A 72089-nucleotide genomic window follows, 5' to 3' on the forward strand; every position below is an offset into this window, starting at 1 on the left:
TGAGGTTTGCGTGATCTGCGCAAAAGGACAGTTAACCCATTTTGGGCGGGAACCCCTTTTGGTGTTTTAAACATTATGTTATAATTTAGCTATTGAAAAATAGCAGATCTACGAGCTTGTAGGTCTGCTATTTTTGAAAAATCGTGAAAATATTTATTTCAGAAAACTGGAGGATTTAGAAGGATTTTTTTAAATTTTGAGGTCCGGCCTAAATGGGTCAAATAATAAGGGACAATATCGGTGGCACCCAACTGTATATTCCCATAGTGATCATTGCAATGGACTAGTGTTTGTTCAGTAATGGGGGTCTCTCTCGTCTCTCCAGCTCTTCTTTAGTGAACTTAAAATGCATTTTCCGGCCAGGATACTGATTTTATCTAATCAGGAGATAACTCATATACAGGATATAGCATGCATATACAGTTGGGTGCCACCGATATTGTCCCTTATTATTTGACCCATTTAGGCCTGACCTCAATTTTTTTTAAATCCTTCTAAATCCTCCAGTTTTCTGAAATAAATATTTTCACGATTTTTCAAAAATAGCAGATCTATGAGCTTGTAGATCTGCTATTTTTCAATAGCTAAATTATAACAATGTTTAAAACACCAAAAGGGGTTCCCGCCCCAAAATGGGTTAACTGTCCTTTTGCGCAGATCACGCAAACCTCAGCAAAAAGAAAAGGACAATATCGATGGCCTCCAACTGTAGGATAAACAAGTTGGAAGTGATAAATGGAACTTGGAACAGTATGCAATTTAACCCATTCAGGTTTGTTAAGCGTTAATGTTATACTTTAGCTATGGGTTCCGTCAATCCTGATCAAACACTATAGTCTATTGCAATGATTGAGAATAGCTTTATCTTAAGAATATATCATGTACAGCAGGGGTTCTCAACCTGGGGGTCACGACCCCTCGGTGTCCCGGAATTATTTTGGGGGGTCTCCAAATGATTTTTTTTTTTTTTTAAAGAAAAAAGCTGAATGGCTGGAAAATGGAAATGTTGAGTTTACATAGTACACACAGTGCATGCATACACTTTCCTTAATGATTATATCTGGTTTATTTATTCATGATGTATTTTCTCTATTATTAAGGTTATTGTAGCGGCCAATTTGTATTGGTGGTGGGGCGGGGGTCGCGAGACAAAGCATGTTCGGGGGTCCCCAGGCAAAAAACGTTGAGAACCCATGCAGCACCATTATATTAACACAGCTTCTGTACCAGTTGAAAACTGGTACACTCTGTAACAACAGAATGCTGTAATGTCATCACCTTTTTCTCCACGATAGAACAAAGAAAATGCCAAATTTAATTAAAGGGATATTTCACATTAAAAAAATACTTTGTAATTTTATCGTCTACTCAGGCTTATGTGAATACCCCGGACAGTTTATAATTTGCTTATTTAGATATTTGATATTCATTTTAGCTGCCTATACAAACCCATTGTAACGTCAAACTTCATTTTACCCATGTTAGATTCATCGAAAACACCCGTCCTTCTAATATGCGTTTTTTCAGTTACCGTTTTCATTTATTTTTAATATATACATTTTTTCAAAGAATAAAAAGGAGGAGGCAGGAGGAGACAAAAAAAACATGGGCACCTCACGCATTAGGACAACATCAATCACCAGAAAAAAGGACGGGTGTTTTCGATTGATCTAACATGGTTAAAATGAAGTTGGAGTTACGATTGTATACGTTTTTATAGGAAGGGGGCCGGGCAGCTACAATGAATATCAAATATCTAAATAGTAAATACTGAATTGATCAACTTTAGTGTTCACAATAGCCTGAGTAGACGATAAAAGGACCAAAAGTGAAATATCGCGTTTAACTAAAGGATGCGTTTGCGCAGTAATAATGCCCATGTCTTTGCTCATTGTCCCTCCAACCCGGTGGCTCGTCCCTCGTAAGAACTCCCAGTACCTCTTCAAACAAAGCCACGGGATCCGTCTTTGTCTCAGAATCAGTATAAACAAACGGTAAAGAAGCGGGATTGTTGTACCCCTAGAACAGGCTGAGGGTACCTTTTGATAAGCCTTGAAGAACTGTTTGAAATGTGATCGTCTGTGCGGTTGTACCACAGAAAGCCATACTGTCCATTGCTAATCAAACAGGCTAATGAGAATCCATGATTTTATTTGGATGATAACAATGCTCATTTCATTTTAATTCTATATTGCCTCTACAACTTCGACACGCACGCACGCGCACACGCAGACACACACACACACGCGCGGGCGCGCCCCAATGAAAAGCGTCACACTCAAATATTTTTTCTGTTCTGTACTTCATCCCAGTCATCGGCAATCTCCTTTGATCTACACATTGTTACAGTACAGATCTTTTCTAGCAGGGCAACTACAACAGTAGTCACTGTACTCCCGACAGGACATTAAAAATGACACGAGCGGTAAACTGTGAAAACGGAACGTTGTTCCTCTCTTTCACTCAGCTGTTGGGAGTCAGGTGAAGCTCAGCGCTCCGTGGAAGAATGCAGACGGGGGGGGGGGGGGGGGGGGGGGGGGGAGGGGGGAAATAAATACAGGAATAATATATCGGAGTCAGTGTGGGAGCTTGCAGTTCGGAGAGGTGGCCTTGTGACGAAAAGAAAAGGCCGCAGGGTTGAGTCAGGGGATAACCTACATGTGGAAACGTGAAGGAGTACCGCTCTCTCTCCCTCCATGACCGCCGTTGAGGTGTCCTCGAGCGAGCTGCTCAGGGGAGCTCCGCTCAACGCTCATAATGGTGGACTGACTGCACAGGCGGGCGGGGCCAGCTTCCAGGCCCGTATCAATGTGTCGTTTTGTTTTAGTAAGTAGGAGTTGTGAAGCAGGCATTGCTGGAAAAGACTCAATGCGTGCTCAGCAAATCCTTTCCCTGGATAAATGAAAAAGGTAAAAAAAAGAAAGAAAACAAAATAATAAACTCAAAAATAAAATAAATAAATAAATAGGCTACACACAATATCCTTGCATGAGTTCATACTTCTGAATGTTCAGATTCCTTTTTTTTTGTTCTGCTGCGGCGCGGGGACTGAAATGTCGTGATTTATAGTCCACGCACGCACGCACGCACACACACACACACACAGGCCTGTGAGTAGTCAAGTGTGCGCCGGTGAGTGAAAGAGGCCTAAATGCTACAGTACCACCTCCACCACCCTGGACCTATCACAACTCGACACCGGCTAGATGGACGGACAAGGACAGGCCAGGACAGCGTCCCTGCGGAGACGCTCCCGAAGCTTTCGGGGCGACGCACACCCTGCGTTGAACCCATTAGTGCCGTGTGAGTGACGCAGCGCAATTGTCCTCATATTTAGATGGCAATCCAAGTGCTCGTGCTGCTCATGTCAAAAGACACATTTCACAAAAAGCAATTCATTATATGTTGGTTCTTCAAAAATAATACTGACGTTTGGATCACGATAATGGATATAATGTGCAATTTATAAAATGGAAGAAACAGAGGTCAAATGGCCTGGAATCAGGGGAATGTTCTTTGTCTAAAAATGCTCAAGCACAAATCTTTGCTCAAACACAAATTAACCACAAAGGTTGATCAACTCTAGAGAGACTAGTAGTGGTAGTCCTTTCTCTTCCTCCATCTACCTTGCCTTCAACGTCCACAAGTATGTCTTAAGTCTAAACAGAACGGAGACAGGGGTGTGAAGACGCAGAGTTTCTTAGGAGCTACCGAAAAAACAACAACACAAAAAACCCTCTAATGATGCAGATTCAAGCTATGTTTGGCCACTACAGGTCAGGTTGGCAGCTGTCTTTCGGTTGTTTATGTACGTAGATGGGGGTTGATATCTGCCTCCCCCTCCTCCTTCTCAACTCCTCTGTCCCGGGGCAGCCTTCCCATTGAGCCCCCCGTGAGTCTGGCTGATGGACGGGGACGACTGCGTCTTGCGGAGGTGTCCCTCGCGGCCGGCGTGGCCGCCTCCTCCCTCTGCAAACAGGCTGCTCATCACGCTGGCCTCGATCTTCTCCAGGTCGTCCGTCTCCGCTCTGAGCTTGGCCTGCAGCAGGTTGATGTAGGTCTCGTAGCGAGTCTTCTGTGAGCGGGGGGGGGGAAGAGGGATGGGAGAGGTGGAAATGTTAGCTCGGGGGTTAGATAAAAAAAGAAATGGGGGGAAACCCCATTCCACATCGACCCTCACCTGTTCTGTAAGTCTGAGATTAAAATATGTTACATTAACAGTACAAATGGATCCAAAATGGACCCTTCCACTTTTCACACCAAGCATGATGACTTCAGTTCACACCACACACACACACACACACACACACACACACACACACACACACACACACACACACACAGACACACACACACACACACACACACACACACTTAATTAACTGGTGGGCGTGGCCACATCTAATTATTAATTTTTAGAGATTGTGTCCTCAACATTTGAGGACCAAATTTGAGGATGAAAATAGTCCCAAATTTGGGGTGTGTCCTTGAGATGATTCTTGATGGAACGTGCCAAGCAGCAAGTGGGAGGGGCTTATGGCTTAGTGGGAGGGGCTTACGGCTTAAAAAAAGAAAGAAAAGAAAAAAGCGAATCCTGAGGTCTGAGGCGGAGACATCGGTACTAGACTTCTGATTGGTCTATCACTCCTTGAGAGATAGACAGGTCTTCTCTGATAGGTCTATTACTCCTTGAGAGATAGACAGGTCTTCTCTGATAGGTCTATCACTCCTTGAGAGATGGACAGGTCTTCTCTGATAGGTCTATCACTCCTTGAGAGATGGACAGGTCTTCTCTGATAGGTCTATAACTCCTTGAGAGATGGACAGGTCTTCTCTGATAGGTCTACCACTCCTTGAGAGATAGACAGGTCTTCTCTGATAGGTCTATCACTCCTTGAGAGATCGACAGGTCTTCACTTATATTCGTTCAGAGGCACAAACACCACGCAGTTTGTCCAATCCGTGAAGCCGATGTTTTTGGGTTGACCAATCAAGGAAGACGATGCCCGTTGATCTTCCTAATATGGTCAAGTATTAAGCCCCGCCCAGAGAGACTCTGTTCAACAGTGACATCTAGTGTACGAACATCATTTTAACACTTCATGTACACTTAAAAAAATAAATCACACTCATGTGAAGTGAGGGGCACTCTTATCATCATACGTCACATTCCGTGCTCAGCCAATCAAATCATTTCCGTGGTACATACAGACACACAAAGCAGGGCATGGGAGGGGCTAGCGACGCTCAAAAAAACCAAACAAATATCTTCCTCCCAGTATTCAGTATTTTAGCGTGACGTGAGCGCCCCCTACAGAGATACTTCCGGGTCCTAATGTTTGTGTCTCTTTTGTGTCCCCATAGAGTTATACTGTGTCCCTCATAGAGTTATACTGTGTCCCCATATAATTATACTGTGTCTCCATCAGTGTTGTAACTAACGCCCTTACATCACGTTACGTTACCTAACGGCGCTACTTTTTGCAGTAACTTGTAACGGAGGCTTTACTTTTCCCTATTCCATAACGGCCTTATAGTTATTGTCCGAGCGTTACCCGCGTTATAGCGTTATTATGTCAACGTATGATCCAAGTGAAAAGTTTCCCCATACAGCGCCGTGAGTCTGTCATACAGATACCTGAACAGTGAATATTCTAAAATGGAAGATGAGCTCAAAAATACATTTGATGAATTAGAATATCTCTCTACCACTGCAGATAGGCCTATATGGACAAATTTTTTATTTGATTATTATTAATTTTTTTCATATTGCAAATTTGCACAGCACCATTTGTTTTGAAGGCAAGTTGAGGCTACAATGCCTGTCAACATGTTGACATGTTTTATTGTTCCACTACATTTCATAATGTTAGGAGGGAGTTGTCTTTTCTCTTACTGTGCGACAGAACAAAAAACCTTTTAAATCGTTTTTTATATTATTTTTTAAAGTAAAGTAAAGTAACTTTTCAAGTTACTTTCATAAAGTAAAGTAAAGTAAAGTAACTTATCTAAAAAAAGTTACTTTTTTAGATAAGTAACTATAACTATAACTCTTTACTTTTTAAAAGTAACTTGAACAACACTGGTCTCCATAGAGTTATACTGTGTCCCCATAGAGTTATACTGTGTCCCCATAGAGTTATACTGTGTCTCCATAGAGTTATACTGTGTCCCCATAGAATTATACTGTGTCTCCATAGAGTTATACTGTGTCCCCATAGAGTTAGCCAATAAAACAAGTTTCCCCGCTTTCCTTACATGTATATACATACAGTTTTACATTAACATTTTATGAGTGAATATATATGTTTAGATGCCTGTGACAGCCTGTCAGCTGGTCAGACAAGGCTGCTCTAGTCTAGAACCACCACTAGTCTGAGACTAGAACCACCACTAGTCTGAGACTAGAACCACCACTAGTCTGAGACTAGAACAACCACTAGTCTGAGACTAGAACCACCACTAGTCTGAGACTAGAACCACCACTAGTCTGAGACTAGAACCACCACTAGTAGAACCACCACTAGTCTGAGACTAGAACCACCACTAGTCTGAGACTAGAACCACCACTAGTCTGAGACTAGAACCACCACTAGTCTGAGACTAGAACCACCACTAGTCTGAGACTAGAACCACCACTAGTCTGAGACTAGAACCACCACTAGTCTGAGACTAGAACCACCACTAGTCTGAGACTAGAACCACCACTAGTCTGAGACTAGAACCACCACTAGTCTGAGACTAGAACCACCACTAGTCTGAGACTAGAACCACCACTAGTCTGAGACTAGAACCACCACTAGTCTGAGACTAGAACCACCACTAGTCTGAGACTAGAACAACCACTAGTCTGAGACTAGAACCACCACTAGTCTGAGACTAGAACCACCACTAGTCTGAGACTAGAACCACCACTAGTCTGAGACTAGAACCACCACTAGTAGAACCACCACTAGTCTGAGACTAGAACCACCACTAGTCTGAGACTAGAACCACCACTAGTAGAACCACCACTAGTCTGAGACTAGAACCACCACTAGTCTGAGACTAGAACCACCACTAGTAGAACCACCACTAGTCTGAGACTAGAACCACCACTAGTCTGAGACTAGAACCACCACTAGTCTGAGACTAGAACCACCACTAGTAGAACCACCACTAGTCTGAGACTAGAACCACCACTAGTCTGAGACTAGAACCACCACTAGTCTGAGACTAGAACCACCACTAGTCTGAGACTAGAACCACCACTAGTAGAACCACCACTAGTCTGAGACTAGAACCACCACTAGTCTGAGACTAGAACCACCACTAGTCTGAGACTAGAACCACCACTAGTCTGAGACTAGAACAACCACTAGTCTGAGACTAGAACCACCACTAGTCTGAGACTAGAACCACCACTAGTCTGAGACTAGAACCACCACTAGTCTGAGACTAGAACCACCACTAGTCTGAGACTAGAACCACCACTAGTCTGAGACTAGAACCACCACTAGTCTGAGACTAGAACCACCACTAGTCTGAGACTAGAACAACCACTAGTCTGAGACTAGAACAACCACTAGTCTGAGACTAGAACCACCACTAGTCTGAGTCTAGAACCACCACTAGTCTGAGACTAGAACCACCACTAGTCTGAGACTAGAACCACCACTAGTCTGAGACTAGAACAACCACTAGTCTGAGACTAGAACCACCACTAGTCTGAGACTAGAACCACCACTAGTCTGAGACTAGAACCACCACTAGTCTGAGACTAGAACAACCACTAGTCTGAGACTAGAACAACCACTAGTCTGAGACTAGAACCACCACTAGTCTGAGACTAGAACCACCACTAGTCTGAGACTAGAACCACCACTAGTCTGAGACTAGAACAACCACTAGTCTGAGACTAGAACCACCACTAGTCTGAGACTAGAACCACCACTAGTCTGAGACTAGAACCACCACTAGTCTGAGACTAGAACCACCACTAGTCTGAGACTAGAACCACCACTAGTCTGAGACTAGAACCACCACTAGTCTGAGACTAGAACAACCACTAGTCTGAGACTAGAACCACCACTAGTCTGAGACTAGAACCACCACTAGTCTGAGACTAGAACCACCACTAGTCTGAGACTAGAACCACCACTAGTCTGAGACTAGAACCACCACTAGTAGAACAACCACTAGTCTGAGACTAGAACCACCACTAGTCTGAGACTAGAACCACCACTAGTCTGAGACTAGAACCACCACTAGTCTGAGACTAGAACAACCACTAGTCTGAGACTAGAACCACCACTAGTCACCACGGTAGATCAAAGGCATGCGAGCGCATTTGCGCACCAACAGCTGAGAGAATGCTGACAGGCATTCAAAAGGAACTCAAATGAGATGTTAACATCCTGTAAGTAGACTTAGAAATAAAACTGGTGTTAACTAATCATTACAAGTCGCTCTTATTTTGATGAGGAAGTCCGTTTCAGTTGTAAACAAGCTACGATGACAACAGAAAGGGAAAGTTAAGTAAGTTAAGTAAAGTCACTTAACCCATTCTGGGCGGGAACCCCTTTTGGTGTTAGCATTATGTTATCCTTTAGCTATTGAAAAATAACAGATCTACAAGCTCATAGCGCGCCACTACGAGTGGCGCGCTACGAGCTTGTAGGTCTGCTATTTTTCAATAGCTAAAGCATAACACAATGCTTAAAACACCAAAAAGGGGTTCCCGACGTCCTGAACGGGTTCAAAAGGTTTCTGAGAAGCGCCGGACCGGACCGGACCGGACCGGACCGGGGTATCAAAGCACAGCAACGTGTTGCTGCTGCTTGGCCTCGTACGTACCTCATACGTGAGGTAATGCTCCTTGAGACGGGACTCCTCCCACTCGCGGCTCTTGGGGTCGGGCGTGGCGGGCGCGCTCTTCCGGTGTTCCTCCAGCTCCAGGCTCATCTGCTTCAGTTTGCCCTCGTGACTTTGCAGCTGCCCCTCCTGAGCAAAGAGGGGGAAAAAAATAGGGATAGATGATTAATTGCGAACGCAGTGAGCATTTACTATGAGACCCAGCAGATCATGTCTGTCTGTCTGTGTGTCACGCTGTAACACCACCCGCCCACCACCAGAGGGCGCAGCTGTATCACACACAAAAACACACACACATACACACACACACGCACGCACACAAAACTTTAACTTAAAAAAAAACTTAACTTAAAAAAAAAAACTTAAAAAGGAAAAACGCACGCACACACACAAAACTTAACTTTAAAAAAAACTTAACTTAAAAAGCAATTTAAAAAGGAAAAACTTAAAAAAAACTACGTAATTTATTCTAATTGTTGTTTTTGCAATTTACGAGCTGCGTTCGCTTCCCGCGTTCGCGCGTCTTACTTGTCTATATAAAAGCGGTCTCGTAAAATCTGATTTTTCGCAATGGCCAGGTTGCTAGGCAACCGCCCGACCCGTTTCGTGCACCATTCACTTCCTTGTTTAAGTCAAGGAAGCTTTGAGAAGGAAAGGAAATGTGGTCACGTGACTGGGCTGGTCCATGACACTTTCATGGACACTTTCACCGGAAGTTCAATGAATACATGGCAGTGAATGGAGCCGGCTGGACCAGCTCATAACAAACACTATTTATGAACAAACCTTTGTCATATAATTGGTTCAGGAATATAAAAGAAGACATATCACAGGTCGTTTTATAATCACTTGCTTTTCGATTTGCACAGTATATCATTTTATGGATCTAAACAGCAGCAGGTATTGTTTCTGGCTTGGAGGTATCGCGAGATTTGAATGACAGACAGAAAACGGTGGGAAGTCTTGCGATACTTGGTACAGTTGGGTGCCACCGATATTGTCCCTTATCATTTGACCCATTTAGGCCTGACCTCAAAATTTTTAAAAATCCTTCTAAATCCTCCAGTTTTCTGAAATAAATATTTTCACGATTTTTCAAAAATAGCAGACCTACAAGCTCATAGCGCGCCACTCGGTGGCGCGCTATGAGCTTGTAGATCTGCTATTTTTCAATAGCTAAATTATAACATAATGTTTAAAACACCAAAAGGGGTTCCCGCCCAAAATGGGTTAACTGTCCTTTTGCGCAGATCACGCAAACCTCAGCAAAAAGAAAAGGACAATATCGATGGCCTCCAACTGTACGTTCAGAAAGGTGCTTGGTGCTCTATAGACCGAGAAACCAGAAACGGGTCTCATGGTCGCAGGCAACGTATTTCCTGTAGGCGGAGCCGACATATCTGCGGTGTAAACAGCCAGGTCTTCTACTACAGTGAACAACGGTAGAGTGACTGATGTTAGTCTGCCTCAAACGTTACTCTTTCACCTGCTTTTTACTAACACTAACATTACAAAGATGCCCAGAACATCGGGATGAACCTGTGTAGTTTATGGCTGCTCCAACAGTAGTGGCAACATTAACAGTTTGACGCCACATCACGCGGAACCCGACTTTTAATCAAATTTCCTACGCTGCCTGGATTATTTTATTACCTTTAGAGCATACGCTGAAGTATTTGGGCATTTGTTCCGTGAAAATCGGGTAAGAAATGGTCCGTCGTCTTGTTATGATGAAACGAGCCAGCGGCCATGACAATGCGAAACGAAACCAGAGTGCAGAGCAAGTTGTAGTCCAAACAAGCCCCCCGTTCACTTGCATTGGGCTCAATTTCCCAGAAGCCCTAGCAGCCCAGCATAAGTATCGATTTCCGGTTTCGTCGTCATAACATGACGCTCTCTCCCCCTGCTCCACGGCAGAGGCGGACTTTTTTTATTATTTTTAATGCGATGCGATTTAGGTTCATAAAACAAATAGCGGGTCTGTCGTATTACGCAGCGTAACACTGGATCAAACAATTCCCGGCACTAGAACTGTTAATTTTTTTTTTTTAAATGTCAAAATATCCACCGCGGTGGCTGAGACCAGAGCCATTGATTAATGGTTGAGACAAAGCAGTGGAAGGTCCTGAAAGATACATAACGTCAGTCTTACCCAATACCCAATCTTTCTGTTTTATGAACACAAGGCTGCTGTACTTTATACCTCATACTAAGCATTTAAAGTATGAGGTTGCCAAAACAGTGGGTTGGGACCCATTTGTGGGTCACTGACACATTTGTATGGGTCCCTAAATGTTTTGTTTCCTACATTTGGTTTTACATTTTTTACCATTTGAATTTTTTTTTTTAAATCCCCAAAAAGCAATACTTTTCATGAATGAAAAACAAAATGATGAAATGAAAGAACAATCTGAGGAAAATCCCATTAAATAGAACAAATATTTAAAAACGAGTGAAAATAGCTGATCTACAAGCTCAAGTGGCGCGAAGTGGACAGTACACTGCGCAAATCCTATAGCACCTCAACCAGGTACTATAGGATATGTTGAGTCTAGTGGTGCAGGAGGGTAGGATATAGTACCTGGTTGGGTCTAGTGGTGGAGGGTAGGATATAGTACCTGGTTGGGTCTAGTGGTGCAGGAGGGTAGGATATAGTACCTGGTTGGGTCTAGTGGTGGAGGGTAGGATATAGTACCTGGTTGGGTCTAGTGGTGCAGGAGGGTAGGATATAGTACCTGGTTGGGTCTAGTGGTGCAGGAGGGTAGGATATAGTACCTGGTTGAGTCTAGTGGTGGAGGAGGGTAGGATATAGTACCTGGTTGGGTCTAGTGGTGGAGGAGGGTAGGATATAGTACCTGGTTGGGTCTAGTGGTGGAGGAGGGTAGGATATAGTACCTGGTTGGGTCTAGTGGTGGAGGAGGGTAGGATATAGTACCTGGTTGGGTCTAGTGGTGCAGGAGGGTAGGATATAGTACCTGGTTGGGTCTAGTGGTGCAGGAGGGTAGGATATAGTACCTGGTTGAGTCTAGTGGTGGAGGAGGGTAGGATATAGTACCTGGTTGAGTCTAGTGGTGGAGGGTAGGATATAGTACCTGGTTGAGTCTAGTGGTGGAGGAGGGTAGGATATAGTACCTGGTTGAGTCTAGTGGTGGAGGGTAGGATATAGTACCTGGTTGAGTCTAGTGGTGCAGGAGGGTAGGATATAGTACCTGGTTGGGTCTAGTGGTGCAGGAGGGTAGGATATAGTACCTGGTTGGGTCTAGTGGTGCAGGAGGGTAGGATATAGTACCTGGTTGAGTCTAGTGGTGGAGGAGGGTAGGATATAGTACCTGGTTGAGTCTAGTGGTGGAGGAGGGTAGGATATAGTACCTGGTTGAGTCTAGTGGTGGAGGAGGGTAGGATATAGTACCTGGTTGAGTCTAGTGGAGGAGGGTAGGATATAGTACCTGGTTGGGTCTAGTGGTGCAGGAGGGTAGGATATAGTACCTGGTTGGGTCTAGTGGTGGAGGGTAGGATATAGTACCTGGTTGAGTCTAGTGGTGGAGGAGGGTAGGATATAGTACCTGGTTGAGTCTAGTGGTGCAGGAGGGTAGGATATAGTACCTGGTTGAGTCTAGTGGTGGAGGAGGGTAGGATATAGTACCTGGTTGAGTCTAGTGGTGGAGGAGGGTAGGATATAGTACCTGGTTGAGTCTAGTGGTGCAGGATGGTAGGATATAGTACCTGGTTGGGTCTAGTGGTGGAGGAGGGTAGGATATAGTACCTGGTTGAGTCTAGTGGTGCAGGAGGGTAGGATATAGTACCTGGTTGAGTCTAGTGGTGCAGGAGGGTAGGATATAGTACCTGGTTGGGTCTAGTGGTGGAGGGTAGGATATAGTACCTGGTTGGGTCTAGTGGTGGAGGAGGGTAGGATATAGTACCTGGTTGAGTCTAGGGCCTCATTCACACGTACCAAACACCAATCAAGCAAATGTCGTTTTTGAGTGGTGTAAACCACTCCTACAACTGGCTTTGTTAGTTTACGTGTCTGTCTGTCTGTCTGTCTGTCTGTCTGTTCGTACCAAAAAATGAGCACGGTTGCTATGGTCACCCAGTTCACACGGGTGTGATTTCATTACGTCAGACATTACGTCGGACCACAGCTGATCAGTCTATATAAGACCTTACACCACTCAGTTCACACGGGTGTGATTTTTTTGTTTTTTTGGGCCACCACAATGCTTTTCCAATGGGAGTCACATGGTTTGACCAAACATTTTTGTTTGATGAGGAGCAGAACACCACCAGCAATCAGACACAAATGTTTGATCAAACCATGCGACTCCCATTGGAAAAGCATTGTGGTGGCCCAAAAAAATGACCAAACATTTGCTTGATTGGTGTTTGATACGTGGTTGAGTCTAGTGGTGGAGGAGGGTAAAGTGCAGTGGTTCCCAAAGTGGGGTCCGGGGACCCCCAGGGGTCCTTGAGGGAGTTCCAGGGGGTCCCCAGCAAAATGCTAATTAGGAACTAAGGGTCCATTTGGTTCCATTTGTACACTCTCAGAGTTAAATTGATTTTACAATATACATTGGGGTCCCAGAGTTAGAAATGCTATTGAAAAATAGCAGATCAGAGAAGAGAAAAATAGCAGATCTACAAGCAGATCTACAAGCTCATAGCGTGCCACCGAGTGGCGCGCTACGAGCTTATAGGTCTGCTATTTTTGAAAAATCGAAGAACGACTGACATAGAAACATAGCTTTTTCAGAAAACTGATGTAGAAGACATTTTTAGAATCTGATCTCAGGTCAAAACGGGTTAAGAGGGTTCCTTGGCGTATATTTTCAAATGGGGGTGCGCGGGCTAATGACTGTCAATGTGGGGGTCCTTGGCATGATAAAGTTTGGGGAAGCTATGATATAGTGTACCTGGTTGAGTCTAGTGGTGGAGGAGGGCAGCAGCGGCCGGCAGAACTTCCTCATGGAGCCGATGGCGGCGGGGAACGCCGGGGCGGAGAACAGCGCCGCGACCAGGTTGATCCGAAAGATCCACGACAGCATCTCCTCTTCACTCCTGCCAACCGAGAGACACGGCCAAAATGTTGCTTTAGTTTTACACGCACGCGATATAGAAAGAACTCCCATCGTAACAACCGACGGCAACAAAAGAAAAAAAGCACAAAACGCGTGATGACGACGATGACGCAGTGTGGATTTTGACGGCACATTTTGATTTTAGTTTTAGTCATAGTCTTTTGAATTGTTTTCATTTAGTTTTAGTCTAACTAAATATCACAAGATTTTAGTCGACCAACTCAGGGATTAAATACTAACGATTAAAGACTAAATACTAGGCCTTGATGCCGTCGTAATGGCTGATTTTACACTTGATGAAAATAGCAGAACTACAAGCTGTGTCGCAGGAGAGTGTAGATCTTCTATCACAGTACTGTTAAGTACTGTATTTACGGAATTTATTGTCTCCCGTCTTTCCACGAAATCATCATCATCATCATCATCATACTATCAATGTCTGTCTGAATGTCTGTCTGTCAGAAACACCGCCGTATGGGGGTGCATACTTAGTTTAGACTAGTCATTGGTTAGACATGGGTTAAGGTTAGGTTTAGGTGTGCTGCCCCGTGGGAGGTTAGGTTTAGGGTGAGGGTTTGAGATAGGTTGTAGTTGTAGGACTAATGACTGGTCTAACCAATGACTAGTCTAAACCAAAAACTGTCTAAACTAAGTACTGCACCCGCCGTATCTCCTCACCGCCTGCACCAATCGCTCCCACTTTTCACACAGGCATTGACCATAATAATATGGAGGTCTTAACGAAGCCCTTTTTCCAATTTAACAAATTATAAATGAATAATGAATTGATTAGTGAATTAAAAATGCGAAAACGCATTAGTCATCAACACAAATGAACGAGCTCCGTCCCTGAGTGACTCACGGGGCCTGCAGCAGGAACACCCTCCAGTCGGACGTCTTGAGCTTCAGCACGTTGGCCCTCTTGCTGTAGTCGGTGGCGCGCGTGGCCAGGGCGTGGTGGACGCGCACCGCGTTCTTCAGGTCCACCTCCGACACGTCTGCGTCCGGCTTGTACTCGTCCTGAACGGTGGGCGGGGAAAAACTAGTCACCGTTTTTACTTAAAGGGGAAAAACACACATTTTCAACATTTTACTATGTCATTAATATACCTTAGAGCTGTTGTGTGGAAATAATAAAAAAGTCCCCCCATTTTGTGTTTCCTAGAACTGTAATTATGAAAAAAATCATTAACATGGTGAAACACATCTTGATGATGTCATCAAGATGTTAATGATTCTTTTCAGACCTCTAGTTCTAGGAAACACAGAATGGGGGGACTTTTTTATTATTTCCACACAACAGCTCTAAGGTATATTAATGACATAGTAAAATATTTTTTTATTTAACCTTTATTTAACCAGTAAAAAACACATTTTCAAGTGGGCAGAATACATAATACACTTTCAAACGCTACATTGTATACTACATTGTGAAATACTGATATATTATTGATTTCAGCTGTTACAGTTCCAAATATGCAAACGCGACCCGCTTTAATTACTTAAGTCTATATATGTAGCTTAACCCATTTTGGACTGACGCCGATTCTAAGAACTAAAACCTGACCTACGTTTTCTGAAAAACTTCAAATATTTATATAGCAGCATCAAATTATTTGAAAGTTTTGCATACTGTACAGAACCCCAAAAAGGGGTTCCCGTCCAGAATGGTAGGGTTACAAAAAGGGGTTCCCACCTATAATGGGTTAATGACTAGTATTAAAATGTTATTGTCTTTTTTTTATGTCCATTTAATTCATGAAGTTAACATAACTACACTTTTCAGGATTCCAATTCAAAAATAGCAAAATAATTATTCAGGATTTCAATAGCAAAAAATTGCTGTTCTACAAGCTCAAAACGTGTCGCAGTGCGACACGTGTTGAGCTTGTAGACCGGCTTTGGACTTGGAGAGAAAGTTACCGAGCCCTGGTCAATACCACTGTTCAACCAGCAGAGGGAGACAAACACTTGTATTGGAGCAGTCCCTGTTGAGAGGACACACATTTTCGCCTTTCCCAAACAAAGTCATGGTCGCCCGGCAAAGCACACACACACACACAGTCACACACGAGAAGCTATACTAGCAAACCGGCTGCAGCTGCTTTGGCTGCGGTGGTGGTGGATGTGTGTTGCTATAGCAACCAACAACGGTTACCTTCTGGAGATACAGGATCATTCCCTTCAGAACCGCATAGAACTTCTTCCAGCCACGCCGACCCCGTGGGGCTGCAAGAGAGACAGAGAGAGAAAGGAGGGGGAGGGGGGGGAGAAAGAAACCATGTGAGAAGGAGAGGGAGCGAGAGATGATGTCATATTAATGGAGGATGTTAGGGAAAGAGAGAGGGAGGGGGGAAGTGAGATAGACAAACAAGGGGTGAGTCAGTGAGAGGCAGAGACGGTTCTATGTAACACTTACAGCAAACATTATAGTGTCGCTATCGGGAGGAAACCACTTAAAAAATCACACCCGTGTGAACTGAGTGTGCAAATCCCCCCCCCCCCCCCCCACTCCCCCCTCTCTCTCTCTCTCTCTCATTAGCAGGCAACAGTGCAATACTATCTATCTGTCTCTGGCACAACAGCGCCCCTACTGGTACTCATGAGTCACACATGAGTCACACACAAACATAGTCACAAACATAGTCACAGGTCACAGACATTGCTGTTCCTTGGAGTGGTTGAACCACTCAAAAATATTGAACCAATGAAAAGTATTAAAAAGCGATTAGGACAAAACCTCTTATCCCATTTTTGACCTGAGATCAGATTCTAAAAATGTCTTCTAAATCCTGACAGTTTTCTGAAAAAGCTATGTTTCTATGTCAGTCGACATAGAAACATAGCTCGTAGCTCGTACCTACTCGTACCGAGTGGCGCTATGAGCTTGTAGATCTGCTATTTTTCAATAGCTAAAGCATAACATGATGCTAACACCAAAAGGGGTTCCCGCTCCATTGGAGCCTCAAACTGTCTGCTAAAGCAACTCCGCCACCTCTCCCCCTCTCATGCAAGTAATTGACAATATATAAAGTCACAACACCAACTTTGATGAGGCAGTATTTGTTTTCCAAATATAAGGTTTTCTTCATTTCCTGATTCTTTTTTTTTTTTCTCCATTTCCTAAAAATTTACGTTTTGGAGTTCAGAGATATCTGTATTGTGCGTGCGTGCGTGCGCTCTCACTGCGCTTGCCGTCCATGTCCGCGTGGCTCTTTCGGGTCAGGACTCCATGTTTGTAGGTGACGGCGTTCAGGATGATGGGGATGGTGATGAAAGGGTTGTTGCCGTCCGTTACCCGGGTGATGCGCTTGTTCCCGCTCTCACACTGCTCCTCCACCAGCTCCGACAGACTCTTCCTCAACTCCTCCTCATCTCTGCCACACACACACACACACACACACACACACACACACACACACACACACACACACACACACACACACACACACACACACACACACACACACACACACACACACACACACACACACACACACACACACACACACACACACACACACACACACACACACACACACACACACACAGTCAGCACAAATTCATGACGAATCACCCCATCAGCCGAGATGTAAAAAAAAGTAAAAGATACTCACACTGCCCATTCGAGCTTCTCATTTTTTATGGAGTTGTACAACACCTGTAGACAAGCAAGAAAAAACAAACACACTTAGGGCTCTATTTTCGTCCATGCTAAACCTCCTATCACTAAACGACTTAAAAAAGGGCAGAAACGGTAATATATCGGGAGCGATGCGATAAAAAAAAAAGAATCACAAATCACATCCGAACATCGGATGGATGATCATCACCGCGGACAGCGCTCGTAGTTTCAGAGATAATAGCCAAAGAAGAGTCTACTTTTAATGGGCACACACGTTTCCTTGTGCTGGGAGTGACGAAGGCGTTGCCTATAGCAACCGGGTCAGTGTTAACAGTTGATTTTCAGCGAGGCAGTTTCATATCGATAAAGAACATGAATTAGTATTCCGTCAGAAGCCGACAACGGTTGGATTTTTTTAAATGACGGAATATTCCGCCAAAGGCAATAAAGGTGTTAAGAGGTGTTTGAGCGCTGTACCTTTAATAAGTCTTTGGGGAAGTCTTTGCCGTTGTTGAGGCTGTCCAGATTACTGATGAACTGCTGACAAGACATTTTCTTCCCAATATTCTGAGGAGAGGTAAATAAATGTTTAAAAAAATTAAAAAAAAGACCAAAAGACAGATTATTAGGCGAAGAAAAGGGTAGAGAGGAGAGAGGGAAATGAAATGTAAGAGACGAGAGAGACGGAGGGGAAAGAGATGCAGGGAAATGAATACATTTCATAGGCCCCAAGAGTTCAAAACTTTTAACCTCTAGCCGAGTGGATCAGACTTGGATTTTTGGCAGTTCAAAAACCCCAAATCAGGATCGAGGTGACTCGGATCAGGACATCGAATCCAAGCTTTAACCCATTTAGACCCGGAACTCATGCGTGTCATTTAATTGACATGGTTTTAATGGGGTCATTTAAACATATGTTTCGATATATACGTAAGTCGTATCGTTGCTAAACTGAAATATTTTAATGTGATTTTAAGGAAGAGTTGTGTACTTGGAAAATAGCATAATTCATAAAGATTGCTCTAAATTGCTGTCACCATGATGTTGTTCTTCACATCCACTATGTGGCGATAGATTCAATAACTTGTAATAATAATAATAATAATAATAATACAAATTATAATAATAATAATATTTTATTTGTAACGCACTTTACATTTGAAACAAATCTCAAATCATCAAGAGAAAAATAAAAGCAGAAATATTTGAAAGGACTAAGATAAGAATAAAACAATTAATGCATGCCGATTAGTGGTCACCTATACAAAGTTATTCAGGATCCGGTAAACTTGAAAAATAAGATGGCTCCGTCTGGCTATGGGAGACTAGGATCTGAGTAATCCTACCCTGAATTAGCCTGGATCCAGCCCAAAGACCCCGCCCACTCTCTGAGTGGACTGCATCTCTTGGTCTGGTGTTGCACTGTGAACCTATAATTTCTTCGGTAGAAAAATGTATTATCCAATGAGAATCGGTGGTGGGGGGGGTGGGTCTAACAAACAACCAATCAGCGCCGAGTCCCGTTTTCAGCGTCATCACGCAGCGCAACACACAGAGGGTTGAGTGAAATTCTAATCCCCTCCCCCTTGAAATCGCTCAGACAGGAGACAATGTCAGACTGAAGCTTCAAGAAAGCTACAGTCTGATAATCAGGCTAACCCTGAATTGCTTTGAAATACTTGGACAAAATGTAGTTAGATTGTCTGATCCTGGATCCCATAGGGATTACAAGTTTTGAATTGATTAGAGGTAATAAAATATTTATCTCTGGAATCAAATGCATTGTGTGACTGTGGAGCATGCCATATGGTACACATAATACAGTTCAACTTCAGACAGAAGCAAATGTAATGCAATGTTGAGCTGTCAATGCATGAAAGTCTGTGTTCCTCCACTGGGTGGCAGTATTAAGCAGCTAATACATAAACATTGCAACTGGACAGTTTCAAACATCAGCTTTGTCTTGTGACTGGTTCAATCATTTAAGCAGCCTTTGGCTAATAAAGAGTGGAATTGGCCAGTGCTCTCGAAAATGTGACATTAAAAGAACCTCGTTAATTCAGTACCTCTTAAATCACAAACAACTATGCGCCAGTGAATAGAAAATGTGTGCCTTTAGGATCACAATGTACACTATTTACAAGTAAGACGCGCGAACGCGGGAAGCGAACGCAGCTCGTAAATTGCAAAAACAATTAGAATAAATTACGTAATTTTTTAAGGTTTTTTTTAAGTTCATTTTTTGTGTTTTTTAAGATTTTTTTTTAGGTTAAGTTTTTTTTAAGTTAAGTTTTTTTTTAAGTTAGGTTTTTTTTTAGGTTAAGTTTTTTTTTTAAGTTAAGTTTTTTTTTAAGTTTTTCCTTTTAAAGTTTTTCCTTTAAGTTTTTTTTTTAAAGTTTTTTTTTAAGTTAAGTTTTTTTAAAGTTTTTCCTTTTTAAGTTTTTTTTTTAAGTTAAGTTTTTTTTTAAGTTAAGTTTTTTTTAAGTTAAGTTTTGTGTGTGTGTGTGTGTGTGTGTGTGCGTGCGTGCGTGCGTGTGCATGTGTGTGTGTTTTTGTGTGTGATACAGCTGCGCCCTCTGGTGGTGGGCGGGTGGTGTTACAGCGTGACACACACACACACACACACACACACAGACACACAGACACACAGACATGATCTGCTGGGTCTCATAGTAAATGCTCACTGCGTTCGCAATAATAATAACTTTATTTATATAGCACTTTTTAAAACATGCGTTACAAAGTGGTGAACAACAGTTGAATGATGGAACCATGACTGGGGTCACAACAGAGGTGCTGTGGAACACAAACCCCCGTTTAATGGCAACAACTGAACATCCATTCCCTTATCCTAACACCTACACTATGGGCAGTATTGTGCGTGTCTTAAGTACCAGGTCTTATTACTTAACTTAAGACCTGGAGGCGTGATCAATGGCATTTGGCTATTCTGAGTGGCCAAACAGCATTGCCCACGCCTCCAGGTCTTAAAGGAGCATTCAGTGATTTGGGTAATTTGGAAAAAACCCCGGTCCACCCCGGTAACAAGATGTGCGCTCTACAGTGGGGGAAGTACAACAGACCAACAGCATGTGCACCAAGGCCCGCCCCACTCAATCATGATTGGAGGAAGGCCCCTCTCATCCTGATTGGATGAAGGCTTTGCCACCCAAAGCCCAAACCGAAACTAGGGTTTTTTTACTCCAGGGGCTCACTGGGGACAGAGAGGAACTCCTTATATGGTCAGCACACTTTATAGTAGGGAGGATTATCCAAAAAATAAGAAAAAATAAGTGATATTTGAATTAAGTGAAATCACTGAATATACCTTTAAGTTAAATCATAAGACCTGGTACTTAAGACACGCATAATACTGCCCTTTATGTCATAACATAACGTTGTGCCGCTGTCTTTGTATGGTCAGCGCTTCACAACCAAGCACTATGACTATAAAGAAATAGTTTTGGGGGATAGCCGATAGCAGAGTGGTTAACCGGTTAAAACCGGGATAGCGTCTGTGTCAATTTAATAGCGTTGGCTATTCAGAAATAGCAGGGGAAAAAAATCTTGAATGAGAACGACTGGTTTAGAAGGCATTTGTAGAATCGGCCTCAGATCTTAATGGGTTGATACAGTTGGGTGCCACCGATATTGTCCCTTATCATTTGACCCATTTAGGCCTGACCTCAAAATTTAAAAAAATCCTTCTAAATCCTCCAGTTTTCTGAAATAAATATATATTCACGATTTTTCAAAAATAGCAGACCTACAAGCTCGTAGCGCGCCACTCGGTGGCGCGCTATGAGCTTGTAGATCTGCTATTTTTCAATAGCTAAAATATAACAATGTTTAAAACACCAAAAGGGGTTCCCGCCCAAAATGGGTTAACTGTCCTTTTGCGCAGATCACGCAAACCTCAGCAAAAAGAAAAGGACAATATCGATGGCCTCCAACTGTAAGGATTAACCAGTGGTGTAATGGTGAATTATAAATAAAAATCAGCGGTGCGGTATTTAAAATTGTAGTTCTAGCGTGCACGTGTGCACCGTACCGTAATGTTACGGTGCCGTACCTGCACATGCGTGTGAAAAACTACTGGTCACACGCCGTGGTACCCCGTGTTACGTTTTTAATTAAAAAATCTTTTTCGTTTTTTTTTTAATGTAGGCTTTTTTCAGTCTAGCTTTTACAGTATGTAGGCAGAGTTTAAAATAGGATGCATTTTGCATCCCAAAACGCAGTTTATAGTTAAGGGGTGCAATGAAACAACGACCTCTGCATCCACCGGATGCACTACTGTACTCCGTACAGTACAAATAATACACTATATTTTGCTAGCTTTAGTTATAATAATCATTTTTTCTTCTTTTTTCTACATGAATATAACCACATTATAACCATATATGAAATGAAATGAGAGTTAAATGCTGCAATTCATAATGACTCCTAACGTCGTTGAAGTGGGACTCATAAAATGTCCCTGGGACTCCTCTAAAAGACCATCCCTGCATCCCGGGACTCATTACATTGAAAACCTATTCACATCACTGTGTGGGCTAACTCACTTTTTCCCTCTACTTGTTACTGTATTGTAATTTGTCTACTTGGTTAAGATACATTTCCTTGTTTTGTTTTTCTTGCCTGTGATGCTTCCTGTAAACATGTACTATGAATAAAGCTTAAGCTCTGCACCTGATTTCTCAGCGTTGTTGCAAGACATTGCACTCCTCATTCATTTGAAGTATCTTACTACAGAGACAACGTGTAACCGTGCCTTTTTAAGAGAGTCAGAGGAATACTAACTTTTCCTGACAGCAATTTCTGTCCACAAAAAAAACCCAATCAATTACTGACATTTAAAGGACCACTTCACCACTTTTCAACCTATCTTCATATAATAGGTCCTCACTTTTCTACTCAGTCTGTCTCTCATAGGAGGGCTGTGGGCAGTTTAGAAACCGTCCTCCAGTGACATCATCATGCGGCAGATTATTTTTTAAACAAGATTTTTTTTACAAAAATGTTTAGATTTGCATTATCGTGAGAACGATGGCTTCCATTTTCGCATTGCAACTTTTCAGGACTAGTAAGCCTGCAGTTTCTATTAGCTTGTATTCCCCATCGATGATGTCACTGGAAGACGGTTTCTGAACTGCCCACAGCCCTCCTATGAGACACGGGCCGAGTAGAAAAAAATTGCGCCATTTTTTCATGATTATTAGTGAGGACCTATTATATGAAGATAGGTTGAAAAGTGATGAAGTGGTCCTTTAAGCATTGACCAAAATGATCATGCATTAATTTTTTTCTTTTTTATCGATTTTACAATAAAGCATACAAAATACATGCATTAAATATTGATAGAATTGCAATCTGTTCTCTCGTCATCAGTCTGGGCCATATAAAAAAAAGCATGTGATGATGTTGCTTTGCTGCCTGACAGTGACAAGACGACAACGTGGTCTCTTTTTAGCTTTTAGGGGAAATTTCTAGTGGTTAGTGGTTCATCGCCTGTGTCTTAGTTCCAACCCAGTATTCCGCTATTCTGATGCTATTCTCAGAGCACACCGATACGCCCCCTGCTAAGAACAGATCCGTGTTGTTTTTGGCAGGAAATGTTCTATTTTAGTTTAGTCATAGTCTTTGGAATAAAACTTCATTTAGTTTTAGTGATATTTTAGTCACCTGGAATGTTTTAGTGTTTAGTCTAGTTCTAGTCGACTAAATATCATACGATTTTTGTTGACTAAATCTACAGTTGATTTAGTCGACTTGAAGCTGTCGTAATGACTGATTTTACACTTGCTGAAAAAAGCCGATCTACAAGCTCACAACGTGTCGCAGACTCGCACTGTGTAAAATTACTTGGATGCCTGGACTAATGGATCTCTTGTCCACTAGTCCCTAACATTTTAGTCTAGTTTTTTTATTTGTTGACGAAATTGTCAATATATTTAGTCTTCGTTTTAGTCATCATAGCTTAGTTTTCATTTAGTTTCCATTTAGTTTTCGTCAGTGAAAAAAAAAGGTAGGCGGGCGAACATTTTTCGTCATAGTTTTTCAGTCGACATAATCAACACTGGACCAGGTGTGAGGATGAGGGCTCATGGCCTAGTATGTTAGTACAACAAGCATACTCACCACCTGCAGGGACAGACCAAAGGACCAATTATGTTTAGCAGGGGGTTTGGGGGGGGGGGGGGGGGGAGCGGGAGGGGGTGGGGGTCGAGGGGTCGAAAGAGAGCCGAAGCAGTGGGGGGGGGAAAAAAGAGAGAAACTTATTAGAAGGGAAGGTTCTCCACTATCAGCAGATAGAAGACTGGAAGAGTGACTGTGAGTGGAGAATTATGCTGATTTGATATGCCCGATTTGTGCTTCGCCAACATAACAAGTGCTGTGCAGCGTGTCAACGCCTTTTCATCTGGAGACGGACATTTAGCTCTCAATTTAACCCATTCAGGCCTGACGTCGAAATAAAAAAAGTTAACGTTCGCTCTGAAAGAATATATATTCAAAGATTTGTGCCGCATTTTCACGATTTTTCAAAAATAGCAGACCTACAAGCTCGTAGCGCGCCACTCGGTGGCGCGCTATGAGCTTGTAGATCTGCTATTTTTCAATAGCTAAAGTATAACATAATGCTTAGTTAAAACACCAAAAGAGGATCCCGCCCAGAATGGGTTAAAACGTTTAGGAAAATGTGGAATTCTTTTTTGTGCCCGAGCGACACGTCACACGACACCTTGTTGCTGAAGCACGAATCAGGATTTACAGAGCTTTAACAGGGTGGTCAAGGGCAACTTGTTCGCAACATGGGGTCTAGGGTCACCCAGGGGTCTTTGAGGAGGTTCCAGAGGGTCCGCAAGCTAAATGATTGATAAGTTATACGAACCAAATGGACCCTTATGGGATTGTAATATCGAGAGTGTAAAACTGGAAACTCAGTGGAGCCCGAACAGAGTGCATTTGGTTTGGTCCTTCAAAGTGAAAAAAATCAATCAATGGTCTTCTAGGGAACGCACAAGGCAGGATTAAAGACACTGATGGAGTTGTATCTTCTTAGACCATGAGAGCTCCAGTTTCTTTTTTAAAGCGGATGAGAGTAATAGAGGAGAGGAGAGACAGAAACAGGTCAAAAAGTAGGCCGGGATAAAGAGTGGGAGCGAGAAAGAGAGATAGAGGGAAAGACGAGGGAGCGTGCAGTGTATAGACACTGAGAGAACAAGGCAGGAGGAGACCGGAGCCAAAGGGGAAGCGCAGCAAAAGACAGACGGATACAGAAACCATGTACGTTAACCCAGGGGTTCTCAACCCGTGGGTCGCGACCCCTCGGGGGGTCGCCAAATTATTTTGGGGGGTCCCCAAAATATTTTCAAAAAAAAAAAATAACTTTTTTTAAATTTTATTTTCACGATTTTTCAAAAATAGCAGACCTACAAGCTCACATATGAGCTTGTAGATCTGCTATTTTTCAATAGCTAAATTATAACAATGCTTAAAACACCAAAAGGGGTTCCCGCCCAAAATGGTTTAAGGTTATTGTAGCAGTCAATTTATATTGGGGGTCGGGAGGGGGTGGGGCAGGGGTCCCGAGACGTTGCCAAAGCATTTTCGGGGGTCCCCGGCCAAAAAGGTTGAGAACCCCTACGTTAACCCATTTAGGCCTGACCTCAAAATTAACGATTTTTCAAAAATAGCAGACCTACAAGCTCGTAGCGCGCCACTCGGTGGCGCGCTACGAGCTTGTAGATCTGCTATTTCTCAATAGCTAAAGCATAACATAATGCTAACACCAAAAGGGGTTCCCGCCCAAAATGGGTTAAGACAATACTGAGACAAGACAGACAGATTTTTTACACAATTATGGCAAACAAATTAATGAATTTAGGAGAGAAATACCGACGTACAAATGGAGAAGTCATTGTTAAAAACAGTAGCACAGTTAGTAAGATTAGTAGAACCTTGTCTGTGCAGTGGCAAGCTACATGTGATTACTATAAATCGACCATATTCAAAGGGAGGCCATTTTGCTTCAGGGTCCAGGGGTATTGTCGCCCGCCCACCACCCCCGTCCACAGTGGTGGGAACTAAGTAACTAAGTACAATTTTGAGGTATTTGTACTTTACTGGAGTATTTCCAATTTCCAATACTTCTACTCCACTACATCTCGGATCCAAATACTGTACTTTGTAGATTTTGATTATTATTACAAAACATACATTACCCACTTCAGCCCAATACATAAAAAAAATAAAAAAAAACATTTGAAAATAGCCGATCTGCAAGCTCACAATGCGTCACTTTCAAAAGATGTGTAATACATTTGAAAACTTGAAATGGGGAATTCTGCATAATGAGTATACTTTTACTTTTGGTACTTTAAGTGCCGGTACATTTTGATGCCACTACAATTTAGGCATTTAGCAGATGCTCTTAATCCAGAGCGATTTAACAGTAAGCAAGAACAACACCTGGTAATACGTCAAATACATAAAAATACTAGTCATCAAGAATCATAAGTAATAAGCTAACAACCTAGCAGTAACTTCTAACAGTAGAAAAACTGTACAATAAAGCTATGAGTATACACTATAGAGTGCTATGTCTACATAAAATGCTAGCTAAATGGCCTGGGCCAGCTAAGCGGTCCAGCTAAGCGGTTCGAGTCCCCGATCCCGACAAACTTTGCCGTGTGTCTTCCCTCCATCTCTCTCCCCGTTCCCTGTCAAGCTACTTAGCTATTTAGATTTTTGGGGGTTTATTCATAGATATACATCTATGAATAAAGCCCCAAAAAAATCTAAATGACACAAGTGGAGCCTTTGCATACACGTGCAAGGTCGTCGAGGCTAGGTGCTAAGTGCTACAGCAAGTGATATGGGCTCAGCTGGAGTCTGACGAGGTGCGTTTTCAGACTGCGGCGGAGTGGCGCGCTATGAGCTTGTAGGTCTGCTATTTTTGAAAAATCAAAGAACCACTGACATAGAAACAGGATGTAGAAGACATTTTTAGAATCTGATCTCGGGTCAAAATGGTTTAAGTAAAACATCGGGAGTACTTTCACCACCACTGCCCGCCCCCACCCCCGAGCACCACATACAGTGAGAGCAGAAATGGCCGCCGTGTGAACATGGTCAACGCGACAGAAAACGTAATAAAAGGCAGTCCATACGTGTCCATGTAGGTCGGTGTTGAGCAGCATAAGGGCACAGGTTAACGTGTGGGCTCCATCTGTAATAGAACAATGAACGCACGAAGGTTAAGGTCAGCTGCTGCTCTGTCACTGTCGCACGCACGCACGCACGCACGCACAACTGTGATCGTTTCTAGTTTGTGTTGTAGGTGTAATTAACGGGGGTCAAAACGGCCATAGCGGTCATCACAAATGTGATGAGGTCAGCACATTTGGGCAAGTGGCTATGGCCAAATTTAGCCCAAGGAGTGTTTTTCGTGCTAAACTAATGCTTGGAATGGGTTCAGAATCATGAAAAACCCCTAGTTTGACACGTCACATGCTACTTAAAGTATAATGAAATTTAGAACATTTTGCCTTATATTGGTTGTTGTATGGTACCCCAACTTTCAGCAGCTGTCAAAAATTCCCTTAGGGTGGTTGAACAGAAACCAATGTGGGAGATGTTAGTAGACACTAGACAGACACCCTTACAAACACATTGGTGAAGAACATTCTTGGCAAGAAATGTATTCCCAGATTTGACTAACTAGTACAAGTGGTTCTCAAATGGACCCCCTTAACTCTGAGAGTGTACAAAGGAGAGTTACAGGCCTGCTATAGTCAAATTCAGGGTTAGCTATTTAAGTGGCTTGTGGACAACTTCCACAAGCCGGTATGGCGATGACCCCTGGTAATTAGGAATTTGTTTGTTGATATACATCACCCACAGTAGATTAAACAAAACTACTTGGGGTTACATTAGACAGTCATCTAACATGGTCTACTCATATTGAAAACATAAATAAGAAAATGGGAGGGGGTTTGTCCATGATTAGGAGACGTGCTGAGTTTTTAACTCCAACATCTGCTGTCCAGGTCATCCAGGCACTAGTGATATCCCACCTTGACTATTGTCCAGTTGTGTGGTCCAGTGCAGCTAAAAAGGACCTGCGTAAATTACAAATAGCCCAGAATAAGGCAGCTCGCCTTGCCCTGAACTGCAATACTAGATCTAATACACTGTTAAATCATCAGAAGCTGTCATGGCTGTTGGTGGAGCAGAGATTAGCTGCTAGTCTGGCTGGATTTTTTTAGGAACATTTGTTCAAATAAAAAACCAAAATGCTTATATAAAAACATTCATTATGCCAGTGATAGACACAGACATAATACCAGACATGTTGCAATGGGTCGATTTACAGTGCCTAAGCCAAGAACTGATGCAATGAAGAATACAGTCATGTACAGGGCAATGACTTTCTGGAACTCTCTACCAGTATGCATCACAGAAATTAAGGGTAAAAGGCATTTTAAGAAAAGACTTTTCTTATATATATGGCGAAATTGTAATTCTGTTTATGTCAATATACCAGTTAATGTAATCTAGAGTGAATGCACTAACCGTAGTTGTTGTGCTTTAATGTATTCTTTTTCTTTTCTTTTGTGATATCTGTAATGTTGTTTTTATTTAATTTTTTTTTGTATGTATATTATTCTGTGAGGACCCCAGGAAGAATATATGTTGCCAGGTGTAACAGCTAATGGGGATCCTAAATAAACTAAACCCTTTCTTTGATTTTGTTTAGTAAAAATCCTCATCACCGGCCTGGGCCATGGCTCAATGGTCCAGGCACCTTGGCTGGTAATCCAGTCTGGCAGTGTGCCGCGGGTTCGACTCCCGATCCCGACGGCCTTTACTGCATGTCACTCCCCCATCTCTCTCCCCATTTCCTGTCAGCCTACTGTCTGTCCCTCCATAAAAAATAAATAAAATAAAAAGGCGAAAGCCACAAAAAAACATTAAAAAAAAAAGATCCTCATCACCCTGACCTTCGTACGTTGGCATCTGTGGGTTGCTGTGACAGAAGCGATTGGAGAAATGCACGAGGATCCTCTCTCTCTCCTGGGTTTCTCCCATCAGCGGGAAGGCCTTCAGGAAGGTTCTGACACGTGCAAGAAGGGACAACCGCAATGTCAACAAGAAGTCTGCGTAACATTTTCACAACACGCACGCGCTGAATTGCAATGTTTGCAGAGCAAGGGCACCTTTGTTTTGGTGTTTAACTTTAGCAGGATAAGTCTTGCATTCCGAGGTATGCTACTCTGCTATCGAGCCTGCGTGTTCTTTACCTGTGCGTCTATGATTTGGTGTCGAGGAACAATTCCACCCATGACTAGGTGAGGAACAGTTCTGGGACAAAATGTGAGGCCTACAAAATCGGGGGATTTTTCTTCTTATCAACTAGTCAACTAGTACCAACCAGGTCGACTAGTGGATTTACTAGTCGACTAGTAATGCCCTAGTGTGCGTGCGTCACTGCGGTGTCTCCAGTGCTCCCCCTGGCGGCGAAATTGGTCCTTGGAGCTTTATTATTACACCCGCATCAATGTGTGTTAGGGCTGGGCGATATGACAAAATGTCATATCACGATATAGAATTTGTTTTATCACGATAACGATATACTCACGATATAGCATATTTTTTACGATACCGATTTTTTTTATCTAAAAAATAGATTTTTGTTCAGGCCGAGTACTGTACTGTACTGTACTGTACTGTACTGTACTGTACTGTACTGTACTGTACTGTACTGTACTGTACTGTACTGTACTGTACTGTACTGTACTGTACTGTACAAGCTCTCCTCCCTGGCCTCGTCTGTGTGTTAGGCTGCACAACAGTGACACTTGGTGGTGACAATAATTATGCTATTTCCGTGCTCGGATACAGGGACACAGGGACACACACATAACTGTCTATAGTGGTTGCACCACTCAAAAAACAGGAAAAGAACACTTATGCCAATATCAAACTTATGCCAATTACAATATGTAAAATCACAATATCCAGTCTAATTATATGAATATAATACTGATGCCCTGCCCATGCACAGACAGGCCTAAAGCAAGTACAAAACGAATACAAAATAAAATATATATAATAATAATTATAATTATAATAATAATAATAATTATAATAATAATAATTATTATTATTATTATTATTATGACAATTAAAAAGCAAAAATAAAGAAATAAGACTTTCCCATTCAGACACAGAAGTACAGTCTGCATTAAATTGTCTTATGGAAAAAAGAAATACCTCATGTCACTCACTGCCACACAGTTGTTGTTGTTTCAGTTCATTTTAAGCTCTGTATAGGGAATCAAAATGTTCTGTTGTAGTTGTAGTCACTGTAGTGTAGTTTGTTAAAGACGTTGGGAAGCTTAACGATGTTTAATTGACTACAGGCGATAGAGTGAGAGACAACGTGACTGCGTCGTCAACTCTCCAATGCCCAGCTGTGCGTATGGGAGTGGATGTTTTTCTTTTCCTTTTTTTTTTTGATGATCACAACTTAAGTTAGCGTCTTGTGTTGTTGTTGTTGTTGGAAGCTGTTGCTGAATTAAGGACTTTTCAAATGGAATAATTTATTTGGAACAATAAAACAAGACAGGTAAGAGGAAAGAAGTAGAAGAAGTTTGCACCCAACGGACAAGCTCAATTGTTCAACTGTGTAAAACATGCGTGGCTCACGCAGTTTATCAATTTGACCCAACATGAAACCTGCATTTATAACAGTTACTTTAGTGTTAGGCTACTCCGCTCTGAATCTCGTCAGCCATCATCTCCCTTCATGCATGTTATGAAGGCGCTGTGACGTAAAATACTGCCGTAACGCTTGTTTTGCGACACAACGATATAAACGATAGAGAACATTTTTCACGATAGACATTTTCTATCGTCTATATATGACGATATATATCGTCATATCGCCCAGCCCTAATTGTGTGTAGAGACCAACAGCAGGTACGCTAACGTTATGAATTACCTTTCAATGTTACAGGAAGATGTGTTGTTTTAATAACGCACCCTTAATGAAAAGCAAATGCTACAAGCACGCCTGTGCCGACAGTGCATTCATTAGTCATTACCTCAGCGCCCGATCCAACGTCAGTCCAGAGAAGTCGAAGAAACTCAGATACTCCGACGCCACCAGCTGGCTGAAGTCATTACTGCAGGGGAGAGAGAGAGAGAGAGAGAGAGAGAGAGAGAGAGAGATACAGCATCAGCACATTAACCCAGTTAGGACTGAGGCCGATTCTAAAAAAAAATCACACCCGTGTGAAGTGATCGGCGCTAAGTCTAACTCATGTTGATTAGGTGATGTAATAGTGATTTAAAACAAACGGTGCCAACACAAACATTAAACGCGATTAACAATAAAGAGACAATATGATGTAAATGAGGCACATTATGACGTAAATTTTCTCTTCATTGTCAATGGCCTTTACGAAACAAACCTGTGTATAGGAAGGGCTGGCGCCCCTCAAAATATATATATATATATATATAAATCCTAAAAGTTTTCTGAAAAACCTATACTGTATGTTTCTATGTCAGTGATGCTCAACCTTTTTCATGTCAAGGACCCCCAGAATTATCTGAATTTGGCCGCGGACCCCCATCTGAAAATATGTTGTTCCAGAGACCCTTCTTTGCTTCCGGGGGGGAAGCAAAGATTTGAGTTAAAAACGTTCGCTCTGCAAGAATATATATTCAAACATTTGTGACACATTTTCCAGATTCCAGAAGCTCGTAGCGCGGCACTCGGTGCTTGTAGATCTGCTATTTTTGAGTGGTGCAAACCACTCCAACAACTGGCTTTGTTAGTACCCGTGTGTGTTTGTGCCTGTACGGGTGAGCATGGTTGCTATGGTTAGTATGTGACGTCACTGACATCACCGACATCACCGACATCACGTTGAGACTGAATTCATGCGGAGAGTACTTATGACACAGATGCTTTCCTGGTTCTAATGTACAGTAACTATAACAATAAGTGTATTTGCACCACTCAGTTCACACGGGTGTGATTTTTAGCTAATGAAGTATAACATAATCCTTAACCCATTCTGAACGGGAACCCCTTTTGGTGTTTTAAGCATTGTTATACTTTATTATACCACAGGTCGTTTCGAGGAAGCAATCTGATTGGTTGAAACAGCCTTCTAGCCGTGGGTTAAACCAGCACCATTCACCACCTAATCAAAACAAAGAATTCAGCTGCTCTGCGTCTGCTAGCAAACTCGGTGGCTAGGCTAGCTAGTTTCTTGGGACATTTGTGGTCGTAGTGACTACATCTGTCATTAAAAAAAAAAATCTTTCAGCGATTTTCTAAGTTTTAAGGGTAACTGTTGTATAATTGCAATATTACACGAGAGGGTGTGGTTTAACGTGACTATTGCCACTTCAGTGATGCTTGCGGAACTCGACTTTGTCTCGTTCCTGACCGCATCCCTGTCGTGGCAATAATCACGTTAAACCCACACCCTCTCGTGTAATATTGATTAAGTATGTATAGCAGATCTACAAGCTCATAGCGTGGCACGGTGGCACTCGATCTGCTACTTTTGAAAAATCATGAAAATGTGGTGTGTGTGTGTGCGCGTCTGCGTGCGTGCGTGCGTGCGCTCACTTCTTGCCCAGGTGTCTGGCCACGTCGCAGCGCTTGAAGCCCTCGAGGTGGTAAAGGCGCTTGGCCAGCCTCTTGGCGCCGTCGCAGTCTGCACGTTGGCAGCCGTTGGCCAGCGTGTCCGTGCTGCCGCCGCCGCCGCGGTCCAGGCGCTCCTCCGAGTCCGACAGCACCTCCGTGAGGTTGGCATCGCTGAGGGAGAATACACAAACGCACATTGCAGGTCGTATACGGGTTGGGCTCTATGCAGACAGAACATGGGTCTCTACTTCCTTCACAGGTGTTACCACTGATACTAATGAAGGCTCTGTGTTCCGTTCTTCTGGTCAAACGGAGTCAGGGTGCTGTATATTGGCTCACTGGGAGCACTCCGCTACACCAGTGGGTCTCAAGGTGCACTCGTATAGCCCATTGCAAATGGTAAACGGTGCATTTAGCACCTTTATATATATATATATATATATATATATATATATATATATATTATTATTAACCCATTTTGGGCGGGAACCCCTTTTGGTGTTAGCATTATGTTATGCTTTAGCTATTGAAAAATAGCAGATCTACAAGCTCATAGTGCGCCACCGAGTGGCGCGCTACGAGCTTGTAGGTCTGCTATTTTCTTTTAAATCGAAGAACGACTGACATAGAAACATAGCTTTTTCAGAAAACTGTCAGGATGTAGAAGACATTTTTAGAATCTGATCTCAGGTCAAAATGGGTTAAAGATTTGATAGTATCAAGTGAAGATAGACAGGAGGGAGGGAGAGTGAGAGAGAGAGGGGGAGAGACACGCAGCGAGGGTCGTCATGAACGGGACGCGAACACACGATGCGCTGTCAGGCCAAAGCCTATACTGTATGTGGCATGCACCTGGACCACTTGGCCAGCACCTTCGAGGCGCTTCACAATGCACATTCACCCACTCACTCTCACCCACTCACACTCTCACACACAAACCTGGACAGGAACCAACCTGCTCATCGGGAGGGGTTCAGAGTCTTGCTCAAGGACACTTTGACACTATCCTGAAAGAACGCTCCCTTTTCTTAGCATATAGAGGGGCGGGATCAAACCAGAGCTGGAAACGGACGCCAACGTCCCTATAGAGCAGGAGTGCCCACACATGGGACCGGCTCAACAAGATCTACCCATCAAACAGATTATCCCATTGCTGAAAATAGTTAAAAAAAATATGTACCTGAGGGGGCTTTGGGATAGCAGCGATGGTGTTTTAAAAGACAAACACACTTGGAATGGGAAATAGAGGGGTGGAAATGGAGTTGGAAGTGTTTTCTTGTATAACTTTGTAATGCTACTACAGCTGTTTGTGCGAAACACTCTTGAAAACAAAGTATTGCATAAGCCCTTTTTGATGTCAATCAAGTCAACAAGTCAAGTGGCAGAAAAATAGTTTAAAAAATATATATATTTAAATTATATATTTTTAGGGGAATGTCATGTGATCTACCAGCATAGCCTTTGTGATCTACTGGTAGATCACGATCTACCTTTTGGGCACCCCTGCTATAGAGGGTGTGCGTGTGACATCATCGTACCTGGAAGTTATGCGGGAACGCCCACTGAGTGGCAAAAACTACTTTCTGGCCTTGCAAGCCCATTCATCCAAACAGAAAAGTCCTGTCTGATTGCATTAAACAATGTTAAACTCACCAACATTGCAGCTGTACGAAAAGCTTGAATGATCCTCTTTTTATCTGCAAAGTTTTTGTTTCATAAAAATCCACCATAGAAACGTTATGAGCTACTTTCTGTCAAGAAATGCCCTGCATTTGATTATTTTGCTAAGTGTCAGAGTTCGGAAGTGCTTGCCTCATGCATTATGTGACATTTAGAAACAGGTGGTACGCAGGACGGTTGAGTGATTTCCAACGAGCGCTTCCAAACTCCAACACTCCATGCTGCTCAATGTTTTGCCACTCAGTCTAGATGAGGGGGGCGTGTCCTGATGGGAAAATCATGCCTGTGCATACTCTCTATTGGTTCACCAACCTATGCCAGCCTCCCCTCCCCTCCCCCCACCCTGTAGAACACAGGGGAGAACACAGACGTCACCAAATTCTGGAGCGACGCCCCTCTCTGCACTTATTGGTTAGCGACGCCACATTTCCCAGGCTCTTCTTTCTTCTTTTGAAAACAAAAACACCTGCGGTCCACAAGGCTATACTAACTCAACACTAACTGAGTCTGGGGGAGCCGGGATCGAACCGGGAACCTTTCTAACAACACCTGTTAACGGTACAAAACAGAAAAAGTACCAAAAATCACGGCACGCCATCTTTAATGACTATTACAGTATCACCATTCCTGAGGGTGATACATACACTGTTGACACAGAGATAGAGTAGACAAATAATAGTCTCACAGCTGGTGGGACATTTTTCTATTTTTGAGTGGTGCAACCACTCCAAGGAACAGCAATGTCCGTGTCCGTGTGACACCTATGTGACTCGTGTTAACCTATGTTTGTGTGTGACTCATGTGTGACTCATGAGTACCAGTAGGGGCGCTGTCGTGCCAGAAACAGAGAGAGACAAATAGTGCTGCACTGTTGCCTGCTAATGAGAGCGAGAGAGAGAGAGGGGGGGGGGGTGTAAGGGGGGGAGTTGCACCACTCAGTTCACACGGGTGTGATTTTGTGTAGTACCACCGCGACGTTAGACGGCGTAGACACACCAGGCCAATTTGTGTGGCGCATTCTCAACTAAGAAGAAAACTCAATTAGAGGTTATAAAATATACATGGACGCCGCCGCCAACACAGAAGCTCATTAAAAGTCAAATGACTTTCAAGTGACTTCAGATGTCATTGGCCTGGTTTAATTGCCACTGAATAATCGACATTATTACTGCAGGCTGTGGAAGGGCCCATTTCTACTAGAATTCTACCTCCCCCAGCTGTCTTCAATACGCGTCACTCAGTGACATGAGTTATTTTGATCCAGGGTTTCATGCCGTTATACAATCATTCACCATAGTGTCAAATCACACTGAAGATTATGCAAAGGCTAAACTTGCGTCATTTAGATTTATAATTTAACATACTATGTAGACGTAGCACTCGATAATGTATATTAGGTCCTTAACGCATTTTGGGCGGGAACCCTTTTTGGTGTTTTAAAGCATTAGGTTATACTTTAGCTATTGAAAAATAGCAGATCTACAAGCTCATAGCGCAGCACCGAGTGCCGCACTATAAACTTGTAGGTCTGCTATTTTTGAAAAATCGTGAAAATGGGCCTCAAATCTTTGAATATATATTATCACAGAGTGAACATTTTAACTAAAAATCTTTGCTTCTGGGGAGGTCCCTGGAACAACATATTTTCAGATGGGGGGGGCGGAGGCATATTACATATAATTTGTGGGGTCCTTGACATGAAATATTGAGCAACACTGATACAGAAATATAAGGTTTTTCAGGAAACTGTCAGGATTTTGAAGACATTTTTAAAAAATGTTGATGTCAGGCCTAAACGGGTTAAATGATTCTTGATGACTATTTCTATGCATTTGATGTATTACCATGTGTTGTTCTCTCTACTGCAAGTCGCTGTCTGGATTCAGAGCGTCTGCTAAATGCCCTAAATTGTATTTCACGGTGCAATTAAATGTATAAACGCGGGTCACAGTGATATGACGTGATGTCAAGTGATGTTTCCTTTCTAGGTCTCATCTAATCACTTGGCTAATCTAATTATCGAGGCCTCGCTCTATTGAAACGGGCTGCATATCTCCGGACAGTAGCAGTGGCCTTAATACATCTAACCTAACGGACCCATTGGATCACATGATATATAATGCCGCCCTTAATAGTGCATAGTAAAATCCTGTGTTCATTTATGCATCCAACGTTTTTATTTCCAGGGAGAAAAAAAAAGTCTGGGTCCGAGTCCACTTCAATACGGCATAGAGTAGCGCAAACATCGCTCACTCTCTGCTGATTTCTGATCGTCTGCACCTTTGTTAAATTGACACACACGCACACATAACATAAGTAATTAGTCTCATGTCGCGCAGCTGCGCATAGTTTCTCCCGGCGGATCCTGCCGGGAGCTGCCTATGCCATAAAAAGCATAGGTGAGTTCCAGGCTACTATAGGCATGTCACGACTATGACATTTCACTTCATTGTGGTTCTTTTTTTTAATTTTTTTATACAATTTTGTAACTAGTGATGCACCGAATATTCGTCCGCAGAAAATATTCGGCAGAAAATGGCTAAAAAATGCACTTTCGGCCTGTTCGGTTTCACCCCGAATAGGCAGAAAATATATCACCGATTAGTGTACATGCAATTAATGCATTCAAAAGAGCTGAATAAATGTTTTATGGACCCATAATAGCAATTATTATTTAAGTTAAGTTTTGCCATGACTATTTATTTTGCCATAAATCAGGTATCTTTAACGCCAGGGCTCCACCGGACGCGTTGCGTTGCGTCTGCGTCGCGTCAAAAAACGCACCGGTTCAATTTTAATGCACGCGTCGCGTCTCCGTCAACGCGGGCAGTGGAGCCACCCTTCATTGATTAAAAAGGGAACATTCCCTGACGGTGACGGAGACGCGACGCTGACGCGCCCGGTGGAGCCCGGCCGTAAGGTATGGTCATGACAGCAATGGTAGGAAAAAAGATATACAATATTAATCATATTCGGTATTCGGTTTCGGCCAATAATTTCCCTTTCGGTGCATCCCTATTTGTAACCCATTTTTTCACCCAGTGTCAATTATCTAATGTAATCCTGGGCGCTACACTTCCTCTGCCAACCTGGGGGGGGGGGGGGGGGGGGGGCGGCAGCGGACTGAGCACATGCTTCCTTCTATGCATGAGGAGCCCAAGCTGCTTCTTTTCACCTGACAGGGGGAGAGTTTCCCCGGTTGGACGTAGCGCGTGTACACTCTCAAGAGTTACAGACCCATAAGGGTCCATTTGGTTCCAAACTATCATTTAGCTGGGGACCCCCTGGAACTCCCTCAAGGACCCCTGAGGGTCCCCGGACCCCACTTTGGGAACCACTGGTTTAGGCTTCATAAACAAAAGTTGCACAGGGCTTAAATGAACTTCAATGTACACTGACATACAGTATATAAATAACTTAATACTTTCAAAACAAATTAATAGTGGAAAATAGCAGATGTACAAGCTTGTAGATCGGCTTATTTCCACTATTTTTCAACATGGAAATGATGATGATGATTATGCAAAGAATAATTGTGATTATCTCAAATAATTGTGATTAGATGTAATTATGTGATAATTGTGACAGGCCTAGAGATACAGTAGGATACATTATCCGAGTTACATTCATAATGAAGACTTTATTATGCGCATATATGAACATGTCCAGCACTTGAACAGACGAATAAATGCCTGTGTCGTTTGGGCGGGAACCCGTTTTGGTGTTTTAACTAAGCATTATGTTATACTTTAGCTACGAGCTTGCAGGTCTGCTATTTTTGAAAAATCGTGAAAATGTGCCTCAGATCTTTGAATATATATTCTTTCAGAGTTTCAGTTTTTTCAAATCTTTGCTTCTGGAGGGTCCCTGGAACAACATATTTTCAGATGGGGGGGGGGGGGGGTGTCGGTGGCATATTTCATATCATTTTCTTGACATGAAATATTGAGAACCACTGATATAGAAACATGAGGTTTTTCAGAAAAAAATACATTTTTTTAAAAAGATTTTTTTGAAAAAGATTTTTTTTAAATATCGACGTCAGGCCTAAACGGGTTAATAAGCAAATGGAACTGAAGCCATGTCTCCGAGGAACTGGAGCGTTTACTACTTCCCCTCCTCTCAGTGGAAACGTAATTTGGGGCATCTGTCTATCTGTGCATCTGGTGTGATACCGTCAGCATTCCCCACAGATGATTCATGTTGCCGTTGTTGTTGTTTTTTCTTCTTGGAACAAATCAGATTAGGTCAATTGCGTTAAGCGTCCTAAATTCAATACACAGCGCTGTGTCATCGGGGGTGAAGTGCTGGTTACCGTAGACCAGGGCGGAAGCAGGGCGACGTCTGGCCGAGGAAGAGACGCTTGGGGAACAGGGGGAGTATGAACGTTCGGGAATAAAGTTTTGTTTTTAAAAACACGTTCTTGTATGTCGCGTATCCTGTGTGTGCGTCCTCCTGCTTAAAACCAATTTTGGGCGGGAACCCCTTTTGGTGTTTTAAAGCATTATGTTATAATTTAGCTATTGAAAAATAGCAGATCTACAAGCTCATAGCGCGCCACTCGCGAGCTTGTAGGTCTGCTATTTTTGAAAAGTCGTGAAAAAGGGGCCACAAATCTTTGAATATATATTATTACAGAGTGAACATTTTAACTCAAATCTTTGCTTCTGGGGGAGAGGTCCCAGCTGGAACAACATATTTTCAGATGGGGGAGGCGGAGGCATATTACATAACATTTTTGGGATCCTTGACATGAAATATTGAGCACCACTGATACAGAAACATGAGGTATTTCAGAAAACTGTCAGGATTTAGAAGATTTTAAATTTTAAATTTTGACATCAGGCCTACAGTAATACATGTGTGCGTAGACATGTGTGTATGGTGTGCGCGGTAGCGGTATATACACACACACAGTAAGACACAATCTCAGCACACATGCATAGACATACAATCGGCCAAATGCCTGTATACTGTATTAAAGGGGCATTCCACTCATTTTCAACATTTGACTATGTCATTAATATACCTTAGAGCTGTTGTGTGGAAATAATAAAAAGTCCCCCCATTCTGTGTTCCCTAGAACTGTATGTAAGTATGACATGGTGAATCACATCTTGATAACATCATCAAGATGTGTTTCACCATGTTAATGATTTTTTTTCAGACCTCCTTTATTATTTCCACACAACAGCTCTATGGTATATATTAATTACATAGTAAAAGGTTGAAAATTAGTGGAATGCCCCTTTAAAGGTGCATGCCCAATTGAACACACACACACACACACACACACACACACACACACACACACACACACACACACACACACACACACACACACACACACACACACACACACACACACACACACACACACACACACACACACACACACACACACACACACACACACTAGTGAGAGAGATAGACCTTATAAATCATTCAAAAGTCAGTCAAAGTGCTAAAACAAATTGCCAGGCTCTCCAATGCAGTCTGTGAATGACATGCGCACATTCCTACTAACTAACAGATCTACACGTCGTAAAACGGAATGCCGAACAGATTCGGCTGACTAATTCGGTTAGTTATGATTTCGTTCTTGACAGTGAAAAAGGGTACTCGTCTACTCGACAAACATTTTTCATAGTTTCAGTCGACGAAACACTGACGTGAACGCATGTTCACATGTGGATACAGACGGCAGTGGCTCAGGGGTAGAGTGGCCGGATGGGAACCGCAAGGTTCCCAGTTTGATCCCTGTGGGCTCCCCCCAGAGTTAGTGTCGAAGTGTCCTTGACAGCAAGACTCTGAACCCCTAATTGCTCCCGATGTGCAGGTTGGTGCCTTGCATGGTTTCCGCCGCCATCAGTGTGTGAATGTGTGTGTGAATGTAATGCACAATATGTAAAGCGCCTTCGATAAAGGTGCTATATAAATGGTAAATGGTGCATTTAGAATGGAGCCTTTATCCAAGGCGCTTTACATAGATTGTGCATTACATTCACCCATCCACACGCACATTCATACACCGATTGCGGCGGAAGCCATGCAAGGTACCAACCAGCACATCGGGAGCAATTTGGGGTTTAGTGTCTTGCCCAAGGACACTTCGACATGTAGACAGGAGGAGCCGGGATTCGAACCGCCGACCCATGGATCATTGGACGACCTGCTCTACCTCTTGAGCCACAGTCGCCCTTGAGCCATATAAATGCACCATTTACCATTTACAGACACACATGTATGCAGGCACAAACATACACAATGCGAGGAAGAGGGTGAGTTTAAGAGAGAGTGACAGAAGACCAAGAGACAGACCTCATCATCAAATATTCAACATAGGCCTTGTTATGGGCCAAGTGACAGACAGTAAAACCACTCAAACTCAAACTGTGACTGTCCTGTTCTTATGTCCTCCGGCTGTGTATTCTCTCTGTGTGTGTGTGTGTGTGTGTGTGTGTGTGTGTGTGTGTGTGTGTGTGTGTGTGTGTGTGTGTGTGTGTGTGTGTGTGTGTGTGTGTGTGTGTGTGTGTGTGTGTGTGTGTGCGCTGTGAGAGAGCATGATGCAGCATGTCAGTGACTAATACTAATCTTCGTGATTTTGTCCCATCCACACCCACAAGGTGTGCCTGCAATCAGGAGGGGTGTGTGTGTGTGTGTGTGTGTGTGTGTGTGTGTGTGTGTGTGTGTGTGTCAGAGAGAGAGACACAGAGAGAGAGAAAGAAAGAGAATTACTGTCAAGTCCATCTGCTGAGGCTTGCAGACAGATGCAATAAAGGGAGTTGCAACTAGGCTATATGAAAATGTCAACACCAACCGTTCTAGTCGAACACAATTCTACTGAGATTTGAACGGATTTGTCTTGTCAACCATATCAACTTACTTAGCCTATGACTTAAGAAAAAGCTGTCACCTGCTATACAAATATCAGAAAGAGTATTAAAAACTGTCACCTGAAAGGCGAAAGCCACAAAGAAAAAACATTACAAATAAAAAGAAAACTGTCACCTGCTATACAAATATCAGAAAGAGTATTAAAAACAGCCACCTGCTATACAAATATCAGGATTTTTTTTTAAAGCGTCACCTGATATACAAATATCTGGATATCTGGAAAAATTATACAAACTGTCACCTGATATACAAATTTAAAAAAATGATAAGTCTACTTTCCAAAGTCCTGTTCTTTCCCTTTTCAATCCGACTGGTTCATCAATCGTAATATATATAAAACCTTTTACATTAATTTAAGAGCAAGAGTCCAACCTTCCTTCATAGTCTCTGAATGCTATACATCCAATCCACTTTATTTATATAGCACATTTTACAACGCAGGGTTGGAAAATGTGCTGCACAGAAAACAAACTGAAAACTAAATGCACTGTAGCTAAAACACAGAAAAGCATCCGAGTCTAGAACTAATCCCAGGCGGGAATCGCCAGCATTTTGTTAGGAGCGTTAGTGCTCCAACGCCTGGCTTTTTAAATGACATCATATGGCAAGTCTATGGACTTTGAATGCTTGCTTAGGGCACGTTTAACAAACAGTGGCAGCCAAGTCTATGGACTTTGAATGTTTGCTTAGAGCACATTTAACTCACTCAGTGCCACAGGACGCTTTTGGACGCCTCCCCCATATCAAACAGTGGCAGCCGAGTCTATGGATTTTGAATGTTTGCTTTAGAGCACTTACAAATATACATTACCAGGCGCCCCTCACGTCACACGAGTGTGATTTTTAATATCCATTTCTGCTAAACAGCAAGCTATGCTTAGATGGTTTTGATTTATATTACGAGACATTTGCGCCACTGTAAAGACGAAACAGAAGTGAAGTCCTCACACAGCTTTAGTCCTCAGTGTTTATTTTATTTAAAACACTGACATTCCCACTTTGTGGATAAAGGATATACTTAACTATTTCTGCAGCTAGGGTTCAAATAATGCAGCTAGGGTTCTTACGAGAACCAAAAAAATATGACCATATTATCCCGGTTCTGGCCTCACTCCATTGGCTTACTGAAATGTCTATTAGATGATTTGAACACATTTTGTTCCAAAAATGTGTTTTGCAAAAATCCACCTGTTGGTGGTGCTATAACAGGCCAATGTGAAAAGGGTGAGATATATTCCTCAGCCTAGTGGAAAGTGCGTGAAAGATTTCACGTAAATTGCACGCTGCATTCATGATTTGAGGCTTTTCGTTCAAACAGGGCCAATTCTGCAAACTTTGAAAGCCAATGTTAGCCAATAGAGCGTTGCAGTCCCGCCCCCTACCAACGCCCAGGAAATGATTCCCGGTTCATTTTCCTCATAGACATTTTAAAAAGTATTTATTTAAAGACCTTTTAAGCCTCGTACAAAGCCAACTCTTGCCATGACAAATCATAACAAACAAAATTTTTCGGGGCGAACAAATAATTAGAAAGAAGAAGAAAACGGCAGGTTACAAAACTTTTTTCTTCGACTATGCATGCACCTCATGGTACCACAGCACCTCAAAGGCCATTCAAACAAGGCCCCAGACATCCCAAAATAAACTGGCCAGGCTACCTTACTCCCAGAACCCACCTCACCCCTGCCCATTTTGATAGGCAGGAATGGCTTATAGGGTTGACGACAGAGTACAGCATCTTGCAATGGGCCTGGTCTACAAGATTCGCTACACCTGTCAAAATACTTCCTTAATGTCAACAAAGTCCACAATCACAACACCAGAGGGACTTCAACAAACCACGTGCAACCCAGATTCGGCTCAAACAAGGCGTTAAATTAATTTAGCTCCTATGCCACCAAAATGTTGGAAATCCCTATACCAACAGCCATTAAGAAATGTAAATCCCTAGACTCCTTCAAAACTGCTCTCAAAGGCTGCAATTCGAAACCGGCCTCTGTAAAAAGTCCCCCCCATTTTCCCATACTGTACACGTTTTTTCCCTTTTTGCCACCACCAGGCCGAAGGCATGGGGAGAGAGTATGTTTTGCACTCCGTCCGTCCGTCCGTTTGTGTGTCCGTAAGTCGGCGTGTCCGTCTGTGGACAGCTAATCTCTGGCACCATTGGCTTGATCGCAGCCATACTCTGCACACACACACACTCCCTGAATGCCACAGCTGAACCTCTGCCCCAAGGTTTTCACATTGGCCTCTTATAGCGCCACCAGGAGGCCGCTTTGTGCAAAACTATTTTGTGGACAGTACACCTACAGATTTTGTCCAAACATTACGCAAATTGGTACACAGTCTCTCTAGAGCCATTCAACGAAACCGGTCTTTCAGATTTTTCAGACTCCATCCTGATTGGCTAATATTGGCTTCCAAAGTTCGCAGGAGTGCTCAGTTACAAACAAAATGCCGCAAATCATGAACACATCGTGTGATTTCCGTGAAATTGTGCACGCACATTCCCACTAGGCTGAGGGAGAAATACCACTGGAACATTTTCAACTCGGCCTCATGGTGGCGCTATAACTGGCCGATTAGTGTTTTCACCTCTAATTGCACGGATCTGTGTGAAACTTTGTATGCCAACTCCCTAGAGGCCAAGGAAAAACCTTTGCCTGGAATTTTTCACATCTGCTCTTTATAGCGCCACCAGGAGGTCGACATATGTAAAACACATTTTCTAATATTACTCCTTCAGATTTTATCCAAAAAAAATATTCATGCAAATCGGTACACATGCTCTCCATAGTCATGTGATCAAGAAGAGTTTGTTTGATTTCTCATAATCCATCCTGATTGGCTACGATTGGCTTCTAAAGTTTTCAGGAGTAGCCCGCTTTGTACAAATTGCCAAAACTCCTCAACGCAGCGTCCGATTGCGGTGAAACTGTGCATGCATATTCCCACTAGGCTGAGGAAGCAATGCCACTTGACAGTTTTCAAATCAGCATCATGGTGGCGCTACAACAGGCCGCGACACACACACACACACACACACACACACACACACACACACACACACACACACACACACACACACACACACACACACACACACACACACACACACACACACACACACACACACACACACACACACACACACACACACACACACACACACCATTTTGCCAAACATCACACACGTCCACCACTTTTTTGTATTGACCTGCACTTTCGTTTGAAATGTACCCATTCTACATCAATCACTGGTACTTTTAAACTCATTGCTGGAGCTGGACAGGAGCAAATGGTTGGCTATTATTTCACAATATTAGAAATCAAATGCAGAGAATAATCATTCTTTAACAAGACTGATGTTACTATAGTGCCAGTTAGGACTCTCAGGAGGTTGAGGCTCTATAGCTATAGGGTAAATATATATTTCAATGACAATGGTTGCTATACAATAGGCAGGCACTGTTTGTTTGTTTGTTTGTTTGTTTAGTCAGTTTTACACACCACCCACACATAGCCGTAATGTTTGGTTTGTTCGCCTACTAGAATTTATTTTCAATTTGGAGCACCCAGCCACCCACCCTTCTGATATCATATCAAATACATTATAAAGAGTTCCAGTAAATCCCATTTTTATCAGAAATAAGCACAACATCCTTTATAGTATTTTTCCTGTAGAAAATGTAGGCATGATAATAATTATCTCCATTAGTTGCACCTGCCAGAGTGCTTCAGATCATGATATAATTGTTGTAGACTATTTAAAGTCCATTCATGAGCATGATGAGCTAATAAGCCTCTCTCATCTAAAAAGATAACGTAACAGTACACTGGTGGTTTCGCAAAACCGCTGGTATAGTGGTTTTAATACTTTTCTGATAAAAAAAAACATTACAGATTTTTATGCTTTTACTTCGTTTTGATCGTGTTCACTTCACACTCCCTGTAACTATAGCATACGTTGCCTACACTACATTTTGCCACGCAACACACAGACAGCACAACGTTCCCACCCCGATTGCGACGTGTATACAAACTGAAACTTCACAGGGGTTTTTAACAAGTTTGCGAAACATTAAAACTTACAGCAGCTGCAGCAAGAAGTCAAAATGGACATCATATTCCTGCTTCCACATCGTCGCTGCCCGCACTTCTTCTTCTAATCTCGGGTGAACTGATCGGTGGTCAGGGGACGACAGCCTCATCATCCAGCCAGTCAGCCCAGTCAGTCGCGATATAATCGGTCAAATCCGCGTCGGTATTGTTGTTGTGATACAATAAAACAGACCAGGTCACACCACCACGGGACGGGAATGGGATACGACGAAGCCCCGCATTGTTGTTTTTTTAGTCCCCCCGGTTAGAAAATGAAACCAGACCGTTTCATCATGCTTTTCCTCCAACTGGATTTGTTGTGTGTTCCCTTGATGTTTCTTGGAGAGGGTCGGACGGGACGTCCACCCACCCACCAACCTCCTAGTAGTCCCACCACAAGAGAGGATGTGAGGGGGCGGAGCAGGCGAGCTACCAGAAACTTTATGAATTATAATAATGTTCCTTAGCTGTGTGTGTGAGTGTGTGTCGCGCGCGAGTTGTACAATGGATCTGTGTAACCGAGCCAAGTGACTTCCTCTGCACGGAACACAATAACGGCCAATATCATTCAGGCCACACAGTTGACCATTTTATTACTGTTCTGCAGCTGCTTTAGCCGGCGGTCGCGGGAACCAACATGAAGGTTTAGATTGAGGCAGCAATAAGCAACGTGTTTAATATTGAAAATGAATGAACTCACAATAACGAGGAAAGCAAATTTTAAACTCGCTCGCACGGGCACGCGCGCGCGCGCACACACACACACACACACACACGATTACGAGAGGTTATAGGTGGGAGCTAGTGCAGATTTAATTTACAATTTAGGCATTTAGCAGACGCTCTTAATCCAGAGCGATTTACATTAAGCAATAACAAAAGCATGGCATACATCACATAGGCTGCGTAAACTAAGAACATAACAGTGGAGTATCTATGTAAACTATACATACTATACTATATAATATATTATACATGTGTACTATAAAGTGCACATGTTTCAGTTTCAGTTTTATTCTGTTGACTTGGCTGAATAATACCTATATAGAATGCAATGTGACACCGACTGACTCACACACGAGACACAAACATGCAAACGCACACGGATTCCTTTCTAACTTACTTAGTTTAAAAAATATGTTCAGACACTCAGAGACACACAATCACATTGTATGCTGATGTCTATCTCAAAAGTGTAACACTGCGTGCACACATTCATGTCACTGTCACGCACATGTACGCGCACACGCACACACACAACATCAACAACACGGAAACATGCACACATCCTTCCAGTATCAGATGTTATATTGGCCACACTACTGACACATCCCTGCATGCACTCCCTATATCTCTCTCCATCTAAATCCCTCCTTCCTCTTTCTAATCTGGGGGGAAGGAGAAGACAAGAGGAGGCGAGAGGAGAGAGGAGAGAGGAGACCGAGAGAGGAGAGAGGAGAGGAGATCGAGAGAGGAGAGAGGAGAGGAGATCGAGAGAGGAGAGGAGAGGAGATCGAGAGAGGAGAGAGGAGAGGAGATCGAGAGAGGAGAGAGGAGAGGAGATCGAGAGAGGAGAGGAGAGGAGATCGAGAGAGGAGAGAGGAGAGGAGATCGAGAGAGGCAGCCCCTGAGAAGAGAAAGCGCAGCTGAACTGTAGAATAGCGTTAGGTAAGAACAGATGAAAGGAACAAGCAGTATACCTCCGTCCCTAAAAAAAAAAAGTGTTGAGGAGAAGGAGCTATACTTGAGATGAAGCTGAGGGAGACAAGACGGTGTGTGTGGGGGAGGCCACAGAGAGAAGGTTGTGTTGGAATCCGGTTGGAATTCAGTCCTATATAGCAGCAAGGGGTGAGCGTGGCTCTGAAGACAAGCACTTACTCTGACCACCACGCCATCGGTGGGTGGACGGTTTATCAGCTACGTGTCTAGCCCATTTTCAGCGGATTCGACCGTTATCATACCATTAAATCGGCGTTATCATCCATTATCATCACCATGTCTTCTACATCCTGACAGTTTTCTGAAAAAGCTATGTTTTCTGTCAGTGGTTCTTTGATTTAAAAAAATTATAAAAAAATAGCAGATCTACAAGCTCATAGCGCGCCACTCGGTGGCGCGCTATGAGCTTGTAGATCTGCTATTTTTCAATAGCTAAAGCATAACATAACGCTAACACCAAAAGGGGTTCCCGCCCCAAAATGGGCTAGAGAGGCAGGTGTAAAGAGAGTAAAGATGGACGTGTAAGGTTTTCTTTACTGTGCGATGATGGGTCCCTACTCTTGGCCCAGAAAAGTGTGGCTTATCGTGCCTGGACAAATAACGGCAACAAAAGCAATAAAGTAAACACAATCGAAATAATCTTCTAATAAGTTACATGACTGTGGGACCTATACAGTATACATTGTGACCAGATCTCAGTTCTGTTGGGGCCAAGAAGACCATAGAAATCTCTCTTTTATAACACGGCATTTTTTAACTAATGCAAAACCTTGGCTCTGTAGTCTACCAATGGACTTCAGCAAATTCACATTTTGCTCAGTTTTCGACGGTCACAATTTTAAAACCATGGTCCATTCATTAGCTTGATTGAGAGACAGAGTACAATCTTAATGCAGCTAAATAACATTAAGGAAAAATGGCCACAGCAACATTTTATTGTGGCTACCACAGTTAAAATGCTAGGTTTGCCTAATGTGAGCTGCTGCTATTGTCAACACATGAATTCTATGGGCAGTATTATGTGTGTCTTAAGTACCAGGTCTTATTACTTAACTTAAGACCTGGAGGCGTGATCAATGCCATTTGGCTATTCTGAGTGGCCAAACAGCATTGACAACGCCTCCAGGTCTTAAGTTAAGTAATAAGACCTGGTACTTAAGACACGCATAATACTGCCCTCTGTCTCTAGTGCCCTGTTCTTAGATCTTAGTCTTGTATTGAATGTTGTTTATTGTGTGTATTTTTTTGAGTGGTGTAAACCACTCCTACGACTGGCTTTGTTAGTTTACGTGTCTGTCTGTCTGTCTGTCTGTCTGTCTGTCTGTCTGTCTGTCTGTTCGTACCAAAAAATTAGCATGGTTGCTATGGTCACCCAGTTCACACGGGTGTGATTTCATTACGTCAGACATTACGTCAGACCACAGCTGATCAGGCTATATAAGACCTTACACCACTCAGTTCACACGGGTGTGATTTTTACTGATCTGGCTGCAAACCAATTTCCCGCAAGGGACAATAAAGCTAACCTTGAACCTTGAACCTTGAACATGAGTAAACCTGTATCATGGATTTCATGCAAAATGAGCAGAAAGACTGATTCATGGAGCTACAATCCCCCTTTAGACTGCCATGTCAACATCATGAGAAGATCATGTAGCCGAGGGGACTTAAAAATAAGATCTTGATTGCCACTGTCAAACACAGTCCCAAACACCAATCCAACCTTGAGTCAGACTTGCTTTAACCCATTTTGGGCGGGAACCCCTTTTGGTGTTTTAAAGGATTATGTTATTCTTTAGCTATTGAAAAATAGCAGATCTACAAGCTCATAGCGCGCCACCGAGTGGCGCGCTACGAGCTTGTAGGTCTGCTATTTTTGAAAAATCGTGAAAATATTCTTTCAGAGTTTCCCTGGAACAACATATTTTCAGATGGGGTCGGCGGCATATTACATATAATTGTTGGGGTCCTTGACATGAAATATTGAGAACCACTGATATAGAAACATTTAAAAAAGACATTTTTTTTTTAATTTTGACGTCAGGCCTAAATGGGTTAAAGAGCTAACCCGTATACGTTGCATGAAATGAACTAGTGACTAATCTAAGAGCAAGTTTAATAGGACATGCACTGAATTGCCACTACAACAGAAAAAAAAACATCTCGTTACTTTGGTTCACAGGGTAGACTATACTCAAATCTCTTAGTTGTTCTAACTTCTCACTAAATCATGCAGTGACCTGCTAGAAAACTTGAGTATATCAAGCCCTGTTAACTTACTCTATTCTAGTTGTAACAGATTGAACAAAACAAAAACCCCACTGCGCACCCTTCTAGTTCTCCTTCTGTTTTGGGGACAAATGAAGCGCCTTAATTTGCACATATCATACTTGCACTATTACTCTTAACAAAGCGCTATAATATGCCAATGGGTAGCATTACTTCCTCAGCCTAATACAGTATGTGTGCAATGGACGCTGCGACAGATCCGTCTTGATCACATGACTATACCGGTTTGTTTGATGTTTGAACAAAATCTGTAGGAGCACTATTAGGCCTGACCTTAAAATAAATAAAAAATCTTCTAAATCCTCCAGTTTTCTGAAATAAATATTTTAACGATTTTTCAAAAATAGCAGACCTACAAGCTCGTAGCGCGCCACTCGGAGCTTGTAAATCTGCTATTTTTCAATAGCTAAATTATAACATGTTTAAAACACCAAAAGGGGTTCCCGCCCAAAATGGGTTAAAAACAAATCACACCCGTGTGAAGTGAGGGGAGCTAATATATCGAAGTCTAACTCATGTTGCTATGATTAGGTGATGTAATGATGACGTAAAAACAAACGGTGTCAAAACAAACATTACATTCTCTTTATTTGTTAATGGGATTTAATGTTTGTCATTGTCAATGGCAAACATTAAACCTGTGTTGGCCCGGGCGGGTAGTATCAACCGTCGTCTGGGCACCTATAGGCTGCTGAGCCAGCCTGACGGCGTGCTATGGATTCGACTCCCGATCCCGACGGCCTTTGCCGCGTGTTTCCCCCCCCCCCCCCCCCCATCTCTCTCCCCATTTCCTGTCAGGTTACTTTCAACGTATCAATAAAGGCAGAAAAAGCACAAAAAAAAATCTTTAAAAAAAAAAAAATGTATCTGCCACCTGCTAATATAATGCTATAACAGGGCAATGTGAAATAATTGGGCCAGAGGTTCTGCTCTGACCTCCAGACAGACAGACAGACAGACAGACAGACAGACAGACAGACACACACACACACACTTTGGATTATTATATTCTTTCACTAAACGATAGTCAACATTATTGTCAGTGATTGCACACATTGGCACTCCTAATTTCTAAATCACACACCCATTATTTGTTTCATGAGCTTCAGTTGTTTTAACCTTTTGTTAATTTCTCTTATAAGTTATAATTTCATGCCGTTCTTTTGTGTACAGCACTTCGGTCAGCTCTGGTTGTTTTTAAATGTGTTTTATAAACACATTTCACTTGACTTGACTTGACTTGACATGACATGCGCACACACACACACGCACGCACACACACATGCACACGCACACACACACACACACACACACACACACACACACACACACACACACACACAATGGTGACCTTTCTTGGATGGGTGTGAGGCACATTGTTGGCAGGGTTACTGCAGCAGACAGTGCGTGTGTGTGCGTGCGTGCGTGCGTGCGCGCGTGCGTGTGCGTGTGTGTGTGTGCGTGCGTGTGTTGAGTCACACAACACTACAACACTGAGCCGTTTTTGCAACACAACTGTATCTTCCCAGTAGACAGAAACAAACTGAAGGGAGTGAGATAAATGCTACAAGATGACACACACACACATACATGTTCCCCCTGGCGAACAGAGAGCCTCATGGTGGGCCTTTCAAACACCACATACTGTAGCGCAGGGCTTCTCAACGTGGAGTCCGGGGACCCCCAGGGGGTCCTTGAGGGAGTTCCAGTTCAAGGTCTCCAGCTAAATGATAGCTGGTTATGAAGCAAATGGACCCTTATGGGTCTGTAACTCTGAGAGTGTACAAATGGAACCAAATGGACTCGTTATAGGATCCCGTTATAGGGTCCATTTGGGGCTTGCATTGTATGCTATTTTCACTATAGTCCGGGTCCCGGGCAAACAGCTACTTTCTGTTTTGGGGTCACGGGTTAACCCATTCTGGGCGGGAACCCCTTTTGGTGTTTTAAACATTATGTTATAATTTAGCTATTGAAAAATAGCAGATCTACAAGCTCATAGCGCGCCACCGAGTGGCGCGCTACGAGCTTGTAGGTCTGCTATTTTTTTAGGTCAGGCCTAAATGGGTTAAAACGTTTGGGAACCACCAATCTGAGAACCCATCGTCCGAGAATAAATATTAAAATGTGATGCCGCGTCAACAGTCTGTCTTGAGAGACTATAGGGAACCACTGCTGTAGAGGAAAGCCTTAAAGGAGCATTCAGTGATTTGGGTGATTTGGAGAAAAAAAAAGGTCCACCCGGTAACAAGATGTGCACATGCACACGCTCTACAGTGGGGGAAGTACAACAGACCAACAGCATGCGCACCAATGCCTGCCCCACTCGATCATGATTGGAGGAAGGCCCCTCTCATCCTGATTGGATGAAGGCTTTGCCACCCAAAGCCCAAACCGAAACTAGGGTTTTTTGGCCCCAGGTGCTCACTGGGGACAGGGAGGTACTCCTTATATGGTCATCACACTTTATAGTAGGGAGGATTATCCAAAAAATAAGAAAAAATAAGTGATATTTGAATTAAGTGAAATCACTGAATATACCTTTAAAGCAGGGCCTGAGAGGAGAGAGGAGAGGCCAATGTTAAGACCAACAGGCTTCTTTAGTTGAAAAAAAATAAAAAGGAAACAAGCATTGATTAAATCAATTAATTACCAGCTGCATTGTAATTATTATCTGCGGGGGTCCGCTATAACTGCCTCTGTGTCAGTTTCAGCACAGTAGTTTTGGTAGGAACCAACATTCTCTAAGTCAATCATCAGTTCCGCAACACGCCAATATATCAACAAGGAGAGGATGATAAAAAAAGATTAGGCTGATGAGTCGACCGTCTTGATCCAAGGCTAGATCGGTCATCACTCATCAGGCTAATCTTTTTAACTTTATTTACACTTAGACAGAGTGGCGCATTAGGCCAACATTACCTGGGTTAGCTTTACATCTTGTGTTGAATGTTGGCATTATAATCCCTTGGTGTTTCATCAGTGCGAGCGAACGAAAATATAGGCATACTATGATCCGAGTCATTGGTTCGAAGGAGCATTGGTCCGAGGTGTGTTGGGGTTAGGTTAAGGTGTGCTGCCCCGGGGGAGATTAGGGTTAGGGTGAGGGTTTTAGGTAGGTTGTCGTTCGGACCAATCCTCCGTCGGACCAAATACATGCACCAGCAGCAGCCTGGTGATAAAAAAAAAAAACTCCACATGTGAAATGCTACGAAAAGGAAGCAAGGATTCGGCCGTGATGTCACTGCCATGCAACAAGGAAGTAGCACAGGGAAGCACAGCAGCAGAAACAGAACGCCATTATGAAGGAATCGGCAGTGATGTGACATCACTGACGATTCCTTGGGCATGTGACGGATTTAACTTGTCTCCGCTGTTGAGGAAAACCCCAAGCTCAGCTGCTGTTTATAACATTGTGCAGTGTGTCCCGCCCGTACCCGTTAACTTATAAAAGTATATTTTCCGCCCGTTCCCACCCGTCAAACTCGGGTACCCATGGGGTATCCGCGGGTATCCGACCCGGTGCAGGACTCTGGTTGTCTATGGGAAGTTAGCACCTAGTTAGCACCTTGCTGGCAAGATGGCCGCGGTCTGAATATCGTCAATTGCATAACAGGTGGTAAAAAAGAAAAAATCAGACCTGTCTGAAGTGAGTGGTGCTGTACTGTACTGTACTGTACTGTACTGTACTGTACTGTACTGTACTGTACTGTACTGTACTGTACTGTACTGTACTGTACTGTACTGTACAAGCCCTCCTCCCTGGCCTGTGTGTGTCTGTGTGTTAGGCTGTGCAACAGTGACACTTGGTGGTGAACAAACGCTATAACGCTATTTTCGTGCTCGGACACAGCCAGGGATACAGAGACACAGCCACACACATAGCTGTCTATAGGAGTGGTTGCACCACTCAAAAAGAGAGAGAGAGAAAACCACTGGTATACAGTGAGAATATGGGATGCACCAGAAAATATAACGTCATTCTATAAATAGACAGGGGAGGTATAAATCTTTGTGCACGTATGTGTGTGTGTGTGTGTGTGTGTGTGTGTGTGTGTGTGTGTGTGTGTGTGTGTGTGTGCGTGCGTGCGCGCGCGTGTGTGTGTGTGTGTGTGTGTGCGTGCGTGCGTGCGTGTGTTCGTTCTGTGTGTGTGTGTGCATATCACTGCCTGTCACCGGGCCAGGGAAGGATAATCTGCCGGGTATTTCCGCTGCACTACAGAACCAAACTGAGGGCTTTAAAGCCTGACACATTGAAAGAGTGAAAACGAGAGCGCATATGAGAGAGAGAGAGAGAGAGAGAGAGAGAGAGAGAGAGAGAGAGAGAGGGGTGGGGGGGGGGCATGGATAAAGAGAGAGGAGAAAGATCGAGTGAGAGAGCAATCGGGTAAACAGGCTTCATCATCATACAATATCTTTGGTTATGCAATATGCATGCAATATACAGTACGCCTGCCCTGTGTGGCTTTTATGTGTGAGCATCACCACCTGGTTCGCCGTTGTATTATGAAAGTCAAGAGATTAGATTAAAGACAGACAGCTGCTCTCTGATATGGCAGCGGCAGCGCATTGGCTTTCATCTGCTCCGACTGGCCTCGGATCTGATCGGCTCGCGAGCAGCGTGGTAGAATGACACACTACACTGCACACATGTTCCCAACACGGATATACACACTCTAGAAAGGCATATCACACATGCATGCAAATGTGTTGGCTGGGCACATACTGTTAGGGCATTAAGCTACTAGTCGACTAGTAAATCCACTAGTCGACCTTGCTGGTACTAGTTGACTAGTTGATAAGAAGAAAAAAAAACTTAATTTTTTTTATTTTTTCCCGATTTTGTAGGCCTCAAGATCAGGTAGATTATATAGTTATAGTCACCAATGTACACAGTTTTTAAATGTACAAATATTTATTTCCCCCAAAAAAAAAAGCTTTTTTGTTTTGTTTTTAACATAATAGGTGGTTAAACAACTAGTCGACTAGTCGACTAGTAAACTAGGCAACTAGTAAACATGACTAGAAGTGAATGCCCTTGTATGTATGCACATGCACTTGCAGACTAATTAACATACACTTTGGTCTCACCGGCTATGATGCATACGCTTCAAAGTCGAATAATGTTTGTCCTCGGGCGCGCGTGTCCAAAGGATGTCTTTGCCCATGTGTGTGACGACACGGCGCAGGTTGGGCAATCTGGTAGCCGTCTTCACTAGCTCACACTAAGCAGTATAAATAAGCTACTAACTAAACGGGGCACTGGGTATAAGCTGGTTAACCCATTTTGACCTGAGATCAGAGTCTAAAAATGTCTTCTACAATCTACATCCTGACAGTTTTCTGAAAAAGCTATGTTTCTATGTCAGTCGTTCTTCGATTTTTCAAAAATGGCAGACCTACAAGCTCGTAGCGCGCCACTCGGTGGCGCGCTATGAGCTTGTAGATCTGCTATTTTTCAATAGCTAAAGCACAACATAATGCTAACACCAAAAGGGGTTCCCGCCCCAAAATGGGTTAACATGGGAGTCAGAAAGAGAGACATGAGCCACCATAAGAGGAAAATAAGGGTCTGTTGCTCTGTTCACATGGCTTTAGCAGGCTCTGTGGATTAAGGCTAAACTCCAACCTTGATGGATTGATGTGCCACAAGCAAAGTGAGTGCAGGCAGGCTGGCTGGCTAGCTAGCTAGCTGGCTAACTGACCGGCCAGACTGACGGATTGACGGACTGGTTTACAGATTAACTGGACTCATCAAGTGATTTACTGTTTACTGGTTAATCCGAGGCAATATCCGACAGCACTCATGTACTGACTGGCTGCTTAACCCATTTTGGGCGGGAACGCCTTTTGGTGTTAGCATTATGTTATGCTTTAGCTATTGAAAAATAGCAGATCTACAAGCTTGTAGGTCTGCTATTTTTGAAAGATCGAAGAACCACTGACATAGAAACATAGCTTTTTCAGAAAACTGTCAGGATGTAGAAGACATTTTTAGAATCTGATCTCAGGTCAAAATGGGTTAAAAGCTAAGAGTTTAATTTCTGATGAGATAATTACAGTACCGGGATGTAAGAGATTGTCTCTATATCACTGATTCCCTGAGTGGTTTATTTAATGACTGGGTGTTTGGATGACCTGACCACCACCTCTTGATTTAATGACTGGCAGATTAACTCCACTAACAACCCACACAACAACAGAAATCCTGCATGAGTGAGTGAGTGAGTGAGTGAGTGAGTGAGTGTCTGTCTGTCTGTCTGTCTGTCTGTCTGTCTGTCTGTCTGTCTGTCCGTCTGTCGGGAAGTCTGGAGCCTTGTTTTAAGGGCCTTAGAGGTGCTGTAGTAGGAGGAAATCTATGGAAAAAACAGGGTCAACCTCAATCTAATTGCAAAAATCCTGAATAACAGAAAAAAAGGTTGCCTGGAATTGTCTGAGGGGAAAGTGTTGAAAATGGCCTGTACAGTATGGCCACCATTGACATCCTATTATAAGGCAATATCTTCTAAATTTCCTTATGCTTTAAGTAGCATGTGACATGTCAAACTAGGGGGTTTTCATGATGCTGAATCCATTCCAAGCATTTGTTTTGCACAAAAATGCTCATTGGGCTAAATTTGGCCATAGCAACTTGCCCAAATGTGATGATGTCAGCACATTTGCTATGTGCTCCTGTTAGGCAGCGTCTTCAAGGTGTTTTGGTTGACTTTTTTGATTATGTTGGTGTCCATTTTATCACCGGAAAGATTTGCCTCCAGGATGGAACCTAGGTAGGTAACTTCATCTTTTCGTGTGATAACATTGTCACCCACTCTAATCAAGAAGCCACCTGCCTTGCTGAGATTACTATTTGAACCAAAGAGAATGGATTCAGGTTTTCCCAGGTGTAAAGTTTGTTATCAGCGAGCCAGGTGTAGATTCTACCGAGCTCAGAGCTGAGGGCCTTTTCAACCTGCAGCTTGTTCCTGTCCGAGACTAGCAGTGCTGAGTCATCTGCGGGACAAGTTGCAGTCACAAGCTGATGTCATGTTGTTAATATATATTAGGAACAGTAAAGGCCCTAGTATGCTTCCTTGTGGAAAGCCACAGCTCACTGGGAGGGGGGGGACAGTGTTCCGTTCACCTCCACCATCTGTTCTCTCCCCTCCAGGTAGGATTGCATCCAGCTCACTGATGTGCTATCAAAACCAATTGCTTCCAGCTTGTTTACCAGTATGGAGTGGTTCACGGTGTCAAAGTCCTTTTGGAGGTCCAGCATGAACATGCCGCAGTATTTGCCAGCATCCACCTTGTCTGATGTGGTCGCTCAAATAGAGGAGGCATGTGTCAGTGGAGTGGGATGTTCTGAAGCCAGATTGGAATTCATATATTAATTTCTTTGTGGCAAGATACTTTTCAACCTGTTCATAGACTATTTTTTCCATCACTTTCGAGATGGAGCTAAGAATAGAAATAGGGCGGTAGTTGCCAGGATCTAATTTGCTCCCTCTAATTTGTGCAGGGGGTTAGGCGTGATTCATACTCCTATTTTAGAGCCGAATAAAAGTCGGTTTGGCTCTGTAGAGCCTACAATGTGACGTCATTTGAGGTTCGTGGGGGCGGGTACCGTCCTAAAGTCGGCTCTTCAGTGCTACTGAAAATTTCTGAGGAGCCGAAATCATTTCGGCACTACATCGGTAAAATAGGAGTATGAATCGGCCCTTACTTTGGCCAGTTTGAAATCTTGGGGGACCTGTCCCTGTTTGATGGAGAAGTTTATTATGTGATGATTGGAGCTATAGAGATGGCCGAGTTCTGAGAAATTTGGAGGGAATATTGTCATATTGGTTTGGAGATGCACTTGGCCAGCTTGGTTTTGCATTTGAGAAGTTCAGAGCATTTTTTGTCTCTGGCTTTCATTGCAGTCAGTATGTCCGAATTCATCCATGGTTCCGAACGGGTTTTGACCCTGATGGTTCTCAAAGGAGCCATGTTGTTTAGTACTGATGTAAATTTGGTTTTGAAGCCAAGCCATGCTTCTTCGACTAGTGAGCTCCTGAGCTCATCAGACCAATCCAGAGTCCAGACTCTCCAGTTCAAGGTTAAAGGCCTCGCTAGAGTAGGTTTTGAGGTCCCTAGATATGACTGTTTTGTGACAGCCAGACTTTTGTTTTTGTTTTTTGCGGTTACAGAAAATCATAAAATGATCACTAAGCCCACATACAATAACACCTTTCTTGGAGATTCTGGATTTGTCCGAGGTCAGAATGAGATCAATGACAGTTTGAGTAGAATCACACTGCTCTCTTGTGGGTTGGGTAATTAGCTGACTGACACTATGCAGATCACAGAACCTACTGAATGACTCAACCCATTTTGGGCGGGAACCCCTTTTGGTGTTAGCATTATGTTATGCTTTAGCTATTGAAAAATAGCAGATCTACAAGCTCATAGCGCGCCACCGAGTGGCGCGCTACGAGCTTGTAGGTCTGCTATTTTTGAAAAATCGTGAAAATATTTATTTCAGAAAACTGGAGGATTTAGAAGATTTTTTTCAAATGTTGAGGTCAGGCCTAAATGGGTTTAAACACAGGTGCTTCCTTACGTTGCATGCCTGTATTACAGTCTCCAATCAGGATTTTCTCCACACATTCCTCCCCCTGGTTTCTATCCACTGCTACGCATGCTGCTCTGCCCTGTGGCGAAAAAAGGCCAGTTACCCACAATCCTCGAGGTGCCAAATGGCGTAACGCAGCCAGCTCTGTAGCTGCCCACGGGGAAGAAAGGGGAGAAGAGGAGTACTGTAGATGGAGTGAGGGAGAGGAGGGGAATGAAAGATAATAGATAGCGGCGGGGTGGGGTCTGAAAGGGAGGAGGGGCGGCAGAGGGGATGGAAGACGAGATAAAAGGATAAAGAGGAGAGATGCAAGGAGGGGGGTGAGACGGTGTAAACAAAGGGATGGAGTAACAGGAGACTAAAAAGGAAAGAGACAAAAATATGCAGCTCAAGGGCAAGACAGAAACAAATAGAGCTGGGATATGGACAGTCAGTCATACTGATATGACTGATATGAACAGAGCATATTAGCTTATATCTCAGCTTATAGTCGTCAAACCACCAACGCAGCTCAGAGGCATAGTTCAGGTTTTAAACTGTACAGTACATGTTCGTTCGTTCAATCAATCAATCAATCAATCAATCAATCAATCAATCAATCAATCAATCAATCAATCAATCAATCAATCAATCTTTATTTCAGACCCAGGGAGATCCATATCACATATCATGGCAGTGCCAGCCAGATGGAAGTCAGGAAAGACTGAATAATGTCTTCCCGTCTTCAGATAATCAGGATTTTACTTTTCTTAGCGTTGTATTTTATGTTAAAATCAAGACCGTATACTGTGAGCATACGCCCAGAAGCTGTTGGAGACCAGCACTATACTGTGTTTTTTATGCTCTATCTAATCAAGGTCCATTCTTTATTCTGCATTTGAGCCACGGCCCATTTTGATGAGATTTAAAAAAAATCTTAGAATATTTCGTTGTCGAAGATTTTGTCCACAATTCCATGATGTGGTACCATAGGAGAGATAACGTACAGGGCAAACGATCAAAATAACAATTATTGTACATTCTGTCATTTTGTTTGCGACCGAAGGTCGTGTTTACTATGAAAACCTGTCCGTTAGTTAGTTAGTTAGTCACCCACGTCTCCATATATGGTATCGTACCTCGTGACATCATGGAGACACTTAGATCTCCATATGGATCTGACCTTGTGACATCACGTGACATCACGTGACATCACATGACATCATGGAGACCCTTAGATCTGCGAGTCACACTTGCAAATTAACCAAGTTGTTACAACACATGGATCTCCATTATGTGGAGCTGACTATCATCACCTGGATCTCCATATATGAAGATCACGACACTGACCTCATCAAACCCTGGATAGCCATATATGGAGCCGGCCAGCAACTCTACATCTGACCTCACAGACACCAGATTAATAGTTTAACCCATTTTGACCTGGGAACGATTCTATAAATGTCTTCTAAATCCTGACAGTTTTCTGAAAAAGCTATGTTTCTGTGTCAGTCGTTCTTCGACAAGCTCATAGCGCGCCACTCGGTGGCGCGCTATGAGCTTGTAGATCTGCTAGTTTTTCAATAGCTAAAGCATAACATAATGCTAACACCAAAAGGGGTTCCCGCCCCAAAATGGGTTAACTCCTGCTTCTCAACTGTGCCGTATTAAGAAGCTCTTAATAGCTCGCCTTTAGGGCGTCTTACTGGTATGCTTCTTGTAAATGAAGTGATGCAGATGTTTAACCAAAATTGAACTCTTGAGAGCGTAAAATGAAACCAAATTTGGCCTGTAAGGGTCCATTTGGTTACCAACTCTCTGTTATTTAGCTGGGGACCACCTGGAACCTAACCTGACTCCGCCAGATGGGGCAGCAGAGAGTACACTGGGTTCCCCCCTCCTGCTCCCATCTGGGAACTCTCAGGCAGACTTCATGCCCGGCCACAAAACGGCCTGGCCAATCAGCAGCAGCTAGAGGCGGGATCAAGACATACACAGTGCTGCCTTGATCCCGCCTCTAGCTGCTGCTGATTGGCTCATGGACCAAAACATTGCCATTCCCTGAATGTGGCTCTTTAAACCAAACTTGACTTTTTCCTTTAAAGGGGCATTCCACTCATTTTCAACATTTTACTATGTCATTAATATACATTAGAGCTGTTGTGTGGAAATAATAAAAAAGTCCCCCCATTCTGTGTTTCTTGGAACTGTAATTATGAAAAGAATCATTAACATGGTGAAACACATCTTGATGACATCATCAGGATGTGTTTCACCATGTTAATGATTTTTTTCAGACCTCTAGTTCTAGGAAACACAGAATGGGGGGACTTTTAAGGAGCTCTAAGGTATATTAATGACATGGTAAAATGTTGAAAATGAGTGGAATGCCCCTTTAAGATAGGCCAGCACATGCATCCACTTAGCGGGCAAACTAGATGGTATAGAGTAGGATAGCCTCACATGCACGCACGCACGCACGCACGCACACACGCACACACACACACACACACACACACACACACACACACACACACACACACACACACACACACACACACACACACAAACCCATGACACACACAGAATCTGCTAGCAGAGGAAGGCCAAAGACGATGATGTCATGACACAAACAATAGTACATTGAGCACGGACGGGGCTGGCGGTCAGGAAGCTAGTCCGTACTTAAAGAGCAACATCTGTACAGAGAGAGAGAGAGAGCGAGAGAGAGAGAGAGAGAGAGAGAGGTGGGGGGGGGGGGGGAGAGAGAGAGCCTGAGAGAGACAGACAGCCAGAGGGATAGAAAGTATAGATCTCTAAACTGTGTTATATATATTCAAAGATTTGCGCCGCATTTTCAATAGCTAAAGCATAACATAATGCTTAGTTAAAACACCAAAAGGGGTTCCCGTCCAGAATAGGTTAACCCTCGTTTCTGGCGGGCTCTGTGTTAAGAAGTATTGAAAATAGCCGATCTTCATACGCTCACAGCGCGACACCAATTAAGCGCCGCGTTGTGAGATTGTAGATCTGCTATTTTCACTAGTTTGGGTCCTATATACAGTCCCAAATGTCTCTTTTGGGTGACAGGCTAAAAAAGTTTGGGAACCCCTTGGCTAGAGCTATATAGACCATTGTGTGTCCTGTTGTGCATCTATTTGACATTCCAGTGGATTTGTAACTCTAGAAACCGTGCAGACGACAGCCGCTCTATGGAGGAAAAAAAAAGCCATAGGGGTTGTTATAATGACCAGCCAGAGAGAACGACTGCCTTGCCACAGGGTCAGGTTATGGTAGGTTTTTCCCATATGGTTCACATTACCTCGCAACACCCCCCCCCCCCCCCCCCCCCCCCCCCCTCCCTTACTAGCTGCCTTTCCCAAATGCCCCTTACTGCTAATAAGGCAATTAAACGGTGATAAGTGGTGTCAGCTGCTGCTGTGTGCATGTCCTCCTCCAAGCCTTTGTGATACAGAGCATACATGGGCAACTGGCGGCCCCGGGGGCCACATATTATGGCCCCCACCATCACTAAAATGCGGCTCGCAGGTTCATATCGGAATTACTGAAAAAAGATTGATTTCAGCTGTTACAATTCCTAACATGCAAACAGGATGAACCCGCATTAATTACGCTTAATGACTATAGTATTCGAATGTTATTGTCTTTTTTTTATGTCCAATGTATTTGTATTTAGTTCATAAAGTTAACATGACTGTAACTAAATGCATTTGAAATTATATAAAAAAGGTTACTTTTCAGTATACCAATTCAAAAATAGCAAAAAAAAGAATCACACCCATGTGAAGTGAGTGGAACTAACTATAGCAGTGGTTTTCAACACGTTTCATATCAAGGCCCATTATTAATTAGGCTTTTGAGCCACGGACCACCTAATGAGATTCAGCCTCGCAGACCCGAAACTTTTGTTGTCGTCGGGTAAGATTTTGTCTACCATGCGTTTGGCAAATGTCGATCAAAATAACAATTCTTCTACATTCTCTAATTGTGTAGCCTATAGACTTCTTGTATATGAAGTAATGCAGATGTTTAACAACAATTGAACTCTTGGGTCCATTTGGTTTCATTTTACGCTCTCAAGAGTTAACCCATTCTGGGCGGGAACCCCTTTTGGTGTATTAACTAAGCATTATGTTATACTTTAGCTATTAAAAAATAGCAGATCTACAATCTCATAGCTTGTAGGTCTGCTATTTTTGAAAAATCGTGAAAATGTGGCACAAATCTTTGAATATAATATATTCTTTCAGAAGACTTTTTATTTATTTCGACGTCAGGCCTAAATGGGTTAAAGACCTGTAAGGGTCCATTTGGTTACCGACTCTCCACTTAAATGGGGAACACCTGGAATACCTTCAAGGACCACGGGTGGTCCTCGGACCACTGGTTGAAAAGCACTGGTCTATAGCGTGACTATAGGGCATGTTATGGTCACATCACCACCAGGGAAAAGCTGCATACATGTGTGTAAATGTGCATGTGCTACCGTATGTATGTCCTGTCTCCAATGACTGCAAATACATGCATGCATTTGTATTAATGCCCCTTAGTGCCACTCCCGCCTCCTGGTGGTTGAAACAAGGTTCACAGCACAGGCCACACATTATGGAACACAAATGGTAAATAAAATGGTAAATGGTGCATTTATATAGTACCTTTATCCAAGGCGCTTTACATAGATTGTGCATTACATTCACCCATTCATACACCGATTGCGGCGGAAGCCATGCAAGGCACCAACCAGCACATCGGGAGCAATTTGGGGTTCAGTGTCTTGCCCAAGGACCCTTCGACATGTAGACAGGAGCCCCCTTTCTGAAACCAGCTCCTCGCCACTCGCTCTACACACTTGCCCTCGATATGCGCGTTCACGCGAGGCTGCGCCATATTAAGTGTCGTCCGAAACCAAGCAGCCTTGAGTGGAAGTGGCTTATAAAGCCCTCAAGAGCGAGTCTGTGCCGATCTAGACTCGATTGCCTTGTGCAGCCCTGTTCTCTGTCAGCATGGAAACCACAACCTACAAATGTAAGTACCACCACAAATAAATGATAAATAAACTCCTCCTAAACAATCTTCATCTGATGCAGAATAGACAACACTCCAACTGATGTTCACAAGGGCTCTTTATTTACCCCACCGTGAAAAAACTATAAATGAAAGTTATGAAACCACACAAACAAAACAACTTTTAACACAATGATTTATAAACACCATGGATGTATATGACATGTCATTTTTGACAGTCACGCTGTATTTCCTTTTTCCATATTAATGAAATCCACATGTCACAAACATACACGATACAATGAAATATAACTGTACAAACAAAATAACAGGTAACACAATTGCGTGATGGTAACCATGGCAACGGATGGTGTCTGTTTCTGCACAAGGAGGGCGAGTGTATTTCCAAACAGTTTTTTATACCCAGCACCCTAATCAAGGGAACTTGATTCAGCTGGAGGGGCACTTTCTGACGAGGGAACCTCCCGAGAGCACTTCAAGTCAAGGGACTGGTTTCAGAAAGGGCCGAGGAGCCGGGATTCGAACCGCCGACCCATGGATCATTGGACGACCTGCTCTACCTCCTGAGCCACAGTCGCCCAGAACACAAATTATGGAACAACATATTTTCAGATGGGGGACAGCCAAATGTAGATAAATTCGGGGGGTCCTTGACATGGAAAGGTTGAGAACCACTGACATAGAAAATAAATGAAAAAAATCCTCACACCGTTTTCTGCTCCCGGAACTTTCTTTACTTAAAGTGGTAACGTTTCGAGCCGTAGCCCTTCTTCAGACCTTCCCATGGAAGGAGTAGACAACAATACACATTGTGTAATATGCCACACCTGTGGCCCATCAACCATCAGTCCCAATCATTGTCACCGGTCAGGTGACATTGACAAAAGTGTTAAGTACGAGTCTCAATGTATATGCATTGCATTAGATTAGGGATGTGCCGATGAGACATTTTAGCCGATATCGATAATATCCTATATTTAATTGCTGTTATGGCCGATAACCGATATTACCGATGTCGATATGATCTCACTCTGTATTGAAAAATTATAATAATTTTGTCCATTCTGAAAAATACATGTAACAGGGTCTCTGCACTGCAGGCTTAGGCAAGTCAGTTTGAACTTAAATATCTTTATATTTAATATTGCGAGCTTGTAGATCTGTTCAAGCTGTTACTTTGGGCTTGTTTATCTGTAAAGACAGACCGATTAATTGGACCAATTAATTAATCGGTCTGATTGATTAATCGAACCGATGCCGATTAATGTAAAAACAACTAAAATCGGCAGATACCGATGTGTTTCCCTATTAATCTCCCATCATATAATACATTCATATTTATCCCAACATTTAACAGACATTGTAAACGTACACAAAGAGAACTCAGGCTGGCAAAGCCATCATATAAGCTACCTAAGAGGCGCCTCTTGTCTACTCTAAATGTAAGCAAAAACAGGGACACCAAAATACCTTATGCTCAGTTACCACTGACATTGAAACATAGGTTTTTCAGAAAACTGTTTTTTTTAGAATCGGCCTCAGGTCTAAATAAGTTATACTGCCTGCCTAATTAAAGCCTGGGGAGCGTGTGAGTGGACTTTAATAAACACTGCACTGTTGTATATATGATATATCATTCCACAACTTTTACAGGTAAACGCGGCCGAGGGAGGACACACCCACACTATAGCTAAAGGACTATCTCTTGTATCAATACTACTCAACTTGCAATAATTGTATGTGTGATAATGAATTGCATTTTTATAGCGCTCAAGGCGCTTTACAATGGTTCATTCATTCATACATTGGGAGGTGAAGCGGCAAATAGTCGACGCCAGCGTCCTCACTTCCCACATTCACACACCAATGGTGGCAAGCTCACACCGACCAACTCACTGGAGGCAATGTAGGGTTCAGTGTCTTGCCCAAGGACACTTCGACATGTGGACAGGAGGAGGAGGAGCCGGGATTCGAACCACCGACCAATGGATCATTGGACGACCTGCTCTACCTCCTGAGCCACAGCCGCCCTATAAGTAAACATTGTGACGCTTCAATGACTGACATTGACATAGTCAAAACCCTGCATTGTTAAGAAAATAAATGCAAGAGATGGGTCTTGAAGGACAAGACACACAATTAAAAATAAAAAACGCATTCATGGTTCACAAATCAACCAACGCATAAAACACTGCAAACGTGATGTTCTTCTTACCCGACAGAGTTGAGCGTGGCTCCGGACCCCTCCTTGGGCCCCTGATGGTAGTCTGCGTGGTATCCATTGTGAGCGGCCCACGAACGCCCCGGCTGGCTTAACGTAAACTCCGACCTAGTCCCAGTGATTGTGGTCCGCAGTGGGCTTGCCCCCGGCCCGGCCCGCGCCTCGGCCCCAGCGGGCCCAGCAGCAGCGGCTTCGGGGTCACCGGCCGGTTGTTCCGTCGCTCCGCCCGCCCCCTCCTCGCCGCACCAGTCCTGCTCCTGCACGGTGGCCAGCTCCAGCTCCAGGGGGGCTTCGGGGCCCTGCTGTTGCAGCAGCAGCGACCTCTGCTGGATGAGGGGCGTGAGCGGCGCCTCGAAGCTCACGCAGCTGTCCGTCTCGTCCGTGAGCGACAGCACGTCCAGCGAGTCCAGGCTGCTGTAGCAGGTGCCGCCGCGCAGCAGCGCCGACTCCACGATGCGCTCGAACGTGGAGCTGAAGCCGTCCCTGTTGTCCGTCTTCGCCTCCTCCACCGGCTCCTCCTCCTCCTCCTCCTCGTCTTCCTCCCGCCCGGCCGCTCGCTCGACGATGTGCTCAAACGTGGAGCTGAAGCTGTCCCGGTTCCCCACCGTCGCCCTCCTCCCCTCCTCCTCTCTCCCGTCCATCTGCTGCGGTGCTCCCTCGTCGTTCTCTTCCTCCTCTTCCTCCTCCTCCTCCACCTCAGCATCCGCCTGCTCCACGGACGTCTCGAAGTTGGAGCTGAACGTGTCCAGGTGCGTCTGCTGCGTCAGCCCGCCGACGCACACGTCCTCCTCGTCGTCGTCCTCTTCCTCGGGTCCCTCTAAGCCGTTCTCCAGTCTGTGTGAGGAAAAGCATGGAAGGAAGGAAGGAAGGAAGGAAGGAGGGAAGGAAGGAAGGAAGGAAGGAAGGAAGGAAGGAAGGGAGGGAGGGAGGGAGGGAGGGAGGGAGGGATGGAGGGATGGATGGAGGGAGGAAGGAAGGAAGGAAGGAAAGGCAGGAAGGCAGGAAGGAAGGGAGGGAGGGAGGGAGGGAGGGAGGGAGGGAGGGAGGAAGGAAGGAAGGAAGGAAGGAAGGAAGGGAGGAAGGAAGGAAGGAAGGAAGGAAGGAAGGAAGGAAGGAAGGAAGGAAGGAAGGAAGGAAGGAAGGAAGGAAGGGAGGGAGGGAGGGAGGGAGGGAGGGAGGGAGGAAGGAAGGGAGGCAGGGAGGAAAATGTACTCACAGTTAGCATATGATATGCGTTTAGGCCAACATGCAAAATGTAACCCCTATTTTTCAGGAGAAGTAGCATATTATGCTAATATTTAATCTGGCAGGACAGGATAGTCACATTGACAGGATAGTCACATTGACAGGATAGTCACATTGACAGGATAGTCACATTGACAATCTTGCAACTAAAAGCGTAGAGCAGGACTCTCCAGCGTTTCCTGGTTTCCTTACGTCTGTGACTGTGTACACTACTACACTGTATAGTGTACACTACTACACTGTATAGTGAAGAGCTGTGGTTACGTCTGTGTACACTACTACACTATAGTGTAGAGCTGTGTACACTACTACACTGTATAGTGTACACTACTACACTGTATAGTGAAGAGCTGTGGTTACGTCTGTGTACACTACTACACTATAGTGTAGAGCTGTGTACACTACTACACTATAGTGTAGAGCTGTGTACACTACTACACTATAGTGTAGAGCTGTGTACACTACTACACTATAGTGTAGAGCTGTGTACACTACTACACTATAGTGTAGAGCTGTGTACACTACTACACTGTATAGTGTAGAGCTGTGTACACTACTACACTGTATAGTGTAGAGCTGTGTACACTACTACACTGTATAGTGTAGAGATGTGTACACTACTACACTGTATAGTGTAGAGCTGTGTACACTACTACACTGTATAGTGTAGAGCTGTGTACACTACTACACTGTATAGTGTAGAGATGTGTACACTACTACACTGTATAGTGTAGAGCTGTGTACACTACTACACTGTATAGTGTAGAGATGTGTACACTACTACACTGTATAGTGTAGAGCTGTGGTTCCCAAACCTTTTAGCCTGTGACAAAAAAGACAGATTAGATGTTTTCCTGATACCCAAAACTAGTGAAAATAGCAGATCTACAAGCGGACAACGCGTCGCTTCGCACCGCGATGTGAGCTTGTAGATCAGCTATTTTCACTACTCCGTATACTACTATACTTCTAATTTATAGCATTTCTTAAATCTTTCTTTTCATTTCTTCACGATATTACTGAAAAGATAAATCATTGAATTTTGTTTTTCATTCATGAAGAATGTCGCTTTTTTTGGGAATGTTTTTTGAAAATGTTTTGAAATGATAACCAAATGTATAGGAATTTAGGAAACAAACACTATAAGGGGACCCACAGCAAGGTGTCAGAGAGACCCACACACGGGTCCCGACCCACTGTGGTGTAGACCAGGGGTTCTCAACGTTTTTGGCCGGGGACCCCCGGAGATGCTTTGGCAGTGTCTCGGGACTCCCGCCCCGCCCCCTCCCGCCCCCCAATATAAATTGACTGCTACAATAACCTTAATAATAGAGACAATACACCATAAATAAATACTGAAACCAGATAATCATTAGGGAAGGTGTATGCATGTACTATATGTAAACTCTTCATTTCCATTTTCCAGCCAGTTGCAAAAAAATACAAAATAAAAATAAAAACGTTTTTTTTATTTTTTTTATTTTGGGACCCCCTAAAATAATTTGCAACCCTGGTGTAGACTGTAGACTCTACAGTCTACTGTAGACTCTACAGTCTACTCCACTGGTTCAGTGTAGACTAGTCCATTTTGACCTGACGTCGAAATAAAATAAATGTCTTCTAAATGCTGACAGTTAGAAATACCTGTGTTTCTTTATCAGTGGTGCTCAATATTTCATGTCAAGGACCCCAAAAATGATATGTAATTGGCCGCCGACCCTTATCTGAAAATATGTTGTTCCAGGAACCCCTCAGAAGCAAACATTTGAGTTAAAAAATGTTCTCTCTGAAAGAATATATATTCAAAGATTTCAGGCACATTTTCACGATTTTTCCAAAATAGCAGACCTACAAAGTTCATAGCGCGGCACTCGGTGCCGCGCTATGAGCTTGTAGATCTGCTATTTTCCAATAGCTAAAGTATACCATAATGCTTAGAACACCAAAAGGGGTTCCCGCCCAAAATGGGCTAGAGGATCTCTTGGATTGACTTTACAAATAGCTAAGGCCGTCCCAGTCTCATCTGTCTGCCCTCCATACTGTAATTCAACCACTTTAACACATAATAGTGAATCTATACATTGCTCTGTCTGCACCGCTGGTGTCACACACGTCGTTTAGAATGTCTATACTTTCCAAGGAATGAAGACAGAATAGCTTCATTTTCATATCGATTGACCCACGTGTTTCTCTAAAACTAGAACCGGTCCGTGGCTGAGTCAACTTCATTGGCTTAGAAAGTAATGATTACCTTTAAACAAACTGGGTTTTCCGTGTTTTTGTCGTTTTCAGCTTTCTGAATAATGCCTCCCTGCCATGCTCTAGTAAAGTTAAGTCTTTGCTACTGTTAAAGGACCACTTCACCACTTTTCAACTTCTTGGTCCTAACTAATGTTCATGATAAAATACCACCATTTTTTCCTACTCAGTCTGTGTCTCATAGGAAGGCTGTGGGCAGTTCAGAAACCCGTCCACCAGTGACATCACCATCGATGGTGGTGAATCCAAGCTAATAGAAACGGCAGGCTTTCTTTTCCTGAAAAGTTGCAATGCAAAAGTTGAAGCCATCGTTCTCACGATAATCAAAATCTAAATATATTTCAAACAAATCTTGTTTTTAAAAAAGAAATCTGCCTAATGATGAGGTCACTGGTGGACGGGTGTCCGAACTGCCCAAAGCCCTCCTATGAGACACAGACTGAGTAGGAATAAAATAGTGGTGTTTTATCATGAACATTAGTGAGGACCAATTATATGAAGAGATGTTGAAAAGTGGTGAAGTGGTCCTTTAATCTCACACATTCCATGTATAGTTAATTACTAGCCTTGTTAATCTAGACACTAGAAGGTTGGGGACCGCTGTTCTACAATCTTTGTACAGTATGTAGCGCCAAGTCCTTATGGTCTTTGACTACATTAGACACACACACTCTTATGGATACGGAGAAACAAGAAAGATTCTGGTCAAATAAGCATTATAGAGGGCCATCTTAACCCATTTTGGACTGCGGTCGATTAAAAAAAAGGCTTCAAAATCCTAACATTTTTCTGAACAAACCCATGTTTCTATGTCAGTGGTGCTCAACCTTTTTCATGTCAAAGGACCCCCAGAATTATCTCTATTGGGCCACGGACCGGAAGCAAATATTTTAGTTAAATGTTCGCTCTGAAATATATATTCAATGATTTGCGCCACATTATAACGATTTTTCAAAAATAGCATGACCTACAAGCTCGTAGCGCGCCACTCGGTGGCACGCTATGAGCTTGTAGATCTGCTATATTTCAATAGCTAAAGTATAACGTAACGCTTAAAACACCAAAAGGGGTTCCCGCCTAAAATGGGTTCATAATAATTTGGGTGGTGCTAATAAAAAAAGCCACTAGAGACACACCGAGCTCTCACATTCCCTGGAAATGAGGCCATTTGTGCTCTCACTCTGCATTTCTTTATCCAAGCAGAGCGTTTGCCTCACTTAAACAATGCACTGTAGGCTTTTTCATTTAGCAAAATGCAAATTGTGTTAAGGCTAATTATCATCCAGAGAAACAAACTATTGCATACATGTAGGCCTGACGTCGAAATAAAAAAAAAAGTCTTCTGACAGAATATATATTCAAAGATTTGTGCCGCATTTTCACCATTTTTCAAAAATGGCAGACCTACAAGCTCGTAGCGCGCCACTCGGTGGCGCGCTATGAGCTTGTAGATCTGCTATTTTTCAATAGCTAAAGTATAACATAATGCTTAGTTAAAACACCAAAAGGGGTTCCCGTCCAGAATGGGTTAAGATGAAGAATACTTGTCACATGAGCACACTCATCTTTGAGACTATAGAGCGTCGCAGTCCCGCCTCCTACCAGGGACCAGGAAATGATTCTCCGTTCATTTTCCTCATATACATTTCAGAAAGTATTTATTTAAAGACGTTTACGCCGCGGACAAAGCCAACTCGAGTCGTGACAAATCATGACAACAAACACAATTTTTGGGGCCGAAAAAATAATTAGAAAGAAGAAGAAAACGGCAGGTTACAACACTTTTTTGTGTTTTTTCTTCTTTGTAATTATTTGTTTGGTCCAAAATATTGTTTGTGTTGTCATGAGTTGTCACGACTCGAGTTGGCTTTGTCCGTGGCGTAACCGTCTTTAAATAAATACTTTTAGAAATGTCTATGGGAAAAATGCATTGGTTTTCATTTCCTGGTCCATGGTAGGGGGCGGGACTGCGACGCTCTATACCGTAGGTCCATTGAAACCACTGAAGGTCAATACAATTAAACATGAGACATGAGGTGCTTGTGCTTGAACCCATTAAAACAGGGAAAGCATCTGTGTCGTTTTAGATTTTAGTGTTGGCTATTCAATTATAGCAGATCTGCGAGCTCTACGAGCTTGTACGTGTATTTCTTTTTAGTTTTTTCTTTTTTTTTTTAATTTGAAGAACAAAATGTTGCATCTTTCAACACAAATCATCTCTTCTCTCTAGGGGTCCCTGCCACAAAACATTTTCAAATACATATATCATTTTGGGGGTCCTTGGCCTTGGCACTAAAACGTTTGAGAACTCATGATTGTCGCAATGGGTCTAAAATGACCACGATGCAATTCAGTCAACAGTCTCGGCCCCTCTACATTTAAAAGGTTTTTATTAAGTGGTGCAACCACTTCCTTAAGTGACTTTGTGTGTGGGTGGGTGGCTGGCTGGCTGGGTGCGTCTGAGCACGAAAACAGCATGGTTGTTTTTCACCACCTGTGCGCAACCTAACACACACACAAACACACACGCACATATTAACTGTATATATGGTGATTTTGGGTGTGCCAGTATAGTACAGTGACAGTACAGTACAGTAGAGGGTACAGTAGAGGGACCCCCACACGGTAACTCTGTCATTTCTCAAGCGTTTCGGACGCGGGGCGGCTCGCCGGAATCGGGCCGGCACCCTGGGTGCGTTCCTGTGGGTCTGGAACTCCCTCCCCCCTCACCCCCCCCCCCCCCCCCCCACACACGGAGTTGCACTCCAAGGAACAGCTTTGTCCCTATATGTCCTAACCTATGTGACTATGTGACTATGTCCGTTTAGAGTACCAATAGGGGGTGCTGTTGCACCACTCGCTTCAGACTGGTCTGATTTTTTACACAACATGTCCGTAATTCACTCAGTGTGGCGGCGGCGGTGGTCTTGGAGGACTAACCGTGCAGCTTGCTCAGGCTGCGTTGCGGTTGCATCCTCCTGCTGCCGTGCGGGTGCTGCCGGTGTCTCCTCTTCTTCTTCGCAGCTCTTTCCCCCCGAGCTCGCCTCCGCGCACTCTCCATCCGCCCCTCTGCCGTCCGCGCGCCCATCGCTCTCGTCACCCGATCCGTCTGTTCCCTCAGCTTTCATCCCGCCTCCTCCTCCTCCTCCTCCTCCTCCCTCTTCCTCCTCCCTCGGTGGCGTCTCGTGCCGTGCCTCGTCCGCTCTCTCCGCTACCTCCTGGTGGTGGAGAAAGCACTCACATTCTTTACCGAAGTAAAAGCGTCATCGCTATATAGGCCTACTCCGTTACAAAGCAAACGGCTGGAATGAAACACTTACTTGAGGTAAAAAGTGCAAAAGGGTTGGTATCAAAATGTGCTTAACCCATTTAGGCCTGACCTCAAAAATTTAAAAAAAAATCTTCTAAATCCTCCAGTTTTCTGAAATAAATATTTTCACGATTTTTCAAAAATAGCAGACCTACAAGCTCGTAGCGCGCCACTCGGTGGCGCGCTACGAGCTTGTAGATCTGCTATTTTTCAATAGCTAAATTATACCATAATGTTTAAAACACCAAAAGGGGTTCCCGCCCAAAATGTGCTTAAAGTACCAATAGTAAAAGTGCTCGTTGTGCAGAACGGTCCCATTTCAAGTTTTCAAAATGTTATAAAAAATCTTTTGAAAATAGCAGATCTACAAGCTCACAATGCGTTGCGCGTTGTGTGACGCATTGATTAGGAAAATGACATGTTGATTAATGTGCATTGTCCCTGTTAAATAAATACGTGAATAAAATAAATGAATAGATTTTTTAATTTTCAAATGGTCAAAATGTATTTAGGGCCAGAG

At 43.3% G+C, this 72089-nt stretch overlaps 1 protein-coding gene across 1 annotated transcript; it reads right to left on the reverse strand.

The window, feature by feature from the left end:
* Positions 1–1715: 1715 nt before the first annotated feature.
* Positions 1716–45528, reverse strand: psd2 (pleckstrin and Sec7 domain containing 2). Its single transcript, XM_079508563.1, has 13 exons — positions 44897–45528; positions 32210–32398; positions 30666–30746; positions 28560–28672; positions 26727–26785; positions 18031–18120; positions 17546–17589; positions 17115–17305; positions 16087–16157; positions 14791–14948; positions 13764–13908; positions 8836–8982; positions 1716–4075 (listed from the first exon to the last, which is right to left on the reverse strand). Exons 1-13 carry the CDS (start codon positions 45016–45018, stop codon positions 3851–3853), a joined length of 1635 nt encoding a protein of 544 aa, XP_079364689.1. The 5' UTR covers positions 45019–45528; the 3' UTR covers positions 1716–3850.
* Positions 45529–72089: the final 26561 nt, after the last annotated feature.

Source organism: Electrona antarctica (assembly GCF_951216825.1).
Source record: "Electrona antarctica genome assembly, chromosome: 1".
In the NCBI taxonomy this organism is placed as follows: Eukaryota; Metazoa; Chordata; class Actinopteri; order Myctophiformes; family Myctophidae; genus Electrona; species Electrona antarctica.

Excerpts from the sequence above, each read along its gene's own strand:
- psd2 (XM_079508563.1), bottom strand. The coding sequence starts at position 45,018 with ATGATGAGGCTGTCGTCCCCTGACCACCGATCAGTTCACCCGAGATTA. Across the intron at positions 32,399-44,896 it reads GACTTCTTGCTGCAGCTGCT|CGATGCCAACCTCACGGAGG; the intron begins GTAAGTTTTAAT and ends ATTCTCCCTCAG. Across the intron at positions 16,158-17,114 it reads GGACATGGACGGCAAGCGCA|CCCCACGGGGTCGGCGTGGC; the intron begins GTGAGAGCGCAC and ends TCTCTCTTGCAG.